The sequence below is a fragment of the Setaria viridis genome, chromosome 8, assembly GCF_005286985.2.
Source record: "Setaria viridis chromosome 8, Setaria_viridis_v4.0, whole genome shotgun sequence".
NCBI classification, from domain to species: Eukaryota; Viridiplantae; Streptophyta; class Magnoliopsida; order Poales; family Poaceae; genus Setaria; species Setaria viridis.
In genome coordinates this window covers 19,607,264-19,679,352 of record NC_048270.2, presented here as the reverse complement: position 1 = coordinate 19,679,352, position 72,089 = coordinate 19,607,264, and the positions used below count along the sequence as shown (strand labels likewise).

The 72,089-nt window shown below is 44.4% G+C and overlaps 2 protein-coding genes, 1 long non-coding RNA gene and 1 pseudogene across 4 annotated transcripts in view; 3 read left to right on the top strand and 1 right to left on the bottom strand.

Moving 5' to 3' along the window:
• The window catches only part of LOC117833118 (uncharacterized), a 3,651-nt gene extending 740 nt beyond the window's left edge, over positions 1–2,911 (top strand). Inside the window, exons 1-3 of the long non-coding RNA XR_004635352.2 lie at positions 1–1,320; positions 1,964–2,051; positions 2,648–2,911. The exon at positions 1–1,320 is cut by the window's left edge and continues 740 nt beyond it. This is a non-coding gene — a long non-coding RNA (uncharacterized lncRNA). The remainder of the gene's footprint in view (positions 1,321–1,963; positions 2,052–2,647) is intronic.
• Positions 2,912–11,793: 8,882 nt separating this feature from the next.
• LOC117866555 (uncharacterized) lies at positions 11,794–14,279 on the top strand. Its single transcript, XM_034750800.2, has 7 exons — positions 11,794–12,633; positions 12,716–12,913; positions 13,009–13,074; positions 13,159–13,227; positions 13,328–13,399; positions 13,483–13,698; positions 13,829–14,279. The coding sequence occupies exons 1-7, from the start codon at positions 12,016–12,018 to the stop codon at positions 13,895–13,897; spliced, it is 1,308 nt and encodes a 435-aa protein (XP_034606691.1). The 5' UTR covers positions 11,794–12,015; the 3' UTR covers positions 13,898–14,279.
• Positions 14,280–38,141: 23,862 nt separating this feature from the next.
• Positions 38,142–39,222, bottom strand: LOC117834353 (adenylate isopentenyltransferase-like; annotated as a pseudogene).
• A 1,215-nt stretch (positions 39,223–40,437) lies between these two features.
• On the top strand, positions 40,438–53,546 carry LOC117833450 (short integuments 2, mitochondrial). Of its 2 annotated transcripts, none has more exons than XM_034712942.2 (8): positions 40,438–40,708; positions 41,099–41,203; positions 41,377–41,454; positions 43,865–44,006; positions 44,229–44,299; positions 45,350–45,446; positions 45,627–45,835; positions 52,837–53,546. In XM_034712942.2, exons 1-8 carry the CDS (start codon positions 40,547–40,549, stop codon positions 53,080–53,082), a joined length of 1,110 nt encoding a protein of 369 aa, XP_034568833.1. In that variant the 5' UTR covers positions 40,438–40,546; the 3' UTR covers positions 53,083–53,546. The 2 variants fall into 2 exon arrangements, with proteins under 2 accessions (XP_034568833.1, XP_072151672.1); XM_072295571.1 differs by having other exon boundaries at positions 40,581–40,708; positions 41,115–41,203.
• Positions 53,547–72,089: the final 18,543 nt, after the last annotated feature.

Below are 72,089 nucleotides of genomic sequence, written 5' to 3'. Positions count from 1 at the left end.
TGCTCCTGCAACTCTTTTCTAGGATAATAAAAAATTCTACTTTCACTTGACACACACTTGATTTATTTTTGGTCGATTCTGCAATGAAACAATGCCGGATTCTTCCACGAAACGGTGCTGCAAAGGTTTGGTGTTTTAATGATATATTGTCTAGCCTATTGCCTCCTGTGTGATGCCATGGACCATGTTGTGATTGGGGGTAGAATTCATGGTTGGGTTAGCTGAACTCTAGTAGCTTCGACCATGGGATAGCTGAAATCAGTGCTAAATGTTGGATCTGAAATTAGGTTTACTCTGCTTTGGAAAGTTTGGATGTTTGGGTGCGAAATTGTCAATTTAGTGCACACATTGTTAATACGTTTTGAGTAATCTTGCAAGAGGTAAAAAAAAAGAAAGTTCTGTTAATACTATGAAACTGTTGGATGCATGTATTCATTCAACTTCTCTCTCAGGTTGTAATTTGTGGAGCTGTTGTAGTTCTGGATAGCAATGTTGGATGGATCATCACGTGGAACAGAACAGGCTAGGCTGCTGCTGTCAATTTAGTATACTTTATTTTATGTTTCCTTCAAAGGCTTGTAGATTTTTTTCTTTTATTAGGAACAGTTTTTTTTTTCAGAAACCTAGCCTCAAGCTCTCAGGTTGAGCAGTTATGTCTTTGCCTGAAAAGTAAAAGCATAGATATATTATTGTACACAACCTACTTGGAACCTGTTACCTGTCGGGCAATGAGAAAACTACAGTGTTCATATCGATTGCATCATTTTATAGAAAACTATGGATTGTAACATAACTACAGAAGTATGACAGCTTCAGGCCCTATTGAAATTTTTTAGTTCATCTCAAATGTGAGCATGCAAATATGCAATCCTCAGCGTGGTGTTCTGCATTACTTGATGGAGTTCTTCTTTGATTATGTGCTAGCAACTATCGTCTGAAACAAGCTGCTATGTATTGTAACCTAAATGCATCTTAAAAGGCCAGCAATAATGTCCTTTGTCTTGTGATCTACAAATACCTCTTTGCATATGTGGGCCTTATATTTGAAAATGATTTTACACATGGCTTTTTTTCATAGATATGTGTACATATGAATTCTTGAGATAATTAAACCTAACTTGTCTGCCTTGTACTCTTGACATGTCCTCTGCTGCTGAGCCTGTGAAACCGTTGCCTGCTGGCGAAGTTCCATCTGCATAGAAGAGTCAAGTTCCTCTGATAAACCTGGCTGGACATTTGGTGTGCAGTAAGTTACAGGCAGAGACGAAAGAGGGGCCAGACCAAGTGTAGAACTGGAATAGTATATGGCTTTCTAGGAAGGTAACCTCTTGAAACCAGAGCATGGTAAGGTACTGAGGTGTATCAAAATTTTGAAATCGCTATGCTTTTGCAATGGTTTATGTTGCACAATAGGGGCAATCGGCAATAGATATACTGATATGCATAGAATTTTGGTTGTATACTGAACGACCTTACATGACAGTGCATTACTATGTGATTGTGTTCATTTGTATCTAGCCAACCATGCTTAACATATGGACCACGCCCAGAGAGAGGTCAGTTCTGCATGTCTGGTACATAACAGTCTGGCTACTTATGCATACATTTTTGCTCTTAGTTTTTACCAGGTACATTCGTTCCTGTAATCATCTTTGATCTTGTCATGTTGCTTACTGTTGCCAGAAAATTATAAGTTCTTTCTCGGTCTTGTAGATAATTAGCCGTGATGTACTGAGACTAATGTTTTCCATAAACCTGGTGAAGAAATATCCATCATTTTGAACTATATATAATTTGGATTCTCTTCTTATACTGAACCAAGTATTTGCCAGGCCTACTGTTTGATTCGGCATACTGCACCAATAGACTATGAAACTTTTCTGTAGCCTTGCAAGTGCGAAAACAATATTTGAGTACTAACTCGCCATTTTCCTTCTTTTATTGGTGGTAAATTTTATCCCAGACTCACGGGAACTGCTTACAGGAAAGAAGTAGAATAGCAAGCGAGTAATATGCTACTTCATTTTAAGAAGATGCGTGCTCAGAGAAAGGTTGGATTGCGTAATTTTCTGGTTGGTTATTGCACACCTGAAGTTAGTATTTTGTTTTTGAGGAATCACTTTCTAACATTGGGATAACTACTTGTGTCTTTGAGGAATCACTTTATAACATTGGGATAACTAGTGTCTGATGAGCAGGTAGAAGCAGAAGCTATTTTACTTGAATCAAATAATTTGGCTACTGCCATATGCAATAATACATAGGAAAATTAAATAGTTGCATTTAGCTTTAGATTCTTCATCAAAGAATATATTTCGAAGGTAAGTTCCTACCATAAATTTGCAGTGTTTATTTGAATGATTATCTATCTTGCTGAATTTGAATATAAATCTGTACCTTTGTCACTTGTGCTGCTTGAGCTCATGTCTAACTGATGCACAAAATGGTGGTGGCATACTTCCATAACCTGTCCAGCATAAGCAACAAGCAGCATTCATGTGCTAACAGGGCAACACTACATAACCAAATTTAGTTTAAATCTAAGCCTGATTTAGTTCAACATAACCATATGCTATCACCTGTACAGCAGTGCATGTATTTTTCCTTGCTAAATTTGCAAACTGACTTGTCATATTCTTCGTTACAGTCAGTTCACCTATTGTCAACTAAAGGAAGCATTGGCATGGAATGGAACGGAGGGGAGTTAAGGATTACACGATCCTTCATACTTTGGGGCTCTTTTGGTTCTTGATGGAGGGTTACTTTTGGTAACTAGCAACTTAAACAGAACCTTTTGGTTCCACAACATTGTTCACCACTCAACTGGATGTACGTGACAAATGGTAGGTCTTGTACACATGACATATGTCTATTGAAATATAATAATGAACAATTGGGACACGTTCATGGATGTGTATTGGAATGAGATTTGGATTTATATGTGCATGACAAGTTAATATTGACTGTGGTTGAATGTATGAATGCAAAATGATTATTACGGTTGGAAACATGGTCACGGACATATTTGAGAGGCATTTTCCTTCTGGTTATTATGAAGGGAATTTGTTTTGCCGTCGCAACGCACGGCCACATTCCTAGTTGACTAAAAATATTCATACATTGCAAGAAAGATTTATAAAAAATGTAACAACACGTCCTAGACTAGGCCCGGGTTAACCGGGCCGGACCAAAATTATTGCCATGATTGTCCATGTTACCAACAAGTAACCTTTCTTCTTAGTGCAAGCTTTAAACTAATCCAATCCAAAGCCTAATAATTCAAAGTTGATTCTTGCAAACCCTCCCTCGACCCCTTTAATTAAATAAATGCGGGCCAGCCTCCATTCCACCTTTTGACTTTAATCTCCCAGTGTTGGGACGATAAAAAACTAATTTGGCCAGGATTCTGCACAAGAAGCCTGAGACTGACAGGTGAGACCAGGGCACCACAGGAGTAGTTGCACTAACTGTAGCTGCTCAGTGGATCCCTTAGCTTAGAGCAATGTCTCTTTGTTTTGACGCTAATGATTGCGAGTCGAAAGTCTAGTGGAAGGCCACCCTGGTTAGAGTCATCCTTGTTGGAATCACCAATGTGATCCCATTAAGTAGATAGTGGAGGGTAATGTGAGGACTAGGATTAAACTAGATTAGTGGAAGCAGTAGATTAGGTAGTGGATTGGAGGTTGAGCCCCACGCACCTCCCATGTACTTTTCCTTTTTATTTACCTGGGCTGGTGTTTATTATTTTTTTAACATTTGTTATGTTGCTAAGGTTGTATATAATCACCACCACCAATCCATGGTGGTGAGCTGTCAATCAAGTTTCTTTTTAATAATAGAAGAGTTTTCCGACTTCAACCTCAAAAACTGGAGGAAACAGTCCCCAGCAGTTATTACATGTAGTAGCTTACGCTACACACCCACAAATAAAAGTTCATAAAAACAAAAATCTTATAAGCCAATCCGTAAAGTGAAAGGCCACTCATGTGAAGAAATGCAAAGCTGCCATCTCCGTATCACGACATGTTAGGATTAAGTGCTCTTGGTCATCCTCGCTTGCTGCAACTTGGTCCAAAGTCTGAGACACCTACAGAAAAGATTTTGGTTGGCACTTGTCAAATACAACGCCATTCCTAGTAAGAGTGTGCACAGTTTGAGAAAAAGCATTTGTTTTGAAAAATACAGGTCAATTATTGCTGTGATCTTGGGTAGTAAATTGTAAAGTGCGCACAACGTGTTACGGTGTTAATTAGCAAGCTTCTTTTGTTATGTAGGATCCAATGTGTCAGTGTCTCACTCTCAGTTCTGTCTGTGATCTCTTCATACTGTCCTCTTACAGATTTCAATCATCACCATAAGCCACAGAGGCGCCTCTTGTTACAAAGGGGAAATTATCAATAGAGTGTGACTGTATGCAGATGGATTTCAATGTAAATATAAGCTTCAGCGGTAAAAGGATGGCCAAGTTAGAGTTATATCAAAAAACGTTTGAACAGGTTTAATAGAAAATAAACAAGGGGTTAGTTGAGTAAAGAACTAGTTATCAGCAACAGCAATCTCAAAGCATCTTCTTTGCAAAAAATAAAATAAAATAAAATAAAAGCATCTGTTAAACAAATTAACCGTTGCCCTGTTCAGGATATCTCATTGCCATTCATCACCACTGGTGCATCATCCATCAAGTCAAGCTCTGTCACCGTCACTGTTAATTTTGAGATCCGTCTTGCGCTCAATTTTGACAAACATGTCTTGTGTCATCATGGAGGATCGTGGCTTTGACGATTTTCTTTTCTCTGCTACTATGTCAAACCACTTCCTGTTCACCTTCTTGACAACCAGAGCTATTTGAAGAAGTGAGCTATGCGGTCCTGTTTCCGGAAAAACAAGCAGAGGTGGACATAGAGGTAGCCGGGTACGGCCGGTAAAGAACCCTCTAATCTAATCTAGCCTAGCAAATTTAAGGACGGGCTCAATAAGAGTCGGACTTAAATACTATATGATTTAAGTTACTATATGATTTTGAACTAAAGATAGATAGAGCTGACTTGGTGAAGGAGTTATAAGGATCATCCATTTTTCTCCCTTTTTTATTTCTCCTCCTCACCCAAATCTGTCGTCCATGTTAGCATTCCATGGTGATGAATGTTTAGGTTAATCCACAATGTTTGCCAGGTACTGAATGCGATATGATGGGTGAAGGGATTGTGACACCCTAAGAGGGGTGAATTGGGTATTCTAAAAACTAAGGCTCCAAGCACATATAAAACCTATTCCAGATTCTATCTAGATGTGCACTAGGTTTTTTTATATGTTGCTGTCTCTACCACAAAAGAGTTTTGCACCCTAGGTTTCAAACCTATAAACTACACATGAAAATTCTAGGAAAGGTAAAAGCGGAAATGTAAGTGCAATAAGAAATGCGGAAGTAAATAATGTAGAGAAGGCAAACTCCTGGCGTGATGACACAGTGATTTTTATCGAGGTATCGGAAAGCAAAGCTTTCCACTAGTCCTCGTTGTTGGAGCCCCTCTCAAATGGAATGCCCGCGCAAGGGCATAAACTCCCCGGTACAATAACTCCGTAGATAGTCGACGGACCTTCCCTATGCGCAAGTGGATCTCTACCTAGCCTCTCGTGGATGCTCCTTACCGCTCTTCACTTGGTAGAGCTTCGGCAAAACGCCTAGGACCTCTCCTCCCTATCACAACTACCGGCGGCCACTCCACAAACGTGGTTGGAGGGTCTCGCAAGACTTACAAGCCCCGGAATTACAACTCTTGGTGCGCGCAAGTACCGATACAAAAGGAGGTGTGCAAACCTTGCCTAACTCTAGGCTAATCCCTAAAGCAAACTCGCACTAATTAAGACCTAAGCTTTATGCTAATTGCCTTAATCTTCTGTTTAGCACTTTGGTGGCTAGAGCACTTGTGTGTATGTGGAATACAAGCCTTCAGATGCTCCAAGCTCTAACACCCTTGAAATGGCCGGACATTGGGGTATAAATAGACCAAGCCAAGAAACTAGCCATTGCACCAACAGTCACATAACTGTGATCACCGACTGATTCGGTGCACTAGCAATGCACCGCCGAATGAGTCGGTGGTCTCCTCAAGGAAGCCATTGAGCCGCTGACACCTGGGTCCTTTTGTCACCGACTGATTCGGTGACTCTTCTTCAACCTCACCGTATGAATCGGTAGTTCTTCTGAGCCGCTGCCTTCTTGCTTCATCGATTGATTCGCTGTATTGCTTCCTATACCTACCGTACCAATCGATGAGGGTATAAAACTTCTTCAAATCCACTCGAGCCGAATCTGAGCCGATCCTGAGCTGAATCTGATTCGGTGGAGGCTCAATGTGCCCACCGAATGAATCGGTGGTAACAGTGCACACTACCTTGGCGCTGCTGCTGTCAGTGATCACCGACTGATTCGGTGACATTTCTTTGTCACCACCGAATGAGTCGGTGGATTGAGTTGATGCTCAATTTCAGCAGGATTCGCTTCAAGTCATCACATATCTTTATTCCGGCTTCATTACCATCATTTGAGCATTTGGATGCTATAGAATTCTTCTAAGTTTTTCTTTTTCTTATCATTTGATGGTTCTGTAACCTATACAACACCTACAAAGGTACACCTTGCAAACAATTAGTTCCAATAACTATATTATTATTAATCACCGAAATTATTATGGCCTAGGGCCATATTCCTTACAATGGGAAAGGCAAGCGGTGCCTTAATGCGATGCATGGAGATCACACGATATCAGTAACGTAATATATGTATGTATGTAGTCCATGTTAACATTACATGTATATGAAACATCAAGGTCGTATAGGACTGCTATAGGACTTCTATTCCCCTAGATGAAGCAATGACCTAACTTAAAAACTGTTTTTAAATTAGAAGTACATTGAACCTGTCCTATTCAGCAGTTCTCAAATAAGAGAATCTGATTTACGTTCATAATAATTAAAATTAGATGTCAAAATTGAACTCCAACAACATACTGCGTTAGTTTTTGTCGCTTCTTCCTCCAAATATTCCTCCAATTATTATTTACTTTATTTCACATGATTCCAGTGCTTATTACTTGTCGCAAAAACAAATAAAATTTTGTTCCGAAACTATGTTGCACGTGGTGGACACAAGATATTAGAGGTGCACTGATCGACAATCTGAACCGCGTTATCGAGCTAGCTAGGCAAGCCATGTCTTCTCTCAACTGCCATCGGTTGGCCGGTCATAGACACTCGTATAGCTCGTCCACACCACGAACTGGTCCTGTAACCCCGCGCGCCTACCGGGCTACTGCCACCATCCTGTCATGTGGGTGTCAACAGCGAAAAACCATCTCACCAGAAACGCGGGGAGGGGGGGTCGGGGCGCGGCGGGGGGCGGGTGCAGTAAATGTTCAATTGTGCGTTAGGTGACAAAGCACACGTACCCTGCATAGGCTCAGGGTCAGGGAGAGGGCGTGTAGAAGCTGATGCTGTCGTGTCAAAATATTTCTTTGTGCCTTTTTGTTCATCTTTTTGGTGCTTAAAGTATACTTTGATTGCGAACAAAGGGTGTGTGCCTAATGAAAGCTCTACAGAATAGTAAAAGTTTTTTTTTGAACGAATGGGTACGGGACAGTGCCTATTTCATTGAGATAGTAGAGTAGTACAAGATAGTTACAAAAAAGTTACAAAAATTAATTTCGTAGCGCGATTACTCTCTTGATAAAAAGGACGCTAAGGCTCTCGCCCCCGCTGAAATCCATGTGCCTGCTTCCTCTTTGATTTTTGCCAACATAGAGATTGTTGCCATCTCCTGATGGTTAAAAATTCGTCGATTCCGCTCTTTCCAGATTTCCCATATTATTAGCAGTCCCATAGAACCAACTCCTTTCCGAGGTGCTTCAGTCCTTGTCGTCATATTGATCCACCAATCGAGGGCATTGTCGGTTGGGTGCCATTCCGAGGGTTGTATGCTGGGTTGCGAAGCCCAAGTGGCAACGTGGCTCCATATTCGCCTGGTGTATCTGCATTGGGCCAGGATGTGATGTGCTGTCTCTTGTTGTCCGCGGCATAAAGGACAATTTGGTGAGTGAGGCCATCCTCGTCGCGCAAGTCGATCAGCTGTCCAGACGCGGTCAGAATAGTAAAAGTTTTGGACCAAGCATCTGGGTGGACAGATTCCCATATGCTCACCAAAATTAATCTCTTCCAAAAATTTAGTTATTTACTTGTACTTATTAAGTGAAGGGAGTAAAATGGATTTTTTTCATTCTTATTTCATACTGCCTCTGTTTTTCTCATTTTGCTATATTGATCTTGATTCTTGAGTGCACGGCATTAAAGATCATTGAGGATTTGACCTGATTGATTATTCTTGCCTTGAGAACCTTTTGAGCCCCTTCAAAGTTTTATAAGTTTCCATCTTGTTCCCAAGCTGAGTTTTGTGAAAATATAATTAATAAAATGGTTTTATCACATAATGGTGCAAGTTATCACAGAATGTTTTTTTTACTGAAAACTGTGGGGAGATCCCCATGGTGAAAGCCATAGATTCAAATGAGTGTATGTAGAAGCAGAAAACCATAAAAAAACTGATAGGGAGTTAATCACCAAGTGTTCTGTATACCTTTGAAGTGGCTCAATGGCGCCAATGGGAAAAGGTATTGCTCCAAGTTCTTTTTTTTCGAAAATAAAAATTGAACTTCAACTAGGTACATTTATCACGAACTGATTAAAATTGATGTTAAGAATGTTGCCTGAGACTTCACATAGCTTTCTCCATTCTTTTCCCATTTCATAGCAATTAGTATCCCAGAGAAATATACTGATATTCATTCAAAATGCAACATCTTTTTTTTCTCAAATAGTTCTATCAACAAAGAAGAAGCAGTGAAATATGGCTATTGAGACCAATGCTAACTACTAACACTAGCTTGGACAACGTGCATCTCTACTAGTCACTTTTGAAGGGTCACTAATATGAGTTTAGGATTCTAAATGTAGGTGGTACGTACGTTTGAGCATATAAAAAATGTTCAGACGTGGAGTTACATAAAAGCAGACGAAATGAATAATCATTACGAATTCTCCACAATCTCCTTTTTGGAAAATTAATTAAAAAGAGTATTAAAATCTCCTTAATCAGCAAACAGATACACGTCTGATGAGAAAATATCTTCACCAACTGGAAAAGCTCAACTCATCTACCGCTAGACGCCTGATTGCGCAAATATATGACAGATAATGTTCCATGATCTTCGAGCTCGAGGGGCTCCATCCCATCATTGAAGCATGGAATCGGCTCACTTAAACACTGCTCAGCAGTCAGCACTGAGCCGCTCAGACTGCATGCTTGCGGCTTGCCTAATGGAGGTTAGTCTACGCATGTTGGCAGATAAGGGTGGAGGTTAAGCAGTGGTTGTTCAGATCCGAGGCACCTAATGGAGACCGCTTTGCTGTTGCCTTCTGTTGGGTTTGCCGAGCATAATGGGAGCCTGGAGCCACCGCTCGGAATGGACAGTGCAACTGCGGCTCTAGTGGTGTTTGCTTCGCCGCGTTAATTTTCTAGAAGGATCAACTGGTAAACTCTAGGTTTCAGGAAAAAAAAAGGCAAGCTAGCTAGATCTAAGCAATTAAGATAAATGGAATACTTAAATGTTTTGCGGCAGTTAAAAAACATAAACCGCATTTGCTTAATAAGTTACCTGACTCTGGCAACTAATTTCCGTGAACTAAATTGTTCAAAAGGAATCAAAGCTATATGATGAGCCCATTATGAAGAAACTGCACCGATAGTGTACTCTTTGGTAAATGGTTTTGTACATTTCTAGTGCCTCACAGGTTTAACTTTAACCTTAACTCTTTTATAAATAAAAAAGTAGCCAAGAAACAAGTACCAGTTAAGGAGTTCACTCTTCTATCCATAAAGTGTTGGATGTTTCCATTGGTGAAAGGGTGGAGTCTTTAATATTTGAAATATGAATCTCTTTTTTTAACTTAGCTCCTGCCGCATCTTTTAAGAAGAAGATGTCTCATATTAAGGGAAACGAGGCCAAACCGTATCCTCAGTTAATTAGGGAAAACTGAGCAAAAACCATGCTCGATGCGGTTACAGCACCTAGCTAAACTAGGTCTAAGCACAACAACAAATGACCAACCACCTAGCTAAACTAGGCCTAATGTGGTCAGAAGCACCTAAATTCGAATCTCACCACTTTGATATGGATGGGTATGCTCTGACTATGATCACTGACATGTGAACCCCCCCCCCCCCCCACGTTGGACCCACCTTTGAGAGACAATGTCGCAGTGTGCATTATTGTGTTGGTATAGCCTCCTAAGACGATTACTTGAGACTTGAGAGCAGTTTGGATTTTACCATTCCAAATGTTTACATTCCACGCCATCACTTTTGAAGATGTAATAAATTATGCTAAGATATACTAAAGTATTTGTTTTTTAATTATATAAGAAAAGTAGGTTTTTATGTAATGGAAGAAAATCCAGCATCATCCACCTCGAGGAGAAAGAATGAGTACACACTAATTACAGGTAGGAAAAAAATTCAAATTACTCCCCTATTTCAATTGGTCTAATTTGCTCCTTAATAAGGTTTGCTTTTTTTATTTCTCTACATTCAAGTGGAGTTTTAATTAAAATTTGGCAATATGATAGCAGACATCATATAATCTATGTTTTAAAATATGTTATGAACTTTTAAATCATTATTTTTATAGGATAGATCATCTATGGATAAATAATTATACAAAAAGTAATGATGAAAAATTGTAATATGGTTTTTAACATAAACTATGATGTCCATAGCCACCCTTAAATAATTTAGTAAAACTCCACTTGTGCATGGAGAAACGAAAAAGACAAAGAAGTATTGGACCAATTGATATGGTTAATGGAGTAAATTAAAAAAATAGTTTAAGAGGTTATGCAGACTTTAACCATATTTGAGATAAGTAATATGGACTTTTTCCTTACAAGAGTAATCAATCGTGACATCATCGTCTAAGTAAACAATACTATCTGTCTAAAGTGGTACGAGAGGAGGATAGCTTGAAATTTGTGTTCTAGTTTGTTTTGTTATCTATATATAGTGATTCATTATTAGGGTTCCCAATGGTGTCGAGTCGGTCATTGCACAGGGTGCTGTCCTTGCTAATCTCCTTCATAGACTACAATGGTGATGTTTTCGGTGAGTCACTGAGCTTATTGATATCCTGTATCTATCAAGCATTTGAACTGCCCGCGAACAGGGCGTATAAATCAAATGTGTCTCAAAGCAAACATATATAAGGCACATCACTGAAAACAAAATTTAGTCTAGATAGATAATTATAGAAACAATTTATAAAAAAGCTATATACTCAAAATTAGTCGTGATCTTAATTACACTTGGAGAAACCTCTTGTACTGGGTGTGCAGAACACACTCAATCTTTTCAAATTGACCCAAAGAAGCTTCAAACTTACATTTAAATCTCGAACTGCCCAAAACACCGACAAACAGACATTTCATCTATGACCATCACCAGCCATGCTACATCAATAGACGGGCTCCATCGAGTTTCCCCTTTCAGAAAGATCCCCCCGATCCTCGTCTCCTTTTCCCCCATAAAAAAACATTCTTCAAGATCAACGGTTGCGGATCGCAAACCGATATGGCCTGTCCTTCCCCTGCCCTGCCCCCTATTTCTTCTCTGCTAGGCTCGACAGACATAGCGCACCACCAGGCGGAAGCGCGCCCCCCCCCCCCCCCCCCCCCCCCCCCCCCCCCCTCCCCACACACACACACACACACACGGGGAAAGCGCCCACTAATCCCGCACCACGACGCGCACTCCCCGCCACCACCGCCGTCCTCGCGCCGGCACGAACGCACGCACGCACTCGCGAGCCCGCCCGCGCGCATACATTTACGTGGCGCGGAGCTCGAGGGCGCGCCCTTCCCCCTTGCTGCTCCTCTCTTTCTCGTGTCGTGTCGTGGCACCGAGCAGCGGTGATGGCGCACGACGGCTTCCTGGGGAGATTCCACGACCTGGCGTGGCCGGTCGCTCATCACGCTGCCGTCGCCAACGCCGGTGGCGGCGGCGCGCCGTTCGTCGCCCTGCAGGTGCACGTGCAGCACGAGCTGATGGGCGCCGGCGCTGGAGCGCGGTCGGGGTGGGAGCACGACGCAGCGATGGGCTCGCTCGTGCCGTCGCGTTCGCCGTCGCCGTCGTCGCTCGCGGCGGCGGCTTCCGGAGCTGCCGCCGTCGACACCGCCCTGATGGAGCAGCTTGCAAGCAGGCTCGGCGTCAGCGTGCCGTCATCGTCACGGTACGCGTCCTGCTACAGCTCTCCCGTGGGCTCCCCATCTAAGCCGGCGCCGGCGCCGTTCGGGGCTCCGCTGCTCGGCGCGGACGCCGCGCGGCTCTCGTGCTTCGCGGCCTCCGGCGGGAAGCTGTCCCGCGTTGCCAGCAGCCAGTTGCTCCTCGGCGAGCCGGTGACAGCGCCCGCGCCTGGCACTGCTCAGCAGCATGCCAGCGACGGGTCTAGCAGCGACAGCCCTAGTCGGAAGCGGAAGGCACCGGGAGGCAAGTCCAAGGCCAAGGAGGCAGCGACCACGGCCACACCAAAGGTACTAATCGTCTGTGTCTCTGTTTTGCCATTTCTGTACAACGTGAAACCTGTCTTTGACAATGTCGAATTCTGCTGTTCAGTCCCGGGAGCCGGAGACGAGAGCCAAGAAATGCAAGCTCTCCGCGGACACCGCCGATGAGGAGCGGAAGCCGGCGGCAGGAGAGGCGGGGAGCGGCAATGGCAAGGGGAAGGAGGTCGCCGCCGAGCCGCCCAAGGACTACATCCACGTGCGAGCTCGCCGGGGCCAGGCCACGGACAGCCACAGCCTCGCCGAGCGGGTACGCCGGCGGCGAACAACGTGTCTGACTCAATTAACGCGTTTCGTTGTAAAGCTTCAGTCGTTCACGTGGTTGCCGTCCCTGACTCTCTTCAGGTGAGGAGGGAGAAGATCAGCGAGCGTATGAAGCTGCTGCAAGACCTCGTCCCTGGCTGCAGCAAGGTAAATTACGACATGATATTTTTTTTGGGTCGAATTTGAAATCAATTTCAAACAGAGGTTAACTTTCAAAGAATTTGACTGAAGGTTACCGGGAAGGCGGTGATGCTGGACGAGATCATAAACTACGTCCAGTCGCTGCAGCGGCAAGTGGAGGTGTGTGTGACAGTCTCTACTTTGGAGTTTGGACCGAACAGGGGTTCAAAAGATTACGCACGCTTGTGAATTTTAACAGATTCCTTTGCTTCTACAACAGTTCTTGTCGATGAAGCTCTCTACCGTTAACCCGCGACTCGAAATTGACGTGGACAGCTTCATCCCCAAAGATGTAACCTCCTCTTGACAAGAGTCAGGTTCCATGAACTTTGTTCTTTGCTTGTCAGTTTCGTGACGGCTTAACAAATTACGCAGGCCAACCAGCCGTGCGCGCCTGCAGCGTCGTCCCTGCCGCCGCCGCCAGTCTACTCACTGGAGGATTCAAGCCCTGCGCTTTGCTACGCCTCATCTCAAGGTACTGCAGCGCCGAGTGCGGTGACCAGTGCCAAAAGCTTTGCAACACCGTCCACCTTTGTGAACCATGGCATCCCAGACCACTCACTTGAAGGATTTCACAATGCTAATTCTCAGGTATGTTGTAATTTTGTTAGATACATTTCATTTTCCATATCAACACCAGTTCAGCAATGAGTTCAAAATCTGAATTGCTTTAGAAGTGACAGCTATGATAGTAACCTGTGAAATTTGTGACAAAATTCAGATGGGGAGCTTGTGGGAGGAGGATGACCTCCAAAGCCTGGTGCTGATGGGGTTCCGGGGCAATACGTGATCATTGACGCTCTGATTGAGGGACAGTTCAGTTTCACCGATCACCAATCAAGGCAAGAGATGATCAATGGGGGGCATGTCTGGCGCAGGGCCTCAGGGCCACTTAACAACAGGGTTGGGCTGCAATCATTGGAAAATTCTCCATGATTGTACATACACCCGTGCATAGAAAGAGGACTCTTACTCGCTAAATGCCTCAGCTGAAAGTTTCCAGCTCAGCGAGGCCGAGAAGAACGCGAAAAAGATGATGTTAATTTCCTTGCATTTCCAAAAGAAATTCCAAAGTAATGTACTTGTAATGTAATGTAGTGTAATGATGTTTAGTCCTTTAGACATCAAGTTGATGGTTTTTATATACATGTGATGTTTCCTGCTTTTGGTAACTGCTGCTGGATGCTTTTAGTTTTGTGTTGGTAGGTGACACAAAGCTTGTTACCTGCATCATAGTCTTTTAGCCCTCTGATGAGCTGGTGTCAACCACTCTAGGTAGAATCTTAACCTCTTTTAGTGTCTTGCTGCAGTGTACTACATGATTGCATTGTTAATCTCATCCGGACAACTAAGCTGGGGGCTAAATGTACCTGCTCTTTATTCTCTCCCAAAACACCAAACTGCTGGCACGGCAGAAAGGTTCTTCGGTTGCATGATGAGCGGAACTGATATTGTTCACGACCTTTCATCGCGGCAATGATATGTTAGCGCGCCTGTCGTGTCCATAAAATTCTCTTTTAGGTTTGGTCGACCTAGATTATAAAAATGTTGAATACGTTTTTTTAGAAAAGTCGCAGTGTTCTGTCTGTACATCATAGCGGTCCGATTATATATGAATGTTCAATTATTTCCTTCACAATAAAATGTTAATTAATTATATAAAAATTCCCTAGACTTGTTGTTCCCATGATGCAAGAGTCATCAGGCCTGATTAACAAAATGGTTTGAAATGAGCAATCATGTTATAAAATTGTGTTTTGTAAGTGTCTTTGACACGTCGTCTGCAGGACAAGGAAGAGGACACAATAGCAGCATGAAAACAAAGGCAGGTGTTGGGTTACAGAGTGGAGAAGATTCCATCCAGGATAGAAGCATCTGTGACAGAGGGTTGTCCTCTGCCTCCCTCTTTAGACTTTAGTCGTATACAAACCTGTGAAGAACTTTTGGCACCTAGTCGTTCATGGCATCCAGAAAAACGACGACTGCATCTTTACACGACAAAAAAGGGACATTTTGTGGAATACTTTAGTTTTTATGTTCCAATGTGGTCTCTCAAGGCAAAAATGACAATGCAGGTGGCAGGTCACTGTCCTACTGTGCCTTTGGGGCTACAAGGTTACAATCACATACACCCTCCTTTGTCAATTTGTCATTGAGACTCCAAATGATGCTAATTCATTGTAGAAACAAAGAGGTTTTAAAAAACTCAAGGGTTGTCTCATGGAACCAGTACGCACTTTCGAATTCGATTTTACAAGACCACGTATTTATCTATTTTGGAAAAACATTTAATTTAAGATGAAATTTGCCATCCTCATATTTGTAGTCCACTTGCTTGTGGCGCCAGGCATTCTCAACTATGATTACGTGACCGAGACATTAGTAGCGACGCCATGGAGTTTGAACCAAGCCCTTCCCTGATTGTATCGTGCCCCATCACCGTCGCATTCAAGCAGTGGGCACTTTGAGGCCTGGACAAGCGCAACAAACTCTGATAGCGGCTGAATTGGAGCTTTCAGAAGGTAAGGCGAATCCACGAATGGTGGTCCTGGCCAGACGACGGAGGAATCATTCCAACTGCATTCTTTCATCAACGGGTTCAAGTATTATCAGGATTCAATTTTGAGGAATACATTTAATCGATGCCGTTCCATTTTCGACTATATAAGCAAATTCGTCACAACTAGCAAAAACATATATAACAGATCAAACAATTTCATGCGTCACGTGACAATGGTGTCATAAAGAGTGAATACAAATGAATAAACAGGTAGAATTTTTCTCTCTCAAAATGTAGATAATTACTGCTGTGCAAAAGAAATATGTCAATTAGCAAATTGCTAATAATCAAATTTGGCGACAAGGGTGGTTAAATAAATTGAATTTTAGGGACAACGATGGTGATGGGAGGCACACAATCACCACCATTTATAATATGAGGATTTTAATATTGGTCACAAAGCCATCATAATCTGCAGTGAAATCTGGCCTTCAATTTGGCCACAGGACAGGGCCCGTACCAGTCGAACTCGCCACCCATTATCCAGTGAACGTTTAGAATAAAATTGCAGTAGTCCAAATCAAATTATGAATGCAGTAAAATCACCATTTCAGACGAGAGAAGAGGCAAAAACTGTGGAAGATTCACAGAAAAAAAAAAACATCGTTCTCTAGCAAGAAGAGAAGAGCCACTGCTAGATCTATGCTCATGGGTAGGGTGTTACTCTGGACTCTTTAGTGAGTGCTTCCATGTGTCCCATTCCACGCCATGTTCATGCCAGCTTTTGCGCACAGAAAACATTAGGTCCGCCATAGTACCCCTGAGCAGTGCAGGCAATGATTCATACTTGGCTGCTTGTTCCAGTACTAATCATCTCCGTTTGTAGATCATATTAAATTCAAGAATATTGTTCAGTATCATCGAACAGAAGGTGTCTGCACTCTGCAAGATAAAATCTTGGCTGCCTAGACGTTTGAATCAGATAAATGTCTCCTTCAGAAATATTCGGTGCTGTACAGATCCGTCTTTTTCTCCCAGATCCTTCAGCACTAACGGAAAATAAACCCTTATCTAAAAAATATCTTCGATTGTGTCCTACTCCCTACGTTACAATTACAACTTCTTGAAGAGTCAAATAATCTCAAGTTTGACCAAATTTATACAATAAAGTAATAACATTCATGATCAAATAAGTACCATTAATTTCTTCATTAAATATTTTATAATATATGATCCTCTATATAATTTTGCTCAAACATAAAATGATATGATTTGACTCTTCGATAAAGAAACTTAGACCCTGTTTGGCAGACTCCAGCTCTGAGTGGAGCTGCTCCACTCCACAACTCCGCCCAGGACCTCCGCGATGCCGTGCCGCGCGGCTTCGGCCGCCGCCGCCTAGCCGCAGGGTGTGAGGAGCCATCACGGCCAGCCGCGGGGGTGGCCGCCCCCGCCGTTGTCGTCATTGGTGTCGGCCTCGCCGCACAGGCGTGAGAGGAGGAGCGGCAGCCCCAACAGGGCACCGTGGAGGAAGACGGCTGTAACGCCCGCAAAAATCACTAACTAAAATCACCCGTTAAAAACTGTCTTTAAAACCTTTTTACCGCTGAGCTCCCGGAAATCGGAAACCTCCCCGGCGATTTCGCCGTCCCGGTACCCATGCCGACCCCCACCTGTCTTTTTATCTGTGCCCGCGAATCTCGCCGCGTGTCGGTGTCAAGACGCCGTGCGCGTGCTCCGACCGCGTGCCGCGAGTGCCGCCGGTCTCCCCCTTTTCTTTCTCTTTTTCTTCCCCTTTCTCCTTTTCTTTTTCCTTCTTCTTTCTTCCTCCTTCTCCTTTCTTCTTCCTCCCTCCTTCTCTCTCCTCCTTCTTCTTCCTGGCGCCCGGACCGGCCCCAGCTCCTTAACTCACCCCGGCGCCACCCCCTACTGGCGCCACTCCACTCGGCCGCCGCACGCCAGGGGGAGGGGCCCGCCGCCCACGCTGCCGCCCCCTCGGGCCGTGCGCCCGAACCGGCCCCGGGCCGCCTGCGCCGCCGCCCCGGCGACCGGCCGCCCCGGCCCCGTGCGCCACCATCCCACGCCACGCCCCGGCCCCTACCTCCCCGCCCCGGCACGCCACCGTGCCGTGCCGGCAAGCTGCCGCCGCCGGCCCCAAGCGACACGAAACCGAGCCATACCGCCGGCGCCCCTTGACCGGACCCCCACCCGCCGCCGGGCTATAAAAGGCCACCCCGCCGGGTTCCAACCGCCGCACCCCACCGCCCAACTCGCCACCACCGCCGGAATCACCGCCTGTGCCCCGCCGCAAGCCGCCGCCGCCGCCGCAAGCCGCCGGTTCCTCTCCGCCCGAAGGTCGACGCCGCCCGGCCGCTCCTCTCCATTTCCCCCCCAAGGTGAGGGGCAAAACGGGCCCCCCCTCTTCCTCCACCGCCCGCCGCCCCCGGCTCGCCGCCGGCGACGCCCGGCCGGCCGGCCGCCGGCCCACCCTCCCTCTCTCTCTCCATCTCCAAGTTCCTGGAGAAGAAGGAGAAGATTGCCTTTGATTTTAGATCCGACCCCCAAGTTTCCCCAAATTACACATAAGCCCCTCCACTTCCGAAAGAAATTACAAATAGGTCCCTGGTTTATTAAAAATCAGCCCTAAACCTCCATTTAAGCCCCTAATCAATGATTAACCCGTCATTTCATGCGCCAAACTCCCTCCAATTAATCCCAAATTTTACCACGTCATCCTCCAGAATACTTTCGCCGATCTATATCCAAATTTCCCAAAAATAATCCCTCTACCTATTTTCCGTTCGCGTTTCCTGTTCGGAGCTCACGGTTAAAAGTTGTTTTCTCTTTTATTTATTTGTGCGTCTGCTTGTGTGTGCCGTAGATCGCGGATTGCCCGAGGATGAGCCCGAGGAAGAGTTTGATCGCGAGCCCGAGCCCGAGGACCAGTACCGCGAGCCGGAACTCCCGGAAGGCTTTGAAGACGGCAAGTCCAATCTCACCCTTTGATGCATACTTAATACCTAGTTTTTCAAACACAACCTATCGCCCTGTTTTACAAAGTGCATATTATTTCACCGCAAGACATGATTGGATAGCCACCCCTTGATTGTTATGAACATTCCTTGTTGTCCTGTGCTTATCTCTAAATATGACTCGCTCTGTTTAGATGATAGCCGCTGCTAGAACGCTTAGGAAATTATTACTCAACTGCAATCATCATTACAATAGTGTATTCGGGAAATGAATGTGCGTGTGTGTGTGTGTCCACGCAAGAAAGATGGCTTTTGGGTTCGGGGAAAAGGAATGTGTGGACGGGATGGATGGGTGTTCCTTGTGTGGGATGCCACGTTGTTGTGCTCGTACCTTGGTGGTTGAGCAATGTCGGGAGGTATCCATCCGGTCATAATTAAGGACCGAGTTAATGTGTCATCTTGCCTAATTCCACTATCGTGCAACCACTCGACCGTTGTATGGGCAACGGCTTAGCACAAATCCCACTAGCTGGAGGGTTAGTCCTCGGGAGTGCTGGTGAGCAACGGGAACCCGTGGAAAAGGAGTAAGATCTTGGTGACTTAAGTCCCGGTTACGGTCTCCAGAACGAGCCGTGAACCCCTTGGGTGTTCCGTGAGAACTAGCCAGTCTTAGCTAAGGTGGGTAATGGCTTTGTTAGGATCCGTACCGTCACTAAGGTGATTGTGCTACGGTACCCTACTTGTGGGAAAAGTGTACACCCTCTGCAGAGTGAAAACCTATCCGGGTAGCCGTGTCCACGGTATTGGACGAATTACGGCTTGGTCACATAACTAGTGTTTGGGCAAGGATGTCATGAGTGTGTGTGTGTGTGTGTGTATGGAATTTCAAAAGAGTCCGGCAGTTGTGCCGAGCGCTATGACGGACGGGGAGTCCGATAGCGATAAAAGTTTGGATCCTTTGTGTAGGATCAACCCCACTCAGTATTTCGGGTATTAAAGGGAACTTTATAAAAACTTTTCCGAAAACGATCCCCTGCATGTGTTAAAAATTAGCTTTTCCGCAAAATAAACCTTAGCCTACCCTTGTTATACTTGTGCATAAACTTGCTTGTATCCCCTCCGTGGATGGGGTTGGACTTGTTGAGTACGTTAGTACTCACCCTTGCTTCATTGCTACAGAGGAAGACCCTGAGTTCGTCGCGGAAGACCTCGAGTAGAGGTTGTGTCCGCACCCGACGCTGCCTGTGGTGTTGCCCTGCCCAAGATGCTGCTGCTGCCGTGTAGTCCCGAGTGCTGTCTTTTGGCAGTCGCTTGGTTAGCCGCCGTTGTCTATTTACTGTTTATCGCTGCGTGGCTTTCACGCCCACTCCCTCGGGAGTTGTACGGTAACTGAATTATCTGTCGAATAAATGTGTTATCAGCCTCCTGGGACTGATATTTGTATCACATTTAGTCTCTACTTATGTGGGGACGCTTCAACGGCACGGGCCCCGGCGGCGAGCCGCGCGGCGGCGGCGGGGGTGCGGACGAGCACGAGCACGTGAGGGACGACGTCGACGCCGGCGCGGCGGTGGAGCCACAAGAGGAGCGCGACGGCGGGCTCGTGCTGGATGGGAGGGGCCACGGTGGCGGGCTCGCGTTGGATGGGAGGGGACATGGTGGCGCAGCCGATGGGAAGGATGGGGCCCCGACGGCCGACGGCGTGAGGGAGGGGCTCGTGCGGCACGCGGCGGTCGGCGGGGCTAGGCGACCGGGTGGGGCTAGGGCGGCTGACAGCGGGGCTGAGGCCGCCGGCGGCCGCCGGTCGGGGTGGCGGTGGCCGAAACCCTAGCGACTGTCGTGCTCAGGAGAAAGAGGAGTCGGGAGGGAGGAAACAGAAGAGGCGCAGGACGAAGGAAACAGAGGCACGGGGGAGTCTCGGAGGAAAAGAACAAACCGTTTTTTTAATCAGTGGTATTGGTGGGTAATTACCCACCAACTCCACAAGGTGGTTCAAAAGAGGTGGGTCTGGAGCAGCAAAAAGATGCTCCAAAACTCCACCCCCATTTGCACTACAGCTCTATAAAGTTGGCAACTCCATAAAGTTTTGGAGCTATGATGTTTGGCTGGATTTTATACCGGAGTTGCTGAAGTTATAGAGTGGAGCTATGCCAAGTAGGCTCTTAGGTCCTGTTTCGCATGGCTCCAACTCCGAGTAGAGCTGCTCCACTCCAGAACTTCTGGTGGAGCTAGCTCCACTCCAGAACTAAAATGGTGTGTTTGGCTAGATGGGTGCTCTCATCTCCAAAAAAGATCGATTTCAGTGTGTATTGCCATTGTTGCCCCCAATTCAGGCCCCACTTGTCATCCTCTATATCCCATCTTCTTCTCCTGCCACACTCTGCTCGGTGTTGTCCACGTCAAGCTCCGCAGCGGGGCTTGGGCGGCAGGCTGAGCGGTGACGGGGGCGGCCGGCGGTAGGGCTGGGTGGCCACGGGGACGGGTCGGTGACGGGCGGCGGGGCGGCGACGGGGGCGGGCGGCGATGGGCGGCAGGGTGACGGTGATCGCGGATCCCACCTGACCGGGCGGGCGATGGGGCCGGGGCGGCGATGGGCGGCGGGACGGGGCGGCGAGGGGGGCGGGACGGGGCTAGGCGGCAGGTGGGGCTCGGCGACGGGCGGCGGGGCTAGGCGGGCAGGCGGACGCGCGGTGGGGAAATAAGGCGCGGGTGGGAGCTCGGGAGGAACAAAATGAAATATTTTTTTGCGTAACCAGTGGTATTGGTGGGTAATTACCCACCAACTCCACGAGGAGGTTCGAAAGAGAGAGTTTTGGAGCAGCAAAAGAGGTGCTTCAAAACTTCACCTCCATTTGCACTACAGCTCCATGAAGTTGGCTGCTCTATGGAGTTTTGGAGTTAAGTTGTTTGGCTGGATTTTTTGATGGAGTTACTGGAGTTCTGGAGTGGAGCCATGCCAAACAGGCCCTTAGTTACCTGACTTTATGACTCCAGTTGTAAGGTACGTCCAATGGTAATTAACATGCTGTCTATATGTTGCCATCATGCCATGCCATGTTCTTGTTCCTACTTGGATTCAATTTAATAAGGGGAGAGTCCTGCTGTCACCTTGCGAGGGGACGGCAGGGGCTCGTGCTGCGGTGAAAATCGATAGCCCTTTTGACCCGTTGTGCGCTTCCTTTCCGCCGGACGCTGGATCACTTTAATCTTGTGCGGATGACACACAATTCCTCTCCTACACGCGCAAATGGAAAGGAGGGGGACCCGTGAAGCTCACCTGCGATACACGGCGCCGCTATCGCCATGGGCCGCTGGGAGCTGGCCTCCGCGCCGCGCCGTCATTGGGCGGAACCTCCCGCATCGCACTGCCCTCCGGGACGCCAGGCGCTGACGACCTCCGAGCCGCCCGCCAGGCCTCCGTGCTGCATGCTGGCTGTCGAGCGGAGGTCCTCGCGCTGGCCATACAGATATGAGAGAAACAGGATAGAGGGAAGAGAGGAGAGATGGAGGAAGAACAAAAAATACGAAGAGAATGTTACAGCCGTTCATCTAGGTGCTTAATATGTGACAATATGGCCCTCAAATGAAATATGAATCGCAAAGAGATCCTTTTAGTAGGCAACGAGGACATAAAATAAATGAAAAGTTATATAGCTGCTCTCCTAAATTATTTATATATTCCAAATATCCATTAATATGAATATATATTACATTTGTGGTTCTCAAATAAATTCATATGATATATATGATTCCATTATTCATTTTCTCGAGCAACAAAACAACGTACAAAGATCAAATGTATACCTCATCACCTTAAGTTACGTGCCACTGCATAATTAAATAGTATGTAGACAGTTGTATAAGTTGTTAGTTGCGCTATCTGTGTAGGATGTTCAAAGTAGCGGACAGTAACCGTCTAAATCATGAAACATGCTAAGACTTCTGTCTAACGTTATTCGATGCTATTTCGATTTTCGAGGTGCCGCAAGGTAAAACTGGAGAATGACTTTCATGGTCCTTCTAGACTTCTCGGGTCATGTTTAGTTTACTCCAAAATTCCAACTTTAGCATTATGCAAACAGAAGATTTCCCATCACATCAAACTTGCGGTACATGCATGGAGTACTGAATGTAGACGAAATTAAAAACTAATTGCACAGTTTTGTTGTACTTTGCGAGACGAATCTTTTGAGCCTAATTAGTCAATATTTGGACAATAATTCACAAATACAAACGAAACGCTACAGTGTTGTTATAGTAATTTTGGTTGCTCAAAGTTGGGCAACTAACGCAGGCAAGCCTAACCTTGCCCGGCAAAGCGAGGCTAGGTAGATGAGCAAGCATACCAAACGTGCCCTAAATAAGACCTCGGTTCTGGTAGACATTACAGGATGCCTTGTTTGAAGGCGCCAAGTATTGGGACACTCTCTACCGTTTAGGTGTAACCATTTATCCTGATTCAATTATCTGCTCATCTACCCTTATGAAAGCTTGTGGGGGTCGGCACGCAGTTAGAGCGTCCATGCTAGTAAAAAAAATTCCACTGTCCGATTCAAATTCTACGGCATTCCTTTCTTCCGTTCCGCTGTCGCTCAGCTGCCCAAAAATATCTCGTGGCTCCCTCGCGAAACTTCGGACGCCGCCGCCACGTCGTCAATCTCTAATAAAAAAAGGGAGTGTCTAAGGTTCACTTGGGTGAAATAAGAGCACATCTCACCTAACTGCTTTGAGCCATCTGATTTGCATCGGATGGCCGGCGCCCAACCTTTTCTTCTATAGTTCTACCGCCTGCCGCCCAGTCCTTCCCTCATCCTGCCGTCACAGGCTGGCATTACTAGAGAATAGACCTTCCACTCAACGTTTCTAGTCCCGATCATTTTGACTCGAGACTAAAGGAGCTCGAGTCCCGGTTGTTAATATCAACCGGAACTAAAGAGCGCCCTTTAGTCCCAGTTGTAACGGCTAGTGGGACGAGAGAATCTGGTGGGGCTTTTAGTCCCGGTTCAAAATACCAACATGGACTAAGGCCTCCCCCTTTAGTCCTTATTAGAATTACCAACCGGGACTAAATGGAAAGTCTTTAGTCCCGGTTGATGTTACCAACTGGGACTAAATGTTTCATCTATAAAAGTCAGCTCCTTACTCCCTGAGCCCGAGCCACTTAGACTGAGAGCTTGAGATCCTTCTCCATGGCGAGGAAGCAAGCTTAGGAGGTGCTGCCCGATTTTTTCCCCTCATTTTCATGGGAACTTCACTCATTCAAAGTGTTGTCAAAGTTAGTTACTTTATCCTCCCTTCATTTATTGTTATTATGCTTTGTTTTATAATTTAGAGATAGAGAAAAATGAGTTTGTTTAGAACGGGGAGAATGGAGAGGATTTTTTATTTATACATGTTTTTGAGCTATATTATATATGATTCATATTAGATAAATATCTTAATCAATATTAGGTATGAGAAAAAATAGAGTAAATGTGTTTTTAATATTTAGTGATTGCACTAAAATTGAGGTAAATAAATTATAGGTGTAAGAAATATAATTTGGTCATTGCTACAATTTTTTGGATAGTTTGCATGTTAAATTAGAGTGACATGAAAATTATACCGGTCAACTTAATGCTATAATTGTGAAACAGGATAATAAAGATACACTAAATACTACAGACGCTCCATAGTGGACTTCACGGAGTCAAGAATCCAAAAATAATGGTCGAACATAAGAACTTCGTGTTGGAGGTATGCCCTAGAGGCAATCATAGAGATGATGATATTCCATCTGTATCCATGATTTGTATGTTGTGTTCATTGAATATCCATTGAAGGCTACTTGAATTGATTTGCAATTATGTGAATTGTATGTGAAACTCTTTACTTGTATGGTTATTCTAAAGTTGTCCCTAGTCGGAGTCCATGTGAGGACACACATGAATATTATACTAGCACATGTATTAGTTGATGACTATGTTTCACAAGTCATGGACATGGAGATGTTGAACTAATAATGTGGACACATGTGGAGACATGTGCTAGGACTGACCCAACACGAGAAGTAGTTCTCTCTTTAAACAACATATACGCTTTGTCCTTAGACCTGAAATTGTCGCATGTATTCTAGATGTGGATCGACCTACTTAGGGGCTATCAAACGCTACGCCGTAACAGGGTAGTTATAAAGGTAGCTTTCGGGTTTGTCAAGAAGCATGCTATGAGACATGGTCAGTCAAGATGGGATTTGCCCCTCTCTGATTGAGAGTGATATCTCTGGGCCCCTCGAGTGATCGGATCCGAAAATGCATGGCCATGCTACGTACGGTTAAGAGTTAACCTACAAAGGGATTCCGAATCACAGGATCGAGAAAGAGCGGTCGGCTTGAAGCTAGACCAAATATCGTGAGGCAAAGGGAATAGCATGTATATTATGTTGTGATGGTTCGTCTGATATGATCTTCGTATGGGTATAGGAGTTGGCACGTCTTGCTAGAGGCCGCTACCGACTATTGGGCCGAGTAGGAGTACTCGGGCCATGTCTATACGTATCCGAACCCATAGGGTCACACACTTAAGGGGCTGGAAGCCCAATTCGAATCTGATCCGAGTTGGATTAGGTTTAGGAGTACTAATGGGCCTCGGATCCAGAGGCCCATCAGGAACCTCTATAAATAGAGGGGTGGGGGCGCCCTAGGGTTTACACCTTTTTTTGGCGAAACACATCTGCCGCGCCTCCCACGCCCTCGCCTGTTGCAACTCGCGGATCTAGCAGTCCGGCTTGCGACGCTTCCTCCCTGCACGTTTGGATACCTTGGAGGTGTTGCGCCTGCAGCACTTGGACGAGCCATCGACGAGCCGCCGACGAGCCACGACGAGCCGATGGCGAGCCGCGGCACCGGAGGCGATCTTGCTGCACGTGGACGATCTGCTGAGGAGCTGCTGGACGTGACGTTGATCGACTACGTACGACTACGTGATCGTCTTCACTGCATCGACGCATATCTACATCTTCCGCACCAGTAGTGCGTCGAGTGGTAATCCCGTGATCCTTATACGGCAGTTCTTCCTGGTTATACGCGGTAGAAATTTTGATTTGCGCTAGTGTAGCCTACCTCGTATCCCATCACTTCGAGTCCACAAACTTGGGCTGAATATCATAAAAGAATCTCGAAATAGTTTTCCAAACACCTTTTGGAGCCACATTGTGGCGGATTTGCCCCAAATTAACTTGGCTAAAGTGTACTTACTTGACCTAACACATGAACTTACACTTTAATCAAGCTAACTCGGTAGTCCGTCAGGTTATACTCGATAAACCACTTAATTCCGGATCGAACAAAGCATGCTCACACGAAGGTGAGAGTCCTAGAGATTACAACATTCCATCCATATTAAACATAGTACGATAATTTATTACATTAGAGTTTTGAAATTCAGACAAGTTTGCAAGATGTTCAACAGCAGAAGATAAAATTCAAGCAGAAGCTGAATATCGACACAATTATATCATGGCGAAGCTAACCATGACATCAAACACCACGATCCTCGCCGACCGAGGATAGGTCCCAAACAAGTCAACACCGGCAACCACACCTAAAAAAGATAGCCACAAGCAAGGCTGGGTATACTAATACTCAACAAGGCCCGTCAGGTGATAACTACTCCACCGACTCTTAGACATGCAGGCTTTTTGGTTGTGGGTTTGTTTTTGCCAAAAGCGACTAAAGTTAGTCCTTACTTTCAAGTTTTAGACATGCAGATTTTAGTACATAGTTTAGCCAGCCAGATGGTATGTACAGAACTTATGAAGCTTCAGAATAAAGAACATTTATCAAGAGCATACAGCTAAATGATTGTTTTAACCAGTCTAAGTAAGAACCTAATCTAGTCAAGCAAGGTGATCAAACAATTAAGTTCAAGCATCAAGATTATCATCATTCTGTTCCACTTCTTACTCAGTGCAGCATAGCAATCAAGTAGTCCCAAATTTTAAGCGGCAGATGATTCGAATCGAGTTTATTAACCATGCATGGCGAACCTAACCTCACGACATCCGTGTACCACACCAGGTTCACTTCATTTGTTAGCCGTCCCCATCAATCCCTAGGAACGTGTCAGGCCCTTGGCATACAAGGCCCCACAGTCCCGAACGGACAGAGGATCAGAGCCGCTCAGCAGAAACTGGCGCGAGCAAGAGGATCGGCGCCTTTCAGTGTGTGATCGGATGGGGGGCAGAGTTGACCGGTATGATCGGCCAAGGGGCAAAATTAAACAGTATGATCGGCCGGGGGGCAGGATTGACCAGCACAAGCGACCGGGGGGTAGAGTCAGCGCACACGATCGGCTAGAGGAGATGGCCGATGCCAGGGTGTCAGATGAAAACCCCTAGGACGGGAGCCGGACTAGGAGTGCGCCAAACCGCCGGCCAAACCGGTGAACCCCAGGTGGTACGACAAGAAGGTCAAGGTCAAGCAATTCTCCCAAGGAGATTTGGTATGGAAGTTGGTGTTGCCGATATGGTATAAGGATCCCAAGTTCGGTAAATGGTCACCCACTTGGGAAGGGCCGTATAAAATCGGCCGATGCGCTCCGGGAAATGCATATATACTAGAAACGATCGAAGGAGAGGAGTTCACAAGGGCCTTGAACGGAAGATATCTAAAAAGGTACTATCCTAGTATATGGGTCGATGCATAACTAATGATGGAATGTATCAAGATGGCGCGACCAACTCCTATTAGATCTTATAGCCGATGCAAAGATAACATCACCTTAAGAACAAAACATTCATCAGATCTAGCCGATTTATTATTCGGTACGAACGACAGGGTACATGGCCGACACGGTACAAGTCGCCCTTAGCACAAAAAGTACCAACACATCTATTGACCACGCTTTTTCTTAATCTCCCTCTCTACTCGACCTAATTCTATCAAAAGGCGGATGCTCTTTTCCTCCAAGTCCTTCATCGCGGCTTCAACCTCAACTTGACGAGGAAGAGGGTGGCTCCGGTCAAGTGGTGGTTGAGACGTTCCCGCTGCAGCGTCTTCGAGGGTGACTGGGCGAGGGAGTGGATGACTCCTTTCAATTGGCGGCCGCCTGGAGCAGTTGGCATCAATGTGATCCCAGATCTTCTGGACTTCAGTAGGAACGTGATCCCTGAGTTCTTTGCGATGAGCTCTGATCAAATCTTTGTCCGCCTGCGACAACGGTTCATCGGAGTGCATGATCACGATCGCCCGTTCCAGTTCAGGACTAAGGCGTCTCGGCTGAAAATCAATAAATAACCGCTCTACGTCAGATCGATCAAAATGTTAGACGGGGGAATGGAGGATGGAGGAAGATTTCATACCTGGTTGACGGAAAAGGAGGAGAAGGAGGAAGACGAAGAAGACATCTTGGTGGATAGTCTGACGGTATGAACTACTAGAGGAGAAGAGGACGAACGACGCGAATGCCCTTGGAAATAATACAGGGCCGCATACTTATAGAAGGAAAAGGGGCGAGAGTTTGGTAAGACGCGTCCCATCGGAGTGAAAGGGATAATAAATGAAAGACTGCCACGAAGGACGGGTCAGGATTGGATCCACGTGTCAACAGTTAAAAGACATTAATGTTTTTACAGAGCGGCCAATACTTTTACAATTCATCCAAGGAGAGCATTAATAGCCGCAATCGCTCGCCGCCTAACCTGATCGGCCGAGTCTAAAGTTCTCTGGTCGTCATCAGCCGATCCAGGGACTTCTGGCATATGACGATGGATTTTTATTGCTTCGTGGGCCAGGTACTACCTCTCTTGCTTCAGCTCGGCGATGACAGAAGGGAGATCTTGGAGTCTTTTCTCTTCAATGGCTATATCCTTGGTCACCTGCTCCATCTCCTTGGTGAGCTCTGCCATTCGGCGTTTAAGGTGATCTATAGCACCAACAATATCCGGGCGGGAGCTTTCGAGGAAATTGATTCGATGATGTACCTCTTGGGCTCGATGTTTGTAGGAATCTTCCTCCTCGCGAGCTTTAGCTAGCTTGGCGCGATCGGCCATGTGGCGCAAAGCTTTGAACACTAGGATCCGCATTGATTCAATGTATGTGGCATGCGCCAGAGCTTCTTCTGCCTCCTCAGGAACTCGGCCTCTGATTTCGCTAAGAAGTTGCCGAATCGGCGAGGCGTCTTCCACCAATCGGCCGATGTCATCTTGGAGGAGGGTCCGTATGCTCTCAAGCTTGGCACGGACGTCATATCGAGCTCAGTGTGAGTTGACGCGAAACAACCTCCTCATCATTAGAAAGTGTGACCGCGAAGGAGAAAAGACTATTGTTAGGGGTATCTTGTTCCTGCGAAAGAGTAAAAATAATAAATACAGATTAGCTGACGGCAATGGGAAGTCGGCCGATTTGGGTGATAAGTCTCTTACCTCCTTGAGGCGGATTTCTTCTGCTTGCGCTGGCGGGAGTGCTGCCCTTGGTTTGGGAACTCGTGCAACCGGTTCATCAGAGGAGGAAGATTCGATGATTATTGGTGCCCTGCTTGGACCGGCCTCCTGGAAAGGTACGAGGAGCAAATTCTTATGAGTATAATGCAGATGATTAAGTCTGATGATATGTGATGGTTGCTATACCTCCATGGGTCGCCCGACCGATGGCTGTTGAAAAGGTACAATTGATGTGCCAAGGGTAGCCTACATCAGAGTCGGTCAAGTTTTTGATTAAGTATAAAAAATTAAAATAAAAGATTCTCTACCTCGATGGGAGGAATTACTACTCCGATTTCTGCTTGGGGTGTGGCCGATTGCTGCGGGGATTGCACTGGGGCAACTTGCGTGGCCTGACAAAAAGAAGTTAATATTGACAAGATACTTAGAAAGATATGAATACGAGGTTACCTGAACAACTTTTACTAGCAATGATGCAGCAGCCGCTCCAGCTTCTACAGCAGCTTGGGGGTCAACTTCTTCAATGACCGGAAGAATCGGTGCAGCTAAAGATTCAGCCGATGCCGCCGCCGACTGATCGGCCGATTCCGTACGGGCACGCACTCGCCGGCTCGTCTTCTTTAAGGTTTTCTTCGGCGTCTGTTTCAGTCGGCCGGTGGTGATGTCATCAATAGTTGGGGCATGATAGCCGATGAGTGGGAATGGTGTGTATTGGTGGCGATTCTCTATCAGCCTACCACTCTGGCTGCGCGTTTGAGGAAGCTGACTCTCAGACTATAAAAGGAAATAAGAGTTAGTGGCAAATTTGTAGCATAAAAAGGAAACGGCATGGAAATCGGCTGAGTAAAGAGCAGTACCGCTGCATTTGGGTCAATGTTGTCAGGGTCCAGAATGTTGCAGTATATCGCGGGAGATGCACAAAAGAGATGCTATTTCCATTCTGCCCACCATAGTTTGAACTGTTGGATAGCAAAAGGTGCCACTATCCAATTGGTCAGGTCAATGGTGCTGGAATCAGGCACTCGATCACACAGCTGACTGGAATCAAGACCCTTGGTAAGCTCATCTCGGAATTTTGCACGACCGGCAAATAAGACTTGAATCGGCAGCTGACCAAGGCCGAATTGCCGTGCCGCAACTGAAGGATTGTAAAATTCATAAGTGGGCAAATCGTTCCCGGAGAAGAAGTTCGCTGGCAAAATCCCTAGCTTGATCAAGGCGTCCGTGAGATTGTTGTCAAATGTGTTGGATGTTGAGTCATAACAAAATGGAAGCTCAAAAAGTGGTTCTGTCCTCTGATACGGGTACCAGCTGGTGGTTTCTTCACTAAAGCCGTTGTAAAAACATCTGAAGTATTCGGCTACTTTGGTGGCGGTGAGCTAGCAACCAGGGAAGACTGACGCTGCTTCACCAAAAGAGGTGCATCGGCGTCGTACGGTGGGGTTTTCCTCTGACTCGATATTGGGGAATGTCATGACCTCTATCCGCTGCTGTGAGATCTTGCTCATATACAAATTAAGCTAGAGGGTGATGAACCACCAGGGACCACCAGGGTTACCAATCGGTTCTCTCTTTGACAGCTTGATGCTGATTTGGTGCATCATGTGGTAGGCCGATCCCAATAGGTGTTTTCCTAAAGGAACGCTTGCTCCTTTTGATAGAGCTTCGGCCAGGGCTTGTGTATTGGAAGAAGGACTAACAGCCCTACCGCAGAAAAGATGTTTCTCTAGCCACATCATTAAGAAGGCCATGTATTCTCTATCTTGAATTGTCCCGATCCTCTTGTTCATGTTGATGTACCCCTTCCACCCGCCGACTCCTTTTGTTTCTAGCCGATGGGATGGCTTGACCAGATAATTGAAAGGAGTATCGGGGGAAGAAATGTCAAGGCCGGTCAACATTACAACATTGGCCAGAGTTGGGGTCATGGGTCCGTGCCTGAAGAGGAATGCGTTGAGGGCATTCGACAAGAAGTAGGAGGCTGCTATCACCAAGGGTTTGTTTCTCTCCATCTGGGACAAAGAAAGGTTGATGCACTGGCCGATTTTCTTTTCATCACATTGAACTCTCTTAGAGTTGGCCATTCTTTGGTACCACTCTTTCCAGCCGGGGGTTTCATTCGACCAAGATCTAAAGGTGCCCGACCACTGGTCCAAATCCATAGGTGATTGCTTGAATGGGATTCTATGGGTTTCTAAGTTAATTAGATCGGTTGGATCTGGGTTCCCTATAGGACCTAGGCAGATGAGGCCAGGGGCTTCGGAAAGGCGGATGGTGATTTGGTGTCTGACTGCCTAAAAAAGGTAAAAAAGGAAGAACTAAGAATGGATCTAAAGGGGTGCATAGGCGGTAAAAAAGGAAAAGTTTTGGATGCTTACCTCGGGGATGAAGCTCATTGTTGCTGATGGGATCGCCGGCGGAACCGCTGTTGCCGATGAAGTTGCTGGTGGAGCCTCTGCTGCTGATGGAGCTGCTGCCGCCACTGATGGAGCTGCCGACGGAGCCTCCGCTGCTGGTGGAGTCGCTGATGGTGCCGCCATTGAGGAGATCAAACGGAATGCAGATGAAAAGGAAGATCGCCGGAGAATACGGTTGGAAGCTAAAAGGATGCTGGGAGAAGATGGAAACTGATGCGCCGGAAAGGAAGTTACTAGGCTTGTGAAGAAGTGGCAGGGCATGCCAGTATTTAAAGATGGTCTGAGAGAAGGGGTAAATGCAGGATTTTTACCGCGTCGTCTACACGAATTTCAGGGGAACGGTTATCTCAGGCGCCCATTTCGAAAAGATTGCAATCAAGGTAGAAGATCGCGAAACGGAAGGAGATTTTTTCCGCATTTGTTTCGAAGGAGAAATTCAAAAATAATTTCGAAGTAAAAGTCATGTTTTACTCCGAAACTAGGGGGCATGTGTTGATGCCAGATTTTGACACGTATGGGATCGGCATCAAAGGAGGAAAGGATTAAAAGGTTACGATTGGGAATCGGGCGATTGGTGCTACAGCTGGGAATCGGCCGATTGGCGCTACAGTGTTTTGACGGATGGAGTTGGTGGAGATCGGCCGATTGAAAGGCTGGAGCGATTGGGCCAATGTGGGCTTAAAGTGGGTCTGAGAAAAGAAAGAGAGAAAGATTGGCCCGTGGGAGTACAATAACCAACTCCGATACGAGTTGTGTTTGTAAATATTCATTTTCGTTTAAAATTAGAGATAGATCCTAGTCGGTTAGGAAATCTGTTGTAATAGGCTATAAATAGCCATCTTCAGAAATTTATAAAAAACACATCAATCAATACAACAATCTACTATTTCCTCGTACTTTACTTTCAAGTCGGCGGCTTCACCAATACTTTTCTTCTTTCACGAGTTCGTACGGGTTGGCAGGGCTGCATCAACACGATCTCCGCCCAATTCTGTAAATTCCATTTATCGAGTAACATCTAAGCTTTAACTTTGGGCGCATCGCTGTCGTTTCATTTAGATTTATTCACCAGTTATCGATATTTACTAGAATTATAGGTTTCATCTACTATTCTAGTTTTATCACTAGTTATCCAGCTTGAGATTTGAATTATTGGCTCTATTGTTGTTATTTTTCATTCATCATTATCGCATAGCCGATTAGATCTATTTCAAGTGTTGCTTTTGTAGCTTTGTCTAGTTTACTCTAGTAGTTTTCTTCGCAATCGCTACACGATTGTCGGCTGTATCATAGCCAATTATCTTTATATAGCAAATCGGCCGATTCGCTGATACGCTTTTTGAGATCGGAACCTTAGCCAATCGGAACCCCTGGAATTTGACACGTTTTCTTCCTTGCCAATCAACAGGTCAGATTGGCTGGCACGCCGCATGAACTGCACCAGGGCGATTACCAGAACAGGAGCTAAGCAGATACTCCCGGGTCATGTGTTCGACGTTGAGGGTCAATCGGCTGACTTTTAGCGCCAACAGTAGTACAATGATCAAAACTAAGTATGACACAAAAGGACATTTCAGTAACAAAATGTGGTAATAAGCAAAAGATCGTACGGTGGCTACAATTTTTGCCTACATCTAAGTACTAAAAATGACCAACTATAAGCATAAGTACCATGGAGATATAGCCATGCAGTATGTATAATTAAACATACCTCTATGGTTCCCTGACTGCATGATAGCGTGCGCTGAGGCAGTTTTGCTATTCCCACATCAGGCATGCCCCTTCTTATAGGCTTCAAAGTATGTGTCCTTGAGCTACCATGGCTTCGGATAAAGGATGGGAGCAGCGCCTGTGGTGTTCAGTCTTCAATATTGTTTTCTCTAGAAAAGCTAATGCATGTATATCAACAGTGCAATGTGGTTGTGTCACATCACAGGTGATACACCACAATTGTCATCATTAATTGCTAGCTCATGCAAGTCTCAGCCAATGCAGGAGCCATCCCTTATCCATAGCAGGTAGCCATAGCTTCCATGCCTATTTATAGAGCAGGTTTCACACTAAATTTCACACTACGCTTGCTTCTCAGTTCTCACCAATCTTCTGCATCCAGCCTAGCACACGTGCACTAGGTAATTCATCCTTTCAAAAGTCTTGTTATCCATTTTTAATTAGACCAAAGAAATGAAAAACAATGCCTGCTCCACATGCCAAATCTACCGCAGCTAGAAAAGGCGCAAGGATATCCCCACATAATTTTTATCTGTCTCTTTACCCTCCTATTTGAACATAATATATGAAGTCAATATGTGTAGGGTTCTCCTTTTCTGACCTGTTAGCTAGCTTATTTTATAGAAATGATCAAATATTTACTCATTTATTATGCACCTCCTATGTGCAGGATATACTAGGCAATTCAATTGAAGGCAAAAAATGAACAACGGGAGAAGTGTGATCGGAGATTCGTCCTCACAGGCAGAACAGAATGCTGATATCCATGCCATAGGACCCAATGTATATATTTACTTTCACCAATATATAGTAACCTGCTCTACATCTTTATTTATCTCATGTTATTCAATAATTAGTTCCTTCAATTATTGGTATATGCATGCAGCTTCCAACTATGTTAATTTATTCTTTTGTAGGGCCCTAGAGTGATTACCATATCACACAAAAGCATCCTCAGGCAGATCACTAGCAACTTAGGTGCGATTGTTCGCACAGAAGGGATAGTTAAGCTAGATCAAGCTCGCAGAATAGCATGGCTTTCAATTGAGATCCCTCCTCAAAACAGCTCTGAAAGTGTGACAACTGAGACTTTCCATGGTAGCCCTTGCATGAGTGATTATGATGCGGAGGAGAATGTTTCTAAAATAGCAATTACCCATTTTATGTCACAGAGGAATATCCAAGTCAATGATGTGAATTATGGTGCCTTCCATGAAACATATGGGCAACTGCAATGTTGCATTAGTTGGTCCCATCTACTGCACACCAGATACAACCTTATGCATATTGAAGAAAAAAAATAGCCTTTTTAATGCCTACATGAATCTCCTGAAGTGGATTAGTCTAATCTGCGCAAGTTATGGTGACATCCTTCCACTTGCACCCCTTGCTCCAACAATGCAACCACCAAACTCAAATATCGAACATGTCATGTATATTGGACCAAATCTACCAGAGACTCGACATGAAGAACTTTCTTAAGAATTATTCAATGTGCTGCTGGAATACACTCCAATCAGCAATCCAATGATAAACTAAACGGTAATATGGTATGATGCATGGACTTTGTTTGTAAATTAAATAATTTAATTAAGGTTTCCCTTTTATCGCATTTTTTAACTAAATGCTTTCTCTTTCTAGGGAACCTTGTTGGAAACGAATGGAGAAGGTGCTTTATGGGCCTTCATATTGTAGTCCACTCTCTATCGTTGGCTCGACCAAGAGATGTATCCTACTATTGTATTGCAGATACAAGTAGCACTCCAGTCTGCACTTTGATTTCCCTGTTGCAAGGGAATATTTTTGTACATTATATGTGCAGATGCTAGAGGGGGGTGTATCTAGCACTACTCATGTAGTGTGTTGAGTAGTATTATGTTCTACTCATGTCATGTAAAATATGTATGTTCTTTCTGTCAAGTCCTTAATTTGTATCCGTACATCTGCATGTAAGTGTTGAGTAGGCTCATGTATTATAGTATTTGTGAAAATAGGAGCAGTCCTAGAACCTCTTTTCGTGCATGCTTGTCTAGGGCTCCTTTTGTCTGTACTATTTGCACAGAAAATGGCAACATGTACAAGGAAGCGTGGCAGCATGCATATGTGCACCCAACCTAGTGGTCTAGAAAAGCAGATGGTACCTATCCCTTCCTAACTATGGAGTGGGCTGCCAGAACCCTATTTCCTGCATGCATGTGCCTAGTGCCCTACTTCCGACGTACATGTTGCAGCTATCTTCCACATCACTGGATATAGGAGAGGGAGAATTGAGTCAAAGTACAGAAGCATATGTATCATTTGTGATTAAAATTTGTTTGTTGATTAACGATCCTGAAAAACAATGACCATGTGCATACTGAAAATAATCAAATTTACTATAAATTGCAGTTTCCCAGCCAAATAAATACAATTAATTGGTGTACTATCTACTAGGGATAAAGGACAATAGAATATGCTATTAGTACTTAATGCTAGGCACTAGGAAGATAAGACTGTTGTAATGTTATCACACACAGTGTTCAAAAATGTGCTCACCTATTTCCTCTTCATCATACTTGATTCTAGGGTCAACTAAAAATGATGACCAGAAGAGACACCTCAGGTAACAAGCCATATCATGTGCTTCTTGCTTGGCGTATTTATATCTTTTCAATGGTAGCAATTTTAGCTATCGAAACAAGTTGTGAATGTGTACTATTTATTTCTAGAGTGCCTGCAGTTGTACTTTTTGTGTTGTCATTATTACATGGAAAATATTGTAGGCTAGCTTAAGATCTATCTGTAGCATCTATACCAACATGTCTTAACTATGTAATTTATATACAAGCAGATCACATGCACCCCTGCTTTGTTTGAATGTTCATGCCATGTGCATATGACTTCACAATGACTTATTTTGTGTTCTCTATTAGGCCATGCACTCCAAGCATACATTATATGTACTATCGGCAATGACAACCTACATACAACTCTTTGGTATAATATATACTTGAGCCTAACCAGAATGCATATTATTTTTATTCAGAAGCATATCGTTTTGGTCGAGCTGAAAAGGTCGGTGGGAAGACGACAAGTACTGCCATATTGGACCTGTGGAAACCCACCATGTATTGGTGACAGAGCTGCAGTCTTGTCCCGGAACATCAGCCAGCATGACAGACTTCTTCTGTCCCGGAACATCAACCAGCATGACAGACTTCTTCTATTTGGTGTCCTGCCATCATGACAGACTTCTTCTATTTGGTGTCAGGCTGCAGCTTCAGTATTCTGTATATCTTCATCCCAATGCAAGGCAACCAGTGGAGCTTACAAAATCTAGAAACTAGCAAAAGAGAGTGCCTCTTCACTTGATTTACATCAAGGACCCCCAATGGCAGCCCTCGTCCCATCAATTCTACTTGCCGCTTGCATTCTGGTCTTGCTGGATCGCGCAGCTGGTACAAAAACCATGGTATTGTCTGCTGCTTCCTTTTCTTGTGTGTACTTTCTCATCTTCTACCGACGTGTTATGGCCACTGCTTCAAGCGTAGATGAATGGAGGTTCAGCATACGCGCAGCATGGTGTGCCTCCCTCATTCTAGTTTTCATTCTAGGGTTTGAGTTGCAGCAATACGCTTTTCGGTCCACCATCATCTGTGTATGGGCAATTGCAGGAAGTGTCCAGCTGGCTGTGTCGATAGTTCTTGAGGTTTTCCATCCAATGACCATAGCTGATGGATTGCACCCAAGCTCGAGTTTAATTGTATGTTTAGTATTAAAATATGTATTGATTGGGTTACATTGCCATAATGCATTCCCTAGGTTGTAGTATTATATTTACCTATTTGGCCGTGGTAGATGTTTATTAATATGGCAATGTAATGTTCACCCATTTGTAATTTATGTGCGCCATATATATCTTAGCAGTGAGAAGAATGAGCACCGACACTAACATGGTATCTGGTGTGACTACTTGCTCTGCTGCCACTTGGAGATGGTAAGAGAGGCTTTACTATCTTTCTCAAAGGAAACTTCTTATGCCCTACATGTGGAATTTATCAAATAGGTTTGGAGGCAATTTTTTAGAGTGCTTAATTTCTTACAAGCACACTAAGAGCAGAAAGATTATGTGCACTGAGTTTCATCCTATGAAATCATACCTCATCAATCTATTGATGCCCATTGAATATCTAGTGTGATGTGCTAAGGCATGAAAATCTTACAGAACCTCCTTGCCTCCTGATATGCTATCAAGCACCAAGTCTATTTGCACGATAAACACAAGGCACAAACATAACAAATATTAATCGACAATACTATGTGACATCTTTCCAATATTTTGCTACTTAAACATGATACATTGACAATAATACAACAATTTTTTGTACTTCATGTTGGATGTAAATAACGCACGTTGATTTACTTAAGATGGTTTTTGTAGCTCATGAATTTTGCTTGTGGCTCCCTACTTCTATGCATGGTCTGAATTAGTGATCGTAGTGAGCCTATACTTTTTCACATTGTATTTACCACATCTGATCGAGCTCTAAGCTACACATCATGTATAAGAGGAAGCAACATAGTCATGGTTGATAAAGTACTTAATTATACTATTATTAATTATGAACCAGAACAAATGCAAGTACTTGCATCTAGAGATTAGAAAGTCCAATAAATTTAGCAATATATATCAACCATTAAGTCCAATAAATATCGATGAATTAAGTACTTGCATCTATTCTGGTAAGTACTTAATTCATTGGACTTTCTAATCTCTAGCTAATATCAACTTTATTCAACTGATAGAATATACTATTATTAATAGTATGGGAAAACCCATCTGCTCAGGATACATAATTAAGATACATGCGTAGTAAGTAGATAATGTTTGTCAAATAGATTGTCTCTCCATGTATATAAACATACACACCATTAACAGTAGGCAGTAGCACTACAAGTGGATTGTTACAGTTGCTATTATTATCAATTATAAGACATGCACAAGAGGAAGCAGCTTAGAAACCATTAAAATTATTGCAAAACTCACTTATAGCATTAAGTGCAGGTCCACTCACATCACGTTGCCATGCCTTAGCCTTAGCCATATGGTCTGATCCATTGATATGCGCCCATATGGTTTCTGTGGCATCGAGAGAAAAAATAGGCCATCGCCAGACATCAACCATATGATGAATCTTTGTATTATGTGCTTTTGCAAGAGCTTGTGTGTTATATTTCATTTCCTCTGTGGCATCACAATAGCTCTAGTGCCCCATGAAGTATTTGCCTAACTCTTTGACACCGTCGGCCTTGCCCAGCCCAGTTTGCTAGATGCATCAAAATAATCTTTCAGCTCCTTTACCAAACCAGCATCCACCATGTCATCGACACGGTGATTGAGATATTCATTGAAAACTAGTTCATTAGCATGGATCCGAAGGAAGCAGCATTGAAATCGCAAGGATGGCCAATAATTGGCAAGCGCAAAAGGATTAGCAAGTGAGGAATCAAAGTAGTCAACATGGAGTCCATGTATGAGTGAGTTGGATCCACCTACAATGACCGGCATGAGATTACGTCTTAGAATGGAGTTTGTGGTGGCAGTGGCAAGAGATCGGAAGAAGGAGACAGGGAAGTCGCGGGTAGTGGCAGGAACGACTCCAATAAGGTCTTGAGGAATACCACATTGATCATGTATACTTAGCTTATTGGTGGTAATATCAAGTCCAGCAAAAATTTGCATCCTGTCGGCATTGATCACCTCGCCACCAATTACCTTGGCCACATCAATTGATAGCTTCGTCTTACCTGTGCCCGTAGCACCTATGATTACCACGAACTTATTAGCGGCCCGTAGCACCTATGATTACCACGAACTTATTAGCCAACATTTGGGGAAAGATAGATCTAAGTAAAAAAAATCTATGGAGGATTGGAGAACAAGGCTTTGTTCGTGACCGGTGACAGGGTATATGAGAAAGAGGAAAGTGTCTGAGGTCCGGAAACCTAGGTCTACATTTGGTCTTATCCCTTCCCACGCTCACTTGTATGGCACATACATGTGGTGAATGGACATACTACCAAAAAGGCAGGCATTGCCACATTCCATTTTTTGTATCCGTCCTTGTGCACTTACTAACAACAAATTAGATTAAGCGACCATCAACAACAAATAAAAACCTGCACATGATAGTTATTAAGAGGTAAACACAATTTCAATTTTTTAATGTTTCATAATAATTAGTGGTACATATGTTTATCCATAACCATGAGTAACAATCATGTATCAAATTATATTTAAGAACTATTTTTTTAAAATTATAAAGAAAATTAAATGTGATAATTTTTTATATGCATAGGTGCAAATTAGGGTGTAATATAAAATGCAACTACAGGAAGAAACACTCTAGGGCCTCCCATAGGCAGTTTCTAAGTATATTTTATAAGTAGACTGGAGAAGATATTCCTGGCAATTAATTTGAGAGGATTGCTAGGGAATAAAAAGTATCAAAAAAAATTATTTCCTTTGTTGACTACTCCCTCCGTACTCGTAAAGGAAGTCGTTTTGGACAGCGACATGGTCTCCAAAGTATTACTTTGACTCCTTGTTTTTATAAAAATATTTATCAAAAAGTGATATATGTATATTTTTATGAAAGTATTTTTTTAAGACAAATCTATTTATATGGAGTTATTCATGATTTATATTCCAATGTTTGACCCAAGCCTTGTCCAAAACGACATCCTTTGCGAGTATGGATGGAGTATAGGCTAATAAAATTTGGTTGACTCCAACCTTTAATTATAAATGATATATGGTCATGGAAAAAATTAAAGCAGAACAAAGTAAATAAGAAAATACCGTAGAAGCAAAAAAAATTGTAGAATCATTTGATATGATAGACATGTGCATAGAAATATTAGGTAAACAGGCTTATAACTTTAGAAACTCCATCCACATTGGGATCACGTCCATAGTACAGATGTTTTTAGCACAGTATGTTCCCGACCCATAGATTAGGTGATATGTGAGGTCATGTTTACTTTGCCATGTGATATAATGGCAGACTGGCAGTAAAGTCAGGTTTGTTTCCATCAATACCAAAATTTTCACAACAAATTATTCATAAGATATATATGGTTTGGTGCTATACTAATTGTCTAATTATAGGCCACCCGTAGCGAAGCGCGGGCACCGGTGGCTAGTTTACCAATAAGTTTAGTGGGGCGGGGGATAAACGTTTGGTGACGCGATTGGGCTTCATTTCATCCTGGCCCAACTCTCGTCATCAGCACCACTCGCACCAGCCCACTCTAACAAAGGTTTTGCATTTCCTCGTAAGCTAGGCGTCGTTGTTCCCTGCCGAGCGAGCGAACCGGAGCAGCGCCGCCGTCGGGGAGGGAGCCCGCCGGTCCCAGGATGAGGGGCCTGACCCGCGCGGCGAAGCGCGCCGGCGAGATGGCCTTCAACGCCGGCGGAGGTACCGTCAACTGGTTCCCGGGTCACATGGCCGCCGCCTCCCGCGCCATCCGGGACCGCCTCAAGCTCGCCGACCTCGTCATCGAGGTCCGCGACGCACGCGTGAGTTCCCATCGTTCTCCTCCTTCTCCCTCATTGATCTGCTAGCCTTCCTTTCCTTGCCGTATTGCCGTGGCCCGTTGCTCGAGAGCTCTTGGCAGGGGTTCTGGGGCTGCCCGTGGCGCTCTGGTGATGTTCGACGAAATGCTTTGCTTGCTTTAGTGCAGCGTAATGACGGAGTGGTTTTAGTGAAAGTTACTTAATTACTGGTGATGTTATGCCTATGCCCAATTGCTCCTTGATCGCTGACAGTGTCACCAAGTGGGCCATATATGTCCAATTCAGTTTATTTTCATAGTAGCTCCCTTTTTGTTGTTTTTTGCTTGATGATATACTTTCTTATCGTTCTACTTCTCTGATTATTGTTATAAAACTACTGTAACTTATGACCAGATTCCATTATCCTCAGCAAATGAAGACCTTCAACCAGTGCTTTCAGCTAAAAGGCGTATTCTTGCTCTAAGCAAGAAGGATCTAGCGAACCCCAATATAATGAATGTATGTACCACCAGATAAGCTCAGTCTCCTCGACCTGCAATCCTCACTTTCTTTTATTTTTTTCTAAAGAAAAACTTAACTTGCAGCTTCTGTAGTCTCTTTATTGTTTTCTTATAGTATGATTTTCACTTTTCCCATGTGCTTACTGGGTCGTTTCTACTTTTTATTTACAGAGGTGGCTTAATCATTTTGAATCATGCAAGAAGGATTGTATTTCAATAAATGCACATAGCAGCAGTTCTGTTAATCAGGTTAGTTAGATGTTAGTTTTACGTTTATGCGTTTTTTTTTATAATTGAAACTTCACAGAATATACTTTTGGTACTGGAGGATCCATGGTTGATTAAGTGTCAAAGTTCTGTGGCATTCCGTATAGTGCAGTGTTTATCTCGGAACTACTTAAATAGATATGTTGAGAAGCAGGATTGGGGGAAACACCACACATATATATATATATATACACATACATATATATATATATATAAGTTTTAAGACTGAACAAGTGCTGGCATATTTTACACAAGATATTATAGATCTAATATGGAAGAAATATGCTGAAAGACAGTACAAAACATTTCAGGATATACAAAATTACTTCATGAGGCTATATCAAGGTATAGAAAGGAATTTGGGAATAATAGTTACTATAAATACCTTTCCTTTGCTTCATCTTGATGATAAGTTAATTGTTAAGCCTCATCATAAATTTATAATACTTAAGGCTGATATAAACCTAAAATAAAATGATCTGGAGAATTGCAAATAAAGCATCTACATGTACTATCATAATTTTTTCTAGGATTATATCTTCTTACATTTCTCTTGTGAAGGAACGGAGCTCTATTATCTGATCTCCTTAGGAAATATCTTTTCTTTGTTTTTACATTTCCCTTTTTATAATTTTTAGGGTATTTTTTATTTCTATATTTCTCTTCTCCATATGTCAATGGTATTTGAACTATTTTATTACAAAAGTTGTAATCTGATTGCTTCATTGACCTTTGAGCTTGTATGCTTGTGCATATTTTTCTTAGTTGCTTAAAACCAAATGTTATAGCCTGAGAAATATTATATTCCCTTCCATTAGATTCCTTTTTATATTTGAATATATATATATATATATAGCCAATATGGCTTGGTATACAAGGAATAGAATCAAGTATACAAGGCAAGTATATTCTAGGCTATACATATCTCTAATAAGATAAATAATTACGTAGACATTTTCTAAATTCTATGGCTGGTAGAGGTCTTTAACAACTGAACAATAAATAATGTCAATGAAAAAACAGTGAATTCTAGTAGTATAACGTGAAATCTCTTGTTTCAAAACAATTCTTTTAAATAGCTCTGACTGAGCAAGTTGTTCAAAACAGTTCTTTTAAATAGCTCTGACTGAGCAAGTTGTTCAAAACAGTCCTTTTAAATAGCTCTGACTGAGCAAGTTGTCATATTACGATTTTACTCGATGCACTGGGTTGAAATATATTATCTGCATTTAATATTCAAGGTAATTATTAAAAATATATGATCTTGTATCTTGTATACACATAGTAGTTTCAGAAACAGTCCCCATTGTTTTGTTGACCCCCTCCCAAAATTCAATTTTTGCTGCAAAAAAGGAAGCAACAGTTATGGAATATGTCAGCCCAAACACTACCGAAGATACACGCAAACACACTTGCTTCTTGCAGAAACATATACTAGTTGTTGCAGCAACCTATCTGGAACTGATCCACTTGATCAGCTCCTTCCAAAGTGCCTATAGTTGCCTCCGGTTACGGCAACTCGTACACTCCAACCTGGGCAGTCCTCTAAGTCAACCTGCCAGCCAGCCACACACTCTCCTCTTGAGTGTGGAGAGAACAGCCACCAGACCACTCTGCTTTGGTGCTGCTAGAACTCTCAAGGGAGCTTAGCCCTTCTCCTCTCTATTTATAGCACTACTACACAGCCATAGTGGCTTACATGCCAAGGCAAAGACTTGACTTGACTAGACTTGGTCCCTAAGACAGACTAGACTTGGACCTGAGTAATTTACATTTAGCTACTCAGCACTACTAGTCAAGATTATTGCTAACAGAATAAACTCCATAGATGCCCCTATATTTATATGGAGCAGTGGCTACTTTCGTAGCATCCCGCCCACGTATGCGCCTTTATTTAGATTCTAACTAAATATCATTTTTTACCATAAAAGCATCCATATTCCATTTAAGAACCGCAATTTCATTTATCTGCCCATAACCATATTCTGTATGGAAAGCATGACTTGAATACAAAAATATAGATGTTCATATTTGTGTTGCTATTCCGCTACCTGCTATTGCAGCATCTTGTATGATATAGACCGGATATTTGCAAAAAAAAAAACATTTATATGAAAACCACTGGTATGTAACAATTATGATGAAATTTTCTTTTAGTTTGAGTTTGGCCAGATGATATTTTGTTGTCTTTGCTCTAAAGTACTCCCTCCATCCTAAATTATAGGTCGTTTTGGCTTTTCTAGATGCATAGATATTATTATGCATCTAGACATAGGGCATATCTAAGTGCATAACACTATCTATGAATCTAAAAAAGCCAAAACGACCTATAATTTGGGACGGAGGGAGTATAGTTTAAGTCCATTAATGATCAGTTTATTGTATTTACTAGCTTCTTGGGCTTGCTGAACTGAAACTAAAGGAAGCAATCTTGAAAGAGCCTACACTTCTTATTATGGTTGTTGGTGTCCCTAATGTTGGCAAGTCTGCGCTCATAAATTCCATTCACAGAATTGCTAATTCTCGATTTCCAGGTATAATCATCTCAGAAAAAAAAATGTACTCCCTCCGTTTCAAATTGTAGGTCGTTTTAGCTTTTCTAGATACATAGTATTTGATATGTATCTAGACATGATCTATATCTAGGTGCATAGCAAAAACTATGTATCTAGAAAAGTCAAAATGACCCACAATTTGGGACGGAGGAAGTATTTTTGCATTGTTCGTGATCCATGTTTATTCTGCTGTTCTTCTAGTGAACGACAAAATCAAGCGGGCTACAGTGGGGCCACTGCCAGGTGTCACTCAAGATATTGCAGGATATAAGGTGAGGCTCCTGGGCCAAGATTTCTTTAACATATCTTACTCTTTTGTAGTTTTATGTGGATGTTGCTATTCCTTCCATATTATCGCGCTAGACAAAGGAATACCAGAAGATGATCCATGTTAATTTGTTTGCCCCCTCGTGTATTATTTTTGTGGGCAACTGTCAGTTAATTCATCTATGAACACCTTTCTTTTTGTCGCTCGATGTTAACAGTATATGTATTAGAAGATACTTATCAGAATAAATGTTGTAAAACGAATGAATGCCCATCCATTGAATGCGATTCATGGAAATGTTGTTCAGTCACTGGAAAAAATGGCAATTGCCCTACATTTCTTTTACTGTATTTCTTTTCCGTATATGCAGTTTTTTTATAACGACCGTACATGCAGTTTGTTATCCATCTGTGAAATACTTGGTTATGTCACTTGCGCATTATTTCATTTAGTTATTTGTGTTAGATATCAGTTTATCACTGGCTTTTATTGCATTCACATTTTCTGCAACTATAATGGTGTTGCTTGTTCCTGTATTGGTCATTTGTTTGGTTCCTCATGAATTGATTGTTTTACTTGAGCCAATGCCATCAGTCTTCCAACCTCTTAAGTCCAGTACACTGTTCTTTGTTGCCTGTTCATTTGTTACCACTTTTCCTTTTGTGTTGGTATGCGCCAATCTCCATTTCCTGCAATCATTCATCCTTGGTTGTACACGGTGTTACCCTCATAGTATGATTGACTTGTATGAATTATTTTCACTTGTTGTATCTGAGAATATAGGAATTATGATTTAACAATACTAATAATGCATTTGTACTACAATATTTTGCATCTCTTGTATTTTGGTTCATCTGCAATAATATTTCTCTATTGGAGTTCAGTAAACAGGATATCTTTATTAGCCACAATACAAATCAATCTTCTCCACAAGTATTGTTTCATCTGAATGCTTTAATGGTACAAGTGAAAAATGATGTATTCTGGAAAGTTTGCTGCTTCTTTTCTCTAATGATCAGCTGACTAAACTAACAGGCGTATTTGTCGTGGACAGATTGCAAGTCAGCCAAGTATTTATGTGCTTGATACACCTGGTGTTCTTGTGCCAAGCATACCAGATATGGAGACAGGTCTAAAGCTTGCTTTAACAGGTTATACTTCTAATACATGTTTTTCCTGTGACATCAATTCTTTCAAACAAAATGCATCTTTTGTGACTTAAACCTACAAGGCTAATCGTGGCTTCAATGTTCCTTTAATCTGTACTAATATTGTATTATTTGCATACTTCTACTGCCAAATTAACACTGTCCTTTTCAATTTACATGCAGGGGCTGTTAAAGACTCGGTAGTCGGAGAAGAACGTATAGCAAAATATTTACTATCTATTCTTAATATTAGAAAAACACCCCTACACTGGGAGCGGTTGCTGCACAGGAGAGAAGAGTTGCATGAAGAAATATGCAGCCTTAATGAAAATGACTCTAGGGATTCACTAAGGAGGAGACGTGTGAATAACTCTGATGCAGTATACGTTCAGGTTCTAAGCCTTATCTCAAAATCTAATGAATGAGTTATCATTGCTAAGGGAACATATCTAATGCTAATAACCACATGGGCTACCATACCATGTAAAAATTCCATGTATACCGTTGATGTTCTGAAACTCTGGGCTTGAGGACCACATGGATAAGCTTACTCCAGATGATCCCACTTGTATGAAAAATAATATGTTAAGGATCCACCTTTTCAAGCTTCTTCAATTGCTTGCATCCAATCATATCAGATGGCTCACATAGAAGTTTTCACTACTATTGTGTTGTAGTTTTAACATTCCCATAATACTTTATTTAATTGCAATGGTGTACCAAAACTGGCACGGATATGTGTAGTTATATTTTCCTTTGTTTGGGCACTTCTATTTCAACCTTGGCTTGTAGGAGGAATTGTTGATTTTTGAAACTTTTAAATCTGAAAAGAAGCTGTATGTCCAGGTAGGAGCTTTTCAGCATTATGGGCTTCTTTGGTTGAGGTCCTGGCAAACCTGCCTGAACCAGGCAGTGACCTCAGGCATTCGATTTCGAGTGCCTGGGGCTGGATCGAGCTGCCTGGCTCAGGCAGCTCTGCCAGGCTGGAACCAAACAAGCCCTATCTGCCTCAGCATATTGGGCTGAACTAGTCATGTGGGCATATATGGTCACCTTGAATTGTTCTGAACTAGTCATGTGTGTGATTGGTGTATACTACTGAATATTTTGGGTGGGATTATGGTTGTAAATTTGTTTGGTCATGCTACTTTTGGGTTTTGTTTGGTCACATGGGCCATCGACAGCATCCAACTTGGATAGATGATGCATGCCATGTGTAGCTGGTGAGCTCAATGGGGCTAATCTTGTGCTAGATGAATTCCCACCATGTGAGCATGTCCACTGGTCAGATTTTATTAATGACTATTTAAACATCGTTGAAATTGTTAGCATACTACATTCCTTTTTTTTAGGCTAACAGCAGGGGAGGCCCCTACTGGGTTTTTTCATTATAAGGTAAAAATATGTACAGTTTACAAGGCCTTAGGCCCAAGGGAAAAAAAACAGAGAAAACTATGGACTATCTGAAATTACAAAACCAGGTTTCCAACTCTAATTTCAGATAGGGCTTGGCCCTATGTAGGATGATAGAAAATTCCTCTCTGAAAATAGATTTCCACCTCCCTAGGGAGAGTGGCACACCATCAAAGATCACTTCATTACGGTGCTTCCATATGGCCCAGCAGGCTACCATTAGGATCTCTCTGAATATTCTGGAGTTGAAGTCTCTTCTAGCTGCAATAATCATATCCACGCCCACCTGACTCAAATCCCACCTGATGTGTAGAAATCTCCAGCACCACTGGCTGAAGGTGCACGTGAAGAAAAGATGAGCCAGGGTTTCTTCTGAATTGCTGGTACACAAAGCACAATTGTAGTCATCAATGATTCTTCTCTTTCTTCTCAGAATGTTTCTAGTGTTAAGCCCTATCCCTCAAAAGGAGCCAAAAGAAAAACTTGTGTCTGCCCCTACAGCATGAGCGCCACATCCATTTGAATAGAGGGCTAACAGGAGCTGATCCCATCAGTTGTTTGTATGCTTTCTTGGTGCTGAAATGGTTAGACCCCCAGATGTAAGACCACATGTCTGTCAATGATGGGTCAGCTGCTAGTCCTTGAATGAGAGGTATGAGCTCTTGAAGTTGATCACTAGCAATAGGAGACGGGTGATGAAATTGGAGTAAGCATCCTGTGACAAAAATTTCCTAACTGAAACTTTTGGATCCCTGACAAATGAAAAAAGCTGAGGAAATTCCATCTGTAAAACTCCTAGATCCCAAAGATCAGTCCAAAAGCACACAGTGTTTCCCTGGTTGACATGGCAAGAGGCAATCTTGAAGAAGTCCCCTGAAAGTGACAAAACATCCCTCCACCAAAAGGGGCCAACAGGCCTTTTCATATGTGGAACAATGTCATTGGAGTAAAGACAGCGCCATGTGAGCTTGACCCAGGTATATCTTCATGGTTATAGAATTTGTGAAGGGACTTCAAGAGGAGCGACGTGTTCTGAGTTTTCAAGTCATTAATTCCCAATCCTCCATGTTCTTTAGATTTACAAGCGTGCTTCTAAGCAACTAAGCATCCTCCTTTGCGGTTGATGTCTCCTTGGTCCCAGAGATAATGTTTCCTGTATTTGTCAATCTGTTGGAGGAGCCCTGCCGGAATTTTCAGAGTGCAGAGATAAAAGGTGGGCAAGGAGGATAAAACCGAGTTAACCAATATCAACCTGCCAGCGTAGGACAAGAGGTTGTTAAGCCCCATCATGCGCTTCTCAATTCTGTTGAGCAGAGGCATATATTCATCTACTGCAGGCCTAGTTGTCCCAAGGGGGAGTCCAAGATAGGTGAAAGGCATGACGCCCACTTGACATCCAATGGCAGCTGCAAGAGAGGAGGCTTTTCCAGGGTCCACATTGATAGGCACTAGGGATGACTTCATGAAATTAACTTTCAATCCTGTTGAAGCTGCATATGTATCAAGGATCCCTTTCAGGTTTAGGAGCTGCTGTTCATCTGCTGGCATGATAATCAAAGAATCATCTGCGTAATGAACAACAATTGGGTAATCCCCCCCCCCCCCCCCCCCCCCCCCCCCCCCCCCCCCCAAAGCTCTCTCCTAAGGGGTGCTGCAAAATATGATGGCTGACTGTAAGAGATATGTTGCTAAGACAAATAAAAGTGGAGACAAAGGATCCCCCTGCCTGACTCCCCTTTTACATTTAAAAGGTTTTCCAGTCACTCCATTGAGAAGCACTGAAGATGAACCAGAAGAGAGGATCATGTGGATCCATTCAATCCACTTAGCAGAAAAGCCCTTATGTCTGAACATGTCTATGATGACTTGATGCTCTATTTTGTCAAAAGCTTTCTCAAAGTCTAACTTCATGATCACAATTTCTTTTTTACTAGTATGACACATATGCAAGAATTGGAAGGCCCATGCAAGGCAATCCTGGATAGTCCTTCCCTTAAGAAACCCATATTGATTTGCATGAATGACAGTCAGGATAACTTCCTGCAATCTGTTAGCCAGCAACTTGGTGATCAATTTGATAGAATAATTCAGTAAAGAAATGGGCCTATAGTCATTGACACAAATAGGGCAATCCTTTTTAGGAATCAAAGTGATGTATGACCCATTAATGCATTCTAGATTAACTGAGCAGTTCACAAAGGCATCACATAATCTGTAGAAATCTTCTGATATAATGTGCCAGCACTTTTTCATGAAAAAACCATTAAATCCATCCGGCCCAGGAGCATGATCAGGAGCCATTTCTCTGATAGCTTTGTCAATTTCATCTTTGGAGAATGGCTCATCAAGCACTGGGAGTTGCACAGATTGAATAAGGGAGGCAAGATCAAACTGCATTTCATTAAACTCAGAGACCCCTAATCTTTCTTTGAAAGAGTTCCAGAGCACACCAGCTTTCAAGTCGTGATCACTAACAACTGAACCATCTGCCAGTACTAAAGAAGCAATGTAGTTTCTTCTGAAAGAGTGTGTTGCCATGGCCTGGAAAAGTCTTGAATTTTCATCACCAAACTTGACCCACCGCACAGTGGATCTCTGCTTCCAGTACACCCTCTTGGCCTCCAATAGATTCTGCAGATGGGACTTCACAATTTTCCTGAAATTTGATTCAGTAGTGCTGAGGCTTCTTTGATCTTCCAAACCATCTAACAAGGCCAAGACCCAACTGCTGTTGTTGATGAGTTTGTTCAGCTTAGAAATCTCTTTGCTCCATTGCTTAAGCCCCACCCTGAGTTGCTTGAACTTACGACTGATAGTTTTCGCCATATTAGCAAAGAAAGGATTCGAGTGCCAATGAAGCTGCACTGTGTCAAAGAATCCGGGGAAATCTGCCCAGACATTTTCAAATCTGAAAATGGATGCTTTTAGAATGTGTGAGTCCATCTTGACAACATAAGGAATATGATCAGAAATTGGCTTGGCCACATGTAGCAGGAAAAGACAAGGACCATGAGGAAGAGGTAAAAACCCAATCCAACTTCTCAAGCAAAGGATCGTCTTGCATGTTACTCCAAGTATATTGTCTGCCCTCAAAAGGGATGTCGACTAAGTCCAGGTGATGAATGAGATCATTGAATAAAAGCATGTCACTAACACATCCCCCCAAGCTTATTCCTATCAAGGTGATCGAATGAAGTTAAAATCTCCCAACAGGATCCAATCATCCAAGCTTGTGGCATCAAAATTGTAGAGCCAGTTGACAAAGGCAGCTTTCTCGGCTGGAGCAGATGGGCCATGCACATTAGAAACATGAAAGACCAAATCTGAGGTATTTGAGCTGAGCTTCAAAGTGATAGCATAATTATTTTGATGCACTACATCTCCTCTGAACAGGCTACCATTCCAAGACTATAAGCAAGACACCAGAAGCCCCAATAGAGGGGACAAAAACAAACTTATTTAAGTGCCGAGGACAAAATTTGGAGATATAGGATTGGTCAAAGGAATCTCTTTTGGTTTCTTGCAGACACACAATACTGGCAGCACTCTCAGTAATTTTGTTTCTGATATGATCCCACTTGGGCTGTGAGTTAATGCCTCTAATGTTCCAAGACAAAATACTCCAAGGTCTGTTGTGATTCATTATAAAAAGATTAAAATAGCATCCAGGATCAGCCCAAGCACACACATGGACTCATGAGAGAAGCATGAAACAAAGGCTGTAAACAGAGATAAAGAAAGGTTCCAACATAACACCATCACTATTCTGGAAGGTTTACAGCCAACTGCTAACAAAAGAACAGGACTCAAGCAGGAGTTCCACATCAAGTTCCAAAATAAGTCCCTTCCCAGAACCAGGGACAAGGACACAAACTATCCCTATTACAGCTAATCATCATCAGAAGCAAGGAGGGCTTCAGCTGACACAGTCTGAGACTGCATCTTGAGGAATCCTGTGCCTATGGCCTGCACAACCTCCACTGGAAGATGAGGAGCTGTCGTGGAAGCCTCCTCAGATACTCCCTGGTACAGAGACATTATCGCCAGCGGTTCCCCAACAGCCTCCTGAGCACCATCAGTCTGAACACTAGCCTGGTCCTTGAAGCCGTTCAGGTCCTTGTTCAGGCGTGAGCTTCTACGCAAGAACTTAGACTCCAGAGGGCCCTTCGGCTTTCTTGCCCGAGGCTTGCGAGGGGTCTTGCGAGGGGTCTTGGTAGGCGGCATCTTGTCAAGAATCACCACATCATTGTCTGACTGCTCTGAGGCATCGAGAGGATCCACCAGCACCTTTGCCAATTGCCATAGCATATCAGATTTAGCAAGAAAAGATGGCACAAGGGTATCAAGATTAACGATTACACGACTGATATGAGAGAAGGAAGTTGCAGGTGATTTAGCATGCAGAACAGAGGGCAGATTAATCACCTTGTCAAGGATGGAGCGAAAGAGGCACAAGATTAGAGGGAGTCTTGTCTGCAGAGCATGGGCCATCGGGATGTAGTCCTTGGTCACCGGAGGAGTCAACAGAGCGATCGCTAGATCATCATTGGTGCGCTCAAGATTGAGAGCAAGGCAAGCTCGGGGACGAGGTGGAGGAACATATGGCAGCACCTGAGGGGCCCAGGTGAAGCCTGGTGGGAGGTGGGGGCGAGGGTCGATGGCGAAGTTGGCCATGGGAGGTGGCGGGGGAGGATCGGCGGCGGCGGTGGCAGGTGAGTGAGGATGGGGAGGTGTTTCCGAGGAAGGCGAAGGGTCGGTTGCCTTGGAAGCCAGCGGAAGAGGAGGGACTTTAATGCGCCACTTCAATCCAGAGCCAGATGGGCCGCCTGATGGGCTGGGTTTAGGTCGAAAAGCTTTCGAGTTTTCCAAACTGGCCCGACAAAACCGGGAAATGTGACCAAAGCCGAAACAAAAACAGCATCTGATTTGAGATTTGCATGCAGCTACCCGGAGATTAAGCGAAAGACACCGAAAACAGCGTTGATCAGGCGCCTGAAACTTAGGAGGAGATCGCACACGCGAAGAACTGGATCTGAGACACGAAGAGCGATCAGAACTCTGCTCAGAACGATGACCATGAAGATCACGGGAAAAGTTCTTAACAAAATAATCATCAGGATGAGAAAGCCGATTAAACACTGATTTAGAGGCAGGAATATGCGCTTTAACGGCTGTGGCATATGATTTTCGGGTGGACTTTCTCATGGCGATAGTCCACTCAGCCTCCTGCTCAGCGATCCAAAGATCATAGTCATGTCTCCAATTAGGTCCTCCAGAGCCCCAAAGAGCAAAGTACACATCAAAAGATTTCCATTTGAAGAAGCCCAATTTGTAAACCAGGAACCCAACCTCCTTGGAAAAGACCGAGAATCGGTACATTGCACCAGAGAGATAAACAACTCTAAAATCAGTGTCAATGCCTCTAAGGCATGACTGCAGGATGAGGCCAACGGGATCCGCATTGAGGCAGATAGCGGAACGACCAAAGGATACCACCAAGAACTCATAGGAAGAGAAGGCAGGGGAGAAACTGACCGGTGAAGAGAAGTGAGATTGAACAGTGCGTTGGATCTCCAATCCCGGACCAAAATCGAGATCCGAGAGGCCTCCCATGGTAGCCTAAAGGAAGGATCACCATGGCTGCCGAGAGGAGAGGGAGTCGCCAGTCCCATTTCCGACTCCTTAGCCCTTAAAGAACCTGACATGACTCAATTGAAAGTTGGTAATGTGGAAGAGCATACTACATTCCTTGACTTGCCAATCATTTAAAAGCTTAATTGCATGTGTGTTGCTAATTTCTTGTTCTGGGTATTTTTCTTTGTGTGAGTTCAATTATTCAACCAAACAATTTGTACTGTTGCCACTATCCGTTCCTCTACCTAATTGTGCTTCCCATCTTTCTCTTGCAATCAATGGGTTCCCTTCCAGAGCACCTATGCATTTCCTACTGAAGCTAACAAACCCTGTCCTTTTGTTCCAGGATTTAGTGATGGAGGTCCAGAGGACGCTATGCAGTACATTCCTGGACTTCACTGGCAACACCGAGGAAGAGAGCGAACTGGAAAGCCTCATAGACATGCAGCTCATGGCTCTTCGCAAGGTGTTCAGGATACCTCACAAACCATTTGATGAGACCCAGGGCCCTACCTCGAAGAAGCTGCTGACCCTCTTCAGGTCAGGGAAGCTTGGTCCGTTCATCCTCGACGACCTTCCGGATGAGCAGTAAATGCAAAAGTTAATCTGCCTATACGAGTCCTTCCTTTTTCTCTGTGCAGCTGCTGTTCTGTGATGGAAGGAATTGGTACCAGCTGTACGGTAGATGGCATCCTGCAGTGAGCAACCTGTGAAGCAAAATCTCAAGTAGCCAAGAGCTGTTGAATGCTGATGTGTGCTATCCTTGGTATGCAGGGTACCCTTTTTCAGATGATAGGACCTTAGGTCTTGTTAATAGCAGGATATGTTTCTCAGTCTCCCTAGTTGGCTATTGGCATAGACAGAACGTGGCTTGCACCCTGATTCAGAATTGAAATGCTGGGCCTTTGATAGTACATTTTCTGGTTAGTACTTGTAATGGTGGCTGTTGCTTCGGAAATCAGAATGCGGATGCTGCCGTTTGTGAGGGAGGCCTGCTCATGTGGGGCTGCCCGTCCTTGGACACCAAAAGATTGAATTTGTATTGAACGTTAGGAACTCCGGCTTTCAATGCGTGTGGGATATTGTTGAACGAGGGAGAAACGATAGAGACGAAGGAGAATTGAGCCAACTCAACAATCATTCATTTACTCGTGTGGTATTTGTACACACGTGCCGCAGCTAACTGCCTAACCTGCCCGAGTCAGCCGGATCTGAGCACAAGAATAGCTGGATCTGAGCTAACTTTCTCCTATGTTAGGGAAACATTTTTCTTTTGTTTCTATGGCACAAGTTAATTTATATTCTATAGGTTACATAATGTGTGCAGTGCATTTGTTTTAGTATGCTAGCAAATATGTCACTTTATACATAGGATCCACTAATATTAGCTCCATCTGATTCTGATTCTCTATGGGAGTTGATTCTCTGAGGAAAGTGATTCTCTTTGATTCTCTAGCATAAACTCTTAAAATTAGGATGCAGAATCACTTCACATGACCACGATAAGCTACGTTTTCCAGCTTCCAGCCTATTAGTTCATTTCAGAAAATCATTTCACAGAATTAGCAAAGAACTGAAAAACTGTATGACAGAGCTCTTGTTGGATTCAGCAAAGAATCACCTCTGGGAACTCTGCTGAAACGAACCGGATTTTTATTTTTGAGAATCCGACTCCCTGTAACCTTGTGATAATCCCTGGATCAATAGCTATCACGTACAATATTGGATATTTACATCCAAATCAACTTGGAATATGAATATTGTACATACCCCTTGGGCTAAATGACAAGCAAAATTCATATGCAGTGGTAGCTAGGGCTTCAAATCTTCATCTCCGAATCTTCACCATAGGCATCCATGAGCGAAGCAACATGATCCTTCCTTCATGAATTTTTCGTGATCGGGCTTTCACTCCAAGTCTATACCTACACACACAAACTGTCCCAAGGAATAGAACAGGTCCACGTCACCATCCGTATGCAAGCTTTAAGTGGTTTAATTCTAGTATTCAAAAGTAGTCAAGGAGTAGGCTCGGGTTTCCTATGCAGTAGCAAGCATAAAGAATAAAACTCCATATCCAGCATCCCAATCTCTTGACACATCGGGTACACCCGTCTCGATAGGGTCCCTATCACCAACATCCTATCTCCATACTAGGGTCGAGGCAAAGACTTCCTCTCTTCGCCTCTCAACAACTACAGCCGGATCCTAAAGGCAGAAGAGAGCAACTCTTCTCCCCGACTGCAATTGCAGCTCACCACACTCATATATAGCTAAGAGGGGGAGGTAGAGATATCCCCAAACAATGGAAAGTCGTGATGTCACAGGGTTGTCCATGACCGAGTACACGGCTATACATATAGTTTTAACTCTGCAGAGTGTGTACACCTGGACCCATCTCAAAGTGAGCGCAACCGGTGATCAGCCGACTAAACATCACTCTACCGAGCGAAGTACCTAGGAATTACGATACCATCCTGCATCCGGGTTTGGATGCAATCCCCCGCAGTGGACCACCCCAGAACTGTGAGGCACTCCCACCAGGACCAATCGGGGGCAAAAGCAAATCAGGAGGCTATAAGTCAACACCTCTACCCCCTACACTAATACTCTATCCTACGGCAGGTATGGTACCGCACTTGCCAATCTCGATCCGGGTCTAAACCCATAATTCAACGAGTGGCTTGCATGTTTAACATATTCCCGTGAAGCATGACGACCCGCTCGGTTTCAGACCGGGGCGAGCTCCTAACTCCCACAAAGCGACTCCACTACTTGGATCGCAACGGTACCCATAACAGGTATCACCACCAACTCCTATGCTCCTCAACCATGTACTGGCAACAAGTACCAACAGGGAATGTCTGAGAACGAATCCCGAGCCCCCAATCCAAAGATTGGGTTGTGTAAAGCTCACCACCGTCAAGTGTCCCAAAAACACTTTCTCCTGCCGGTTTTAACCCCACTCACACCAAGAATCCTATTCACGATATCCCATACACATGCAAGCATCGCACATAGCATATAAAAGTAGTATGGTAGTAGGTCGAACAAGGATTCAAGGCATAAAGTAGGCTATGCATGGTTTATCATCATCATGTGAAGAAATAAAGCGCTAGCATTCTAATTAGCAATGCTTAATGGGTATTCAAATCGAATGGGCATGAACCTGGAGTTGCTTCCTTCCTTGTAGTGGTCCTCGAACGGCTTCAGCTTTGACTTCAGCTCCGAATCTTCGACAAGTCCCAATTACACGATTTTCATAATTACTAGGGGTCTAATTGCAAAGAAAATCCAAAAGAGATTCATAGAAGACTTGAACAAGATCAAGGACTAGTCTATCGTGTTCTTCATGATTTTAGAAAAATTATGAAACTAGTTCCATAATTTTTGGAGTTAAGATGAATTAGTTATGAATTTTTGAAGTTTAAATCAATTTCTATATTTTTAAATAATTTGCAAAATTGAGAAAATTCATAGAGGTGACACGTGGCAGCCCCAGAGCGTGCCACGTGTCTTGTTGATGTCATTAGTGGGCCCTGATGACGTTAGCGTTGACCTGGTCAATGGGTCAACTGTTAGTGGGCTCCACGGCTGATGTGGCACCCTGCTAGCTATAGGTTAGCTTTAGGCCGGCTCTAGGCTAGCTGTTAATCCTAGGTGGCGGCTGTAGCTAGCTATACGATGGGCTGAGTCAGCTTCCACGTGGAGGCTATATGCAGGCTATAGGCGACTGCAGGCCGGCGGTAGGGGTGACACGACGGCCCACGTGGTCCTGACGCGGCTGGCGCCACAGATCCGGTCCGGAGGATCTTCTATGGCCCGTGCGGCCACGTCCACGTGTGGCCCCTTATGTGGCTCCTCTCCTATTGGCTGGCGAGGCGCTGCATGTCAGGTGCTCAGTGTTTTGCCACAGAGGCAGTTTGTGGAGGTGGTGCACGGTCGGGCGGCGCTTTCTATGGCGACCGACGGCAAAAGGCGGCAATGACGACCTAGGCAGCACGACGGTGACCTCTGGAGCCAAAAGGTGCGTCCTTTTGGGCCCTAATGGCGGCGAAAGGCGTGCAGTGGCGAAGATGGCGGCGGCACCTGCAAAAAGGGCACGGCTCGATGGCCAGCACACAGACGCAGTGCAAAGCGGTAGTGAGGCAGCGGCGCACGGGCACGGGGTCACACCCCGGCCGCAGCGTGGCGAGCACGCCCGTGGGCGATGTTGCGCGCGCGGCACATGTCTCCCCGGCGGCGTTGGTCAGCCTAGCGCCTAGGACACGGCGGCTACGGGAAGGTAAAGGGCGTGGAGAGAGGGCGGCGTACCGACAGCTCGTGGCGACGGTAGTGATGGCGCGGTGGCATGGCGAGGCAGTGCGGACGTCTTCTTGGCAGAGGCGACGCGGAGGGTCCCGGGTGCGCGGCGCCTCCTCCTCTTCTCGGCTCCCTCCCTCTTCTCCAATGCCGGCGGCAAACAAGGGGGAAACACCAAATTTTGCGGCTAGGGCATGGGGTGGCTGGCGTGGGGGCCTATATAGGCGGCGGCTAGGGCTTGGAGCGCGAGCGGACAGCAGCGATGAAGCGAGAGAGGTGTGGTGGCTATCAGAGCTACCCAGTGCAAAAGGGAGGCGCGGCGCAGCAGCAGTGGTGCGGGTGGCTGTCGCTATCCGCGCTCGCGTGCGGCACGCGTGAGGCCGTGCGGAGAAGAAATAGTAACAGGGCGCCGGGCGACTGATGAGTGCGACTGGGATGGCAGCGGTGAGCGGGCGTAGGCGGCCTAGCTTGCATTGCGGGCCGTGTTTTGGGCTGCTGGAGCGGCAGGCCTGCGGCCTTTTGGCGAGGCGGGAGCGGTGCGGCAGTGGCGGGCCGGATAGGCTGGTTTCTGAGTTGCGATGGCGGGGGTGGTTTCGACCCAGGCGGAAGTTGAACAGGCCGGCGAGGTGCAGGAGGTAGGCGGGTGTTTGCAGGCCGGGCGCGGTTTCGGCCCAGGTGGGTTAGGGGTTTGGTTAGCTTTTGATTTTTAATTTAAATTTGAATTTAGAATTCAATTTTGAATTCATCCTAAATAAAATCCAACTAAAACCAAATAAAATCCAACTCATTCGTGCAAGGGTCATGGCTAAATATTTTAGTGCACCATTTTCGTTTACTAGAGATTTTGGGAGAGAAAGAGAAATTTTAACCTTAAATTGCAATTTATTTTTATTGCTCACACATTTCAAATAAAATTTTTGAAATTACCACTTTTTGCATAAATTAACATTTCGCAAATTTGCGGGATGTTACATCTGCTAAACGCATCCTAAGTTTTCCCCTCCTTGGCTTGTATATTTTGGATGGTGTGGTTGTTGGTTTATCCTTTTTTGGAAAAGCTAACGGTCACTGGAGCAGTTCAAGTGACTCCAAATACATGGTTTTATATTTTTGTAGTGTTGCCATTCACAACGCTAGGTTTTTCTTCCGCAACTCTAGAAAGTTTATAGTGAGCTTGGAGTTAGGATTTTGAGGTTTCAGGATTGGTTTTTTAAGAGAGCGATGGGCTCAGCGGCGAGGCTGCCGTTGGGTAGGCCGACCAGTGTAGCGGCATGCTTGGGCAGTGTGGTAAGTCACGAGACCGAGGGTATGTTTGGAATAAAGGAATGCAAAATACAGGAACGAAAAAACTGCAGGGACGAAAATGTTGGGCTATTTGTAACGTAGAAATGCATAATAAAATAATTTGAGTTACATATGAATAAAACACCATTAGTATTGGATACACATCTAATTAACTGGTGCTTTGCATATCTAGTAACACTCCTACATGTGGGACCAATGGTCCATAGACCTAATGCACCGACAGCCAAGGCACAATCCAACCTTATCCTCCCATCGTTCATTCTTGCCTGCTAACCTGCTCTTGTAGTCAACGCTCATCCTAATGGCGCACGGGCCGGAGCTCGACGAGGTACGGCGAGCGCACGCCGCTACTCCTCTTTTTTCATTTAGATTTTTATTTCTTGCTACTTTTCCTTTTCCCCTGTTCTCGGGTAGAGGCAAATCAGCGTCGCAACGAGCAGGAAGAACGGAGGTTAGCCTGGTAAGCGCACGAGTTTATGCGCGCGTATTGCAGGAAGTTTTTCCAAGAGCTCCGAGCATATTTTTTTATTCCTCCAAAAGTACAGGCATGCGAGCCGTTCTTCCGGAAAGGTTGCCGCGACTTCGTTCCAAACATGCATACGCGGATACGCCATTCCTTTCCTCCGGAATGAAAACCTCCACTTTTCCTACGATTTTCCCACGTTCCAGACAGGCCCTGAACCTCACCAAAGTTGAGGTACAAGATGCTGGTGTCATGCTCGTAGGAAAGAGAATACAAAATGGAAACAGAGCAACAGTTCGAATTGGTAAAGGCTTTACCTACCAAGGATAAAACGTCTTATTAATGTATAGTTATTTCTTTCAACAAGGTTATTCCGCTGGGGCCACACATCAACAATTTTAATGACATAACATGCTAATTATAAAGAGAGAGGGAATGAGTTTCATCAAGATGAAATTCTGTATACAATGCTTCCAAGACTATGAACCCTGATGAAATTAACATTGGTACTAGATAGATGAGAAATGGTGAAATGAAAATTCTGCATTGGAAGACCTTGTGTAACACCCAGTGTTAATGATAACTTAAGTATGACATTAAGAAGCTAATGGTGAAGTTGGATTAAAGGAAGGTAATTTGAGCCAAAATCGAATTTGAGCCGAATTCGACCAAATTTGCAATTTGGAGTTTCAAATTTGGGTAAATTTGGCAAAAATATGAAATAGAGTCTTGAGAGTATTCAGAACTCAAAGGAATGAATCTTGAAGTCTAAATCAAGTCATAAAGCTCTCAGAAATACAATCGAAGATGGAATCAACAAAGTCACTATTCGTCGTCCGAAAACGTGCAAGTCTGAAAATAATGTTGAGTACACAACTTTGGAGCAAATTTCTGGAGAATTATTCTTGTAAATGAGCAGATGTTTTTGGACATTAGTGAAATATGGACTATGGAGAAGGAAAGTGAAATGATGTTGGCCACAGAAAGTGGAAGGTTTGAATTTAAAATGAAGCCCAAAATCAGCAAATGAGCAGATTTGAGGCTTCTCGCTGAAATAATCCTAAGTCTGAAAAACAGCATTGATTAGCAATGTTTGGAGCCAATTTTAGAAAAATCCAATGTGTAAGAGATGGGTTCTTGTGTGCAAAATGGAACCTTTGTTGTATGTTGAACTAAGATCAGTGGAAGTTGGGCAAGATAAAGTGAGTTTGGGCAGTTAAAATCGAACCCAAAGTGGAGCAAATGACTCTGCCGAGAGGTCTGACGAAACTGAATCGTTTGATTCAGTTACAGTCTCGGTTTTGTTAGAAACTTTGGAGCTCGAATTCACGGTCTTAGAGCGATCCTTTCAACATGAAGCAAAAATAACAAATGGAGTACTTGGACTACTCTACAAGTTTTCTTAAGGAACATTTGGACATTGGGATTTGGAATTAGTCGATATGGAGGTCCGAATTTCGAAGCAAAGAAGAAGAAGAAAAAGGCAAAAACACGCAGAACAGAGAACAGAGCCGTGCCGCCGCCGGCACCTCTGCCCTCCGGCTAGCGCGACAAACACGACCGTGCCACGCACACCTGCAGCTTGTCGATGTGTCCTTCATGCACGCGGTGAAAAACTCGTATTTCTACTGCTCCCGCGCTTATCGTTTCACCGGCCGCCATTTTCACCACCATCACAAACAGGAGCTCGAACGAGCAGCACGCCGCCGGCTGATTCCACCACGCCACCGCTCCTCTTTGAAATTCCATCCGTCCTAAGCTCCGCCAGCTCCTCCTCCACGCCCCACAACACTCCGTTCACTAGCTCCCCGCCGGTGAGCCCATACCGCCGCATAATCTGTCCACCCACCGCCACCACCAGTCCCTCCGGTAAGCTCTACGCGCTGCCCTTCTCCGCTCTTGTGCTTGGGGTTAGGGACTTCTTAGGTCGCGTAGACGCCGTAGGACGCCTCCGCCGGCCGCTTGCGCCGCCGCCGGACCTAGAAGCCGGCCGGCCTTCGGCCATGGCCGCCACCGCCCGTGGAGACACCGGCTCAGGCCGCCTCCGAGGGGGCCGTCGCTTTCCGCGAGTGCGCCAGGGCCTGGGGGTGCTCCCTGGCTTGGCCCCGACGCCGGCAAGGCTACCACCGGCGAGCCGCCGGTCTTGCCCGCCCCGGCGCCCTGTTTTGGTGTCGGGCAGGAAGCCTGGCCGGCTGCCCCACATATCTGCGCGTCTCGGTAGGGGAGGGCCGGTAGAAAAGGTTTTCCAAGGGTTTTTTCAGATAAGATTTGGTTTTTCAATTTTAAAATAGATTTAAATAACTGCCAACCCATTTAACTCATTGTAAATGGTATAAGTACCCAAAAATAGTGAAATAAATTTTAATAGGTTTGTTTTTATCTCCTTTACACATTAAAATTGTTAAAACTTAATTGTTTATAGAAACATTTTGGGTATTTATTTAGTGCCTTTAATCAAAGGTATTAAATAAGTACTTAAGAATTCCAAAATACATAAAATATGATGCTTTTCAAAAATAAAAGAAAAGGCTTATGTTTTTAAATAAAATATAAATATTAAGTCTTTATTTAATGCTTTTCCTTAATATTTAAGTAAATACTTAAGCTTTATAAATAAATAAAATTATGAATAATGTTTTGATTAATTCCAAACAAATGTTAATCTATAGTTTTGCATTTTCTTTTACATTAGAAATTAATTCAAATGCTTTTCAAAAATAGATGGAAAAGTCTAAAGTGGGTTAAGTAAAGGAGGTTTAAATCGCGAGTTAGACGTTTGGGTAGAGTTTTGTTGGCTTGCAACTTTATCATGAAGTTAAGTTGTCCAAGTCATTATTGGCTTGCAACTTTATCATGAAGGAAGTTGTATAATCCTATGCTTAAAAAGTTGCATCTCTGACTCATGCATGCACTTTATCCTAGACACTGAAGCTCCGGAAGCAGGATTTCTAGAAATTTCTGAAGAACCATCGGAGTTTGAGGAAATTGTTGAGTTGATCCCTTGTGAAGCCGGACCGTCGGGCAACGCTAACATTTTTACAGATCAAGGCAAGCTCCGGTGCATCTATGCCTATCTATTTTGGAGTTATTATTTCATGTGTCCAACTATTGGTTATTTCCTTATGAATGCATTAAGTCTAGGAGTTGATTGAAACCTTACTTTTATGCACAATCCAACCTTGTTATTAATGACATCTTTGCCACTTGTTCAACAATTAGTAAGTATCCCATGCTTAGCAAAGCATAGTCGCGCTACCTTTATCATTCCTGAGTACCTATGGTACTCAACAACCTAAGGTAACATTGTCATACATATGTATATCAAAGAAATAACCTGTTTTGAAAGATAGTGGACGGAAGGTTGGATGGAATCAAGAAAGGAGTCTTGAGTTCCGTAGTTCCGTCTACTCGATTAATTTGATTAAGGACCGATCGTTGTTTTAACTCGTGATCAAGTGATATTACCTGGTTGCTTACTGCTATATGGGAACCAGCAAGCCCGGTAGGTTGGTTGGCTCTCTGATCGGAAATATTTCGTACCCGTGCTTGGTGTGCAGTGGAAGGGTAGGGCGTAGCCTGAAACTCATAGTGGAGATCTCCAGACGTGGGGTTCTATGTGGGGGTGCGTCCCTGGGTTCGAGAAGCCATATTTCCGATCGTTGGGTACATCTAATCGAAAGGTCGTTATGTGCAACCGGACAGTTGTACATAGCTGGTGGTCGGGTATCTCCTGCAGGATGTAAATCGGTCCAGATCACCGCAATTCTCGGATATGAATGCACTTGATCATTGCTTAAGCATCGTAGTGTAACAAAGAAAAGGGAACCGTTTGCTTTGAATAAATATGTTGTATGACTTTGTTCCATCTGGTTGCTAAAATATTTTTCATCATCTAGACTGGTCAGGTAACAAACTCAATCTGAAATAAAAGATAAAACTAAGGTTTCACTTATAGTAAGCTCTTTCTGCAAAATGTGAGTCAGCCAGTACACTATAAAGCTATCATACAGTGTGTCAAAAATATTTATATTGGTTAGACGGGTCAGACTTGCTAAGTACTTCGTACTCAGGGGATCCTTTGTTGTTGTTTTTAGAAACCCAGCAGGGACCCACCGAGGAGGAAGCTCCGAAGAACTAGGATATCTTATGAGTCTCATGATACCCTAGAATAAACTTAGATGTTTAATTACTTACCCCAGACTGTTTTATATTTTAAACTCTTAGCAATGGTTTAACTTGCACTGTTAAGTTTCTTCAATCTATGGTTTGTAATAAATCGTACCTCTGTTATGTATGTAAAAATGTAATGTTTGTTGATGCTATCCCATCGTGGAAGCGATCCTGATGTATGGCTATGGAACACACCGTGGAGGTTTTCAAGGATTCTGTGAACAGAACCCTTGACGGACTACCGGACTTACACTGTTTTAAGTGCGTTATGGATAATTGTTGTTCTGACAGCAATTAGGCGCACTTAAGCCAGTTTAAGTTGGGCGGTTTCGCCACACCTTGTTTCATTCATCTACTCAACCCTCTTTCAATGACATGTCACTCTTAGAAATCGCGATATGAAATTCCCCACTGGGAATAACCTTGATAGTACCCATGAGGTGACTCTAGGTATTTATAAGGATGGACACATATGTTTATATGAGCGAATGGTATGTTTTTTCTTCAAGGAAAAGAAGTACTCCCAATACACTAGGTAGAGCCTTGTAGACCGTATTTTTTCATTGTCCATTTTGCTTGCTGCTCAAACAAATACACTTTGATCCGGCTGAAAATGAGTAAACTTAATCCAGCACAAATTTTTCCACGTAACCAAGCATCAATGCATCATCACTTATGAGGGATATGGTACTCCATGGTCCCCACCGACTAAGATTCTGGCCGGTCCTGATAAGCGGGCCCATCCAACCAGGGCGTGCAGGCTAAGAATATGAAGATACTTGGAGTACAAGTCAAGCAGGCCGGTCGATTCAAATTGTAATTCGACTCAGATTACTTTCCATGTAAGATTCAAACCGACTTGTAACCCTAGGTCATCAGTCTATATAAGACGACCATGGGCACTTCCTGGGGGCATTCGATCTCAATTCTCGAGCAATACAAACCCCCAAAATACAGAACGTAGGGTATTACGAACCTGTCTAAACCCTCGAGTGTAACGACCGACCCCTAAACCTCCCGAGTTAATCTAATCGGAGCCCTTTTTCCTTAGTCATCTGTCTTGCTTGACCGCGCCTAAGTGCTCAGCTATCCGCCTGGTTTCGACCCCTGAGATCCGACCCCTCCCCGCTTCGTTCCTCCCCCGACCCTGGCCAGCGCAGCCCACCGTCGGATCCTGCTAGTCTTCCTCAACCATCCGTTCTATCCACCGGTGGACCCGTGAGATCTTTTCTCAGATCCTCCGCGACAGCCACACTCGAGTTGCATGCCCGCTTCAGAGTCTCCCTGCCGCGTGGCTCGTCTTCTCCGACGCCAGCCGCTCAGTTTTGTCTCTGGCAAGCGACCGAGTGGTTTCTCGCGCCCCTTTTCCCCAATGGCAGCGGAAGCTCCTCTGCACCCCTTTCTGCAGAGCCTCGCCTCCCACGCCCATCATCACACCGCCAGATCCCAGCCCCAGAGCCCGATGTCGCCCGTCTTTTCCGTCCCTTCAGCCACAGTCGCGCCGCTCGGTCTCCGCTTGTAGGGATACGAGGTAGGCTACACTAGCGTAAATCAAAATTTCTACCGCGTATAACCAGGAAGAACTGCCGTATAAGGATCACGGGATTACCACTCGACGCACTACTGGTGCGGAAGATGTAGATATGCGTCGATGCAGTGAAGACGATCACGTAGTCGTACGTAGTCGATCAACGTAGTCGTACGTAGTCGATCACGTCACGTCCAGCAGCTCCCACGTGCAGCAAGATCGCCTCCGGTGTCGCGGCTTGTCGTCGGCTCGTCGTGGCTCGTCGGCAGCTCGTCCAAGTGCTGCAGGCGCAACACCTCCAAGGTATCCACACGTGCAGGGAGGAAGCGTCGCAAGTCGGACTGCTAGATCCGCGAGTTGCAACAGGCGAGGGTGTGGGAGGCGCGACAGGTGTGTTTCGCCAAAAGGTGTAAACCCTAGGGCGCCCCCACCCCTCTATTTATAGAGGTTCCTGATGGGCCTCTGGATCCGAGGCCCATTAGTACTCCTAAACCTAATCCAACTCGGATCAGATCCGAATTGGGCTTCCAGCCCCTTAAGTGTGCGACCCTATGGGTTCGGATACGTATAGCCATGGCCCGAGTACTCCTACTCGGCCCAATAGTCGGTAGCGACCTCTAGCAAGACGTGCCAACTCCTATACGCACACGAAGATCATATCAGATGAACCATCACAACATAATATACATGCTATTCCCTTTGCCTCACGATATTTGGTCTAGCTTCAAGCCGACCGCTCTTTCTCGATCCTGTGATTCGGAATCCCTTTGTAGGTTAACTCTTAACCGTACGTAGCATGGCCATGCATTTTCGGATCCAATCACTCGAGGGGCCCAGAGATATCACTCTCAATCAGAGAGGGGCAAATCCCATCTTGATTGACCATGTCTCATAGCATACTTCTTGACAAACCCGAAAACTACCTTTATAACTACCCTGTTACGGTGTAGCGTTTGATAGCCCCTAAGTAGGTCGATCCACATCTAGAATACATGCGACAATCTCAGGTCTAAGGACAAAGCGTATATGTTGTTTTAAAGAGAGAACTACTTCTCGTGTTGGGTCAGTCCTAACACATGTCTCCACATGTGTCCACATTATTAGTTCAACATCTCCATGTCCATGACTTGTGAAACATAGTCATCAACTAATACATGTGCTAGTCTAATATTCATGTGTGTCCTCACATGAACTCCGACTAGGGACAACTTTAGAATAACCATACAAGTAAAGAGTTTCACATACAATTCACATAATTGCAAATCAATTCAAGTAGCCTTTAATGGATATTCAATGAACACAATATACAAATCATGGATACAAATGGAATATCATCATCTCTATGATTGCCTCTAGGGCATACCTCCAACAGTCTCCCACTTGCACTAGAGTCAATCTAGAAGGTACCTAATACCCATAGCTCTTACATGCGCATCATGCTTAGCCTGCGGGAGTGGTTTTGTCAACGGATCAGAAATGTTCAGATCCGTGTGTATTTTGCATATCTTGATCTCGAATGAGATGAAATCGCCGCATTACGTGTTTATTCTTCTGGTGGTTCCTTGGCTCCTTTGCTTGCGCAATTGCCCCATTATTATCACAGTAGAGATTCAATGGGCTGGACGCATTCGGGAACACACCAAGCTCAATGAGGAAATTCCTTATCCAAAAACCTTCCTTCGCGGCTTCCGAAGCCGCGATGTACTCGGCTTCTGTCGTAGAATCGGCCACCGTCTCCTGCTTGGAACTCTTCCAACTAACAGCACCACCATTTAGTGTGAACACAAATCCTGATTGTGACTTTGAATCATCTCTGTCGGTTTGGAAACTAGCATCGGTGTAACCTGTTACAACGAGCTCCTCCTCACCTCCATAGACGAGGAACATATCTTTAGTCCTTCTCAAGTACTTAAGAATGTTTTTCACCGCTGTCCAGTGACTCTCACCTGGATCAGATTGGTGTCTGCTTGTCATACTTAGCGCATATGAAACATCTGAGCGAGTACTTATCATTGCATACATGATAGATCCAATAGCCGAGGCATATGACACTCTACTCATGCGATCCCGCTCATCAGCAGTCGAAGGACACTGAGTCTTGCTGAGATGTATGCCATGTGACATAGGCAAGAACCCTTTCTTTGCCTCTTCCATGCTGAACCGCTTCAACACTTTGTCAATGTAAGTATCTTGGCTTAAACCTATAAGCCTTCTCGATCTATCTCTATAGATCTTAATGCCCAGAATATATGCCGCTTCCCCTAAGTCCTTCATCGAAAAACTATTTTTCAGTGAAGTCTTTACGGACTCAAGCATAAGAATGTTATTTCCAATTAGTAATATGTCATCCACATATAAGATTAGAAATACTATAGAGCTCCCACTAACCTTCTTGTAAACACAAGATTCTTCTTCGTTCTTGGTGAAGTCAAACCCTTTGACCACTTCATCAAAACGAATGTTCCAACTCCTAGATGCTTGCTTCAATCCATAAATGGATCTCTGAAGCTTGCATACCTTTCCAGCATTTTTCGGATCGACAAAACTCTCGGGCTGTATCATATACACGTCCTCAGTTAGGTTTCCATTCAGGAAAGCTGTCTTGACATCCATCTGCCATATCTCATAATCGAAATATGCAGCTATAGCTAGAATAATCCGAATGGACTTAAGCATCACTACGGGCGAGAAGGTCTCGTCGTAGTCAACTCCTTGAACTTGTCGAAAACCTTTTGCGACAAGTCGTGCTTTATAGATGTGAACATTTCCATCCATGTCCTTTTTCTTCTTATAGATCCACTTGCACTCTATGGCTTTAACACCATCAGGCGGGTCAACCAAGTTCCAAACTTGATTGTCTCCCATGGACTCTATTTCGGATTGCATGGCACTCTGCCATTTTTCGGAGTCTGGGTCCATCATTGCTTCTGCATATGTCGCAGGCTCATCATTGTCCAACAATAATATTTCTCGCATTTCGCGGAGCCTTGCTGACCTTCGTGGTTGTGGCGGTGCTTCTCTTGCCATGGGTATCTCAACTTGTTCTGCTACGTTAGCATCACTCATTGATTCTTGCCCGATTGGTTCATCTTGAACTTCTTCAAGATGCACTGTCTTTCCACTCTTTTCTCCTTTGAGAAACTCTTTCTCTAGGAAAACCCCGTTCCGAGCGACAAACACTTTGCCTTCTGATCGGTTGTAGAAATAATATCCCAAAGTTTCCTTTGGATATCCCACGAAAATGCACTTATCCAACTTGGGTGTGATCTTGTCCGACTGAAGTCGCTTGACAAACACTTCACATCCCCAAATCTTTAGAAAAGACAAACTAGGAACATTTCCAGTCCATATCTCATATGGTGTCTTAACTACGGATTTAGATGGTACCCTATTTAGTGTGAAAGCTGCTGTTTCTAGAGCGTATCCCCAAAATGACAACGGTAGGTCCGACTGGCTCATCATTGATCGAACCATGTCTAACAAAGTTCGATTACGTTGCTCGGACACACCGTTTCTCTGAGGTGTTCCAGGCGGCGTAAGTTGTGGAACAATTCCGCAACTCTTTAGATGATTGCTAAACTCGTGGCTCAAATACTCGCCTCCACGATCAGATCGTAAGGCCTTAATTTTCTTGCCACGCTGATTTTCAACTTCATTCTGAAATTCCTTGAACTTTTCAAAGGTTTCAGACTTGTGCCTCATCAAGTAGACATAGCCATATCTACTAAAATCATCAGTGAATGTTATGAAGTATTGGAATCCTCCTCTAGCCGTCGTGCTCATTGGTCTGCATACATCACTATGTACGAGTTCCAACAAGTCTACTGCTCTCTCAGGAAATCCTGTGAAAGGCGTCTTGGTCATCTTGCCTAGCAAGCAAGCCTCACATATCTCGTATGATTCAAAATCAAACGAAGTTAGAAGTCCATCAGAATGGAGCTTCTTCATGCGCTTTTCACTTATATGACCCAAACGACAATGCCACAAGTAGGTAGGACTCAAATCATTAGGCCGAGGCTTTTTAGCACTTACATTACAGACAGGTGAACCATCAAGATTTAAAACAAATAATCCATTCACAATGGGTGCAAAAGCCATAAACATATTATTCTTAGAGATCACACAACCATTGTTTTCACTCGCAAATGAATAACCATCCTTCATCAAGCATGAAGGAGATAAAATGTTTCGACTTAAACTAGGAACAAAATAACAATTATTCAACTCCATAATAAATCCTGACGGGAGGTGGAGTTGCATCGTCCCGACGGTCAACGCAGCAACTCTTGCATTATTGCCCACGCGGAAATCAACTTCTCCTCTTTCCACGCTTCTACTTCTTATCATTCCCTGCATCGAATTGCAAATATGAGCAACCGATCCGGTATCAAATACCCAAGAATTAATAATTGTATCAGCGAGAAATATGTTGTCTATAACATTAACAACAAGCGCACCTGAGGTAGAAGTACTCTTACTTCCGCCATTCTTCAAGGAAGCTAGGTACTGCTTGCAGTTTCTCTTCCAGTGACCAAGTTCATGACAGTAAAAGCACTCTTTGTCTGGAGCAGGTCCAGGTCCAGCTTTAACCTTGGGCGGTGGGTTTGGCTTGGACGTTCCAGCCTTGCCCTTCTTCTTCCAAGAATTGCCCTTCTTCTTAAAGTTGGGCTTGTTCTGTATCGCCATCACATGGCTGGTACTAGCGCTTTTCTTGATGTCAGCCTCTGCTGTTTTAAGCATGCCACACAGCTCATTAAGACCCTTCTCTGTCCCATGCATATGGTAGTTCGAGATGAAGTTCCCATAGCTAGGTGGAAGAGACGAAAGAATGAAATCAGTGGCCAACTCTTGGCCCAATGGGAACCCTAGCTTCTCCAACCGTTGAGTGTAACCAACCATCTTGATTACGTGTGGTCCTACTGCTGCGCCTTCTGCTAGCTTGCTCTCAACAAAGGCCTTAGACACATTGAACCTTTCAGTCCTGGCCTGTGTTTGGAACATGTCTCTAAGCGCCACGATCATATCGTGCGCCTCATGGTTTGTTTCGAACTGCATCTGCAACTCGGGTTCCATGCAAGCAAGCATAAGGCAGCTTACTTCGAGGTTAGCATCACATGCTTTCTTGTAAGCATTCTTAGCAGCAGCGGGTGCATCATCAGCAGGTTCTTCTGGTAGTGGGTTGTCTAGAACATCTTCCTTTTTCTCAGCCCTGAGAACAATTCTCAGGTTACGGATCCAATCCGAGTAGTTTGTTCCATTCAACTTGTCCTTCTCAAGGACCGAACGCAAAGCAAACGATGTGGTGGTGTTGCTAGGTGCCATTTAATCTACAACAAAAGTAATGCAAAATACACTAAGACAAACGTATCCATGATAGAGCAAATTATATTAAACTATTTTAACAGAATCTACTCCCACTAAAATCAATATCCCTCTATTGAAACTTAGTGATTCACGATCCACAACTAACAAGTTTACTAGTGAGCTTTTGCATCACCGCTAGCAAACGAGGTAGATCGGTAAGCAACTTTTGCTAATCATATCACATATGACTCCTGTTGTTGGGTGACATCTCTATGTCTCGGCGCCCAACCTTTATACCCCAAGGTCCTTAACCGTTAAGATAACCTTGTTAAGCAAACCAACCCTTATGCGTGTAAGTGTCCGACACAAACCCATCTAGTCAAGGAAAACTAGTGGCACCCTAATTTCATAGACCCACCACTAATTGTACAAGACATGGGACGGTGCAAGTTTTAGTTGGGAGGGCATACTAACTTAAACTTTGTGAGGGATCGTTCTACTTCTAACATCACAGCATGCAGAAAGTAAAACATAAATAGAATAGCATTCACACAGTTGTGACACAGTATGGCCCGTTTTCATATGGTGATCTCCATCTCCATAGAACCTGTTCACCATGGTGATCTCCATCTCCATGTTCCATGTGCGCCATCCTCCTGGTGATGAGTCCTCCAAGAACTAGAGCATGCTATTACGCCTAATAGCTAGTAAAGAATCTAGTAATGAAGATTACATAGTTGCTTGGATCATCACAGATTGGTACGCAGACCATTAAATACAATAAAGTGACAACACATATGGCTCCTGCCGTGTTGCCGTACGCGCGACACGCTGGTCACGAATGAGTTACACACATGCATCACATACACAAGGGGGCCATACTGATCACAAGATACATACATACATCCTGCAAAACAGAGTTAGGCGTCCTAACGTTCCAAACTTTGGAGGCCCGAAACTCCATCTTCCAAGCCGAATTTGGGAAATCTAATTTCGCCGAAAACGGCGAAATTGTTGAAATTCATGTGTAACTTTTTCTGTAGATCAATTTTCGTATAAAAATCACCCCGATCCGAGATCGTACCGAAAAGTTACGGCTGATTTACCGAAGCATACGCATACGGCAAAATCCCGACCCCGGCAGTAGATCCCATATACTATTGCACATCTAATGCGCCTGGCGTATGACCCTGGATCTCGATTCGACCAATCATATTGATCTTCGCTCACTGCAACTGGATTTACATGTATCACTTAACTCCGATGGCGGAAACCGACCGGTAGGAGTATGTCGTTACACTACCATTGCAGCAAGGGCACGAAACCAGGACATAGATCAAACAGAAAACTCGCATATCTCCATATGCACACATCCCGAATCCAAAACTAAGCAGCTACGGCTCTGATACCACTGTAGGGATACGAGGTAGGCTACACTAGCGTAAATCAAAATTTCTACCGCGTATAACTAGGAAGAACTGCCGTATAAGGATCACGGGATTACCACTCGACGCACTACTGGTGCGGAAGATGTAGATATGCGTCGATGCAGTGAAGACAATCACGTAGTCGTACGTAGTCGATCAACGTAGTCGTACGTAGTCGATCACGTCACGTCCAGCAGCTCCCACGTGCAGCAAGATCGCCTCCGGTGCCGCGGCTCGTCGTCGGCTCGTCGTGGCTCGTCGGCGGCTCGTCCAAGTGCTGCAGGCGCAACACCTCCAAGGTATCCACACGTGCAGGGAGGAAGCGTCGCAAGCCGGACTGCTAGATCCGCGAGTTGCAACAGGCGAGGGCGTGGGAGGCGCGGCAGGTGTGTTTCGCCAAAAGGTGTAAACCCTAGGGCGCCCCCACCCCTCTATTTATAGAGGTTCCTGATGGGCCTCAGGATCCGAGGCCCATTAGTACTCCTAAACCTAATCCAACTCGGATCAGATCCGAATTGGGCTTCCAGCCCCTTAAGTGTGCGACCCTATGGGTTCGGATACGTATAGACATGGCCCGAGTACTCCTACTCAGCCCAATAGTCGGTAGCGGCCTCTAGCAAGACGTGCCAACTCCTATACGCACACGAAGATCATATCAGACGAACCATCACAATATAATATACATGCTATTCCCTTTGCCTCACGATATTTGGTCTAGCTTCAAGCCGACCGCTCTTTCTCGATCCTGTGATTCGGAATCCCTTTGTAGGTTAACTCTTAACCGTACGTAGCATGGCCATGCATTTTCGGATCCAATCACTCGAGGGGCCCAGAGATATCACTCTCAATCAGAGAGGGGCAAATCCCATCTTGATTGACCATGTCTCATAGCATGCTTCTTGACAAACCCGAAAACTACCTTTATAACTACCCTGTTACGGTGTAGCGTTTGATAGCCCCTAAGTAGGTCGATCCACATCTAGAATACATGCGACAATCTCAGGTCTAAGGACAAAGCGTATATGTTGTTTTAAAGAGAGAACTACTTCTCGTGTTGGGTCAGTCCTAACACATGTCGCCACATGTGTCCACATTATTAG

What these genes read in the sequence shown, in the direction of transcription:
- LOC117833450 (XM_034712942.2), top strand. Translation starts at nt 40,547, where the DNA reads ATGAGGGGCCTGACCCGCGCGGCGAAGCGCGCCGGCGAGATGGCCTTC. An exon ending in AAGATATTGCAGGATATAAG is followed by an intron (nt 44,300 to 45,349) that starts GTGAGGCTCCTG and finishes TGTCGTGGACAG; the next exon opens with ATTGCAAGTCAGCCAAGTAT. An exon ending in TCTAAAGCTTGCTTTAACAG is followed by an intron (nt 45,447 to 45,626) that starts GTTATACTTCTA and finishes ATTTACATGCAG; the next exon opens with GGGCTGTTAAAGACTCGGTA.
- LOC117866555 (XM_034750800.2), top strand. Translation starts at nt 12,016, where the DNA reads ATGGCGCACGACGGCTTCCTGGGGAGATTCCACGACCTGGCGTGGCCG. An exon ending in GCCACAGCCTCGCCGAGCGG is followed by an intron (nt 12,914 to 13,008) that starts GTACGCCGGCGG and finishes GACTCTCTTCAG; the next exon opens with GTGAGGAGGGAGAAGATCAG. An exon ending in TCGTCCCTGGCTGCAGCAAG is followed by an intron (nt 13,075 to 13,158) that starts GTAAATTACGAC and finishes ATTTGACTGAAG; the next exon opens with GTTACCGGGAAGGCGGTGAT.